Source organism: Primulina eburnea, chromosome 3 (assembly GCF_022965805.1).
Source record: "Primulina eburnea isolate SZY01 chromosome 3, ASM2296580v1, whole genome shotgun sequence".
In the NCBI taxonomy this organism is placed as follows: Eukaryota; Viridiplantae; Streptophyta; class Magnoliopsida; order Lamiales; family Gesneriaceae; genus Primulina; species Primulina eburnea.
In genome coordinates, this window is record NC_133103.1 from 17,503,379 (window position 1) to 17,575,467 (window position 72,089).

At 34.2% G+C, this 72,089-nt stretch overlaps 6 protein-coding genes across 7 annotated transcripts; 4 read left to right on the forward strand and 2 right to left on the reverse strand.

Annotated features, from left to right (window-relative positions):
• Positions 1–26,870: 26,870 nt before the first annotated feature.
• LOC140828366 (zinc finger BED domain-containing protein RICESLEEPER 2-like) lies at positions 26,871–28,816 on the reverse strand. Of its 2 annotated transcripts, XM_073191349.1 has the most exons (4): positions 28,401–28,816; positions 27,567–28,318; positions 27,418–27,454; positions 26,873–27,319 (listed from the first exon to the last, which is right to left on the reverse strand). In XM_073191349.1, the coding sequence occupies exons 1-3, from the start codon at positions 28,591–28,593 to the stop codon at positions 27,419–27,421; spliced, it is 981 nt and encodes a 326-aa protein (XP_073047450.1). In that variant the 5' UTR covers positions 28,594–28,816; the 3' UTR covers positions 26,873–27,319; position 27,418. The 2 variants fall into 2 exon arrangements, with proteins under 2 accessions (XP_073047449.1, XP_073047450.1); XM_073191348.1 differs by having other exon boundaries at positions 26,871–28,318.
• Positions 28,817–34,914: 6,098 nt separating this feature from the next.
• On the reverse strand, positions 34,915–35,516 carry LOC140826927 (glutathione S-transferase T3-like). Its single transcript, XM_073189476.1, has 2 exons — positions 35,217–35,516; positions 34,915–35,130 (listed from the first exon to the last, which is right to left on the reverse strand). Exons 1-2 carry the CDS (start codon positions 35,514–35,516, stop codon positions 34,915–34,917), a joined length of 516 nt encoding a protein of 171 aa, XP_073045577.1.
• Positions 35,517–36,543: 1,027 nt separating this feature from the next.
• Positions 36,544–37,029, forward strand: LOC140826929 (uncharacterized). Its single transcript, XM_073189479.1, has one exon. The coding sequence runs from the start codon at positions 36,544–36,546 to the stop codon at positions 37,027–37,029; it is 486 nt and encodes a 161-aa protein (XP_073045580.1).
• A 10,802-nt stretch (positions 37,030–47,831) lies between these two features.
• LOC140827116 (probable protein phosphatase 2C 43) lies at positions 47,832–51,944 on the forward strand. Its single transcript, XM_073189723.1, has 5 exons — positions 47,832–48,083; positions 48,985–49,376; positions 49,812–50,176; positions 51,115–51,351; positions 51,438–51,944. Exons 2-5 carry the CDS (start codon positions 49,073–49,075, stop codon positions 51,672–51,674), a joined length of 1,143 nt encoding a protein of 380 aa, XP_073045824.1. The 5' UTR covers positions 47,832–48,083; positions 48,985–49,072; the 3' UTR covers positions 51,675–51,944.
• Positions 51,945–60,486: 8,542 nt separating this feature from the next.
• Positions 60,487–61,173, forward strand: LOC140828367 (18 kDa seed maturation protein-like). Its single transcript, XM_073191350.1, has 2 exons — positions 60,487–60,674; positions 60,755–61,173. The coding sequence occupies exons 1-2, from the start codon at positions 60,588–60,590 to the stop codon at positions 61,025–61,027; spliced, it is 360 nt and encodes a 119-aa protein (XP_073047451.1). The 5' UTR covers positions 60,487–60,587; the 3' UTR covers positions 61,028–61,173.
• A 4,613-nt stretch (positions 61,174–65,786) lies between these two features.
• LOC140828368 (uncharacterized) lies at positions 65,787–66,631 on the forward strand. The gene is made up of 2 exons (XM_073191351.1): positions 65,787–66,113; positions 66,190–66,631. Exons 1-2 carry the CDS (start codon positions 65,802–65,804, stop codon positions 66,490–66,492), a joined length of 615 nt encoding a protein of 204 aa, XP_073047452.1. The 5' UTR covers positions 65,787–65,801; the 3' UTR covers positions 66,493–66,631.
• The last annotated feature ends 5,458 nt before the right edge of the window (positions 66,632–72,089 follow it).

Here is a 72,089-nt window from a genome sequence, read left to right on the forward strand (position 1 = left end):
TAACTTTTCACGAGAAACACCGGCATAATCATTATTTTTTTTACATGTTTTGGTGAATGAATATGAGCATCACGTAATTTTCGGAAGAACGAAATAATCGTACACATTGATGATTACAATAAGTAAAATAGAATGGGACATATTATGATTACGTATCTCCCATGCTATTCTTCTCTTATACGCTATAATCTATATGTGTGTGTATATATATATGTATAATTTTATGATGATTGTAGTAATTATTTTGTATTTTATTTGTATCTCTAGCTGTCTATATACTTATCAAGTGGTTTAGGCGGTGCGGTTTGGTGTCTTTTTTGGCAAAAAAAAATAAGCGAACCGCATATGCGATGCGGTTGATTACTATTATTTTTAGTCGCATTTTTTATAAAATATTAGAAAATACGGTACGGTGCAATTCGGTTCGTGCTGTTCGGACGGTTAATAAAAAAAATTTGATCACCCCTAGGTAAGGTCTAGCTGCTGCTGGTTGACTGAGTCACCATGATTTACCTCCTCTCACATTCCTGTCGGGCCGGGGATGAGGGGCGCCTAAGGTGAGCGATTTCACCTTTTGGAGCAATGAAGATCAATTCATATAAATAAATGATCATTTGATGATGTACTGAACAACTTTCAGTCGGACTTTAATTTCCAAGTGTTTATCATTTATTGAGTGGAAATGTCCGCGGTTATGGTTGTGCACAATTAATCTTTTAATTCGGGACAACGTGTAGGCATTACGTAATACCATGCACTTTGATTTGTTTACTGACGCTACTAAGGGTCATCAGATGACGTTATTGGGATGTAGTTTTGAGACACGCAAGAGCTCATGCAATGTAGCCGGAGATTTACCGCTCACCCACGAGTGAAGACATCCTATGCGATCTGATAAATTAATAGTGCAAGGAATCTCTAGCTTGAGTAAAGACATGCATTTTGAAAAAGATTTACTCAGTTGCACATATCATGTCACTATTATTAATCAAAGATACATCACATCATTATCGAATTCATTTGCAACTCTCTATATGACAATGGATGCATAGTCGATCACGATATATGAGTTGAAGAGATCGTAATGTACGTTAACCATAACGTAAGGTTCTTGCAGACACAGTGTAAGGTTCAAAATTAAGATGACGTAATCCAACTGCATGCAAATCTAAGAAATATGAAAAATAAGTAATTAATTGATTTAATTACTTAATTGATTATGTGACATGCATGATTAGATGTTAAATAGGATTTTATTGTCATTGTGCATAAAAATGTATTGTTAAAGATCATTCAAGTTGCGATCAAAGAACGGAGACCGAATGCTGAAAAACGTAAAATATTTTTATTAAATAATTGTTTTTAATTATTTAAAATATGGTTGATGGTTTTTCTTATTTTTTAAAATAAAGAGTTTTGAGGTGATTTATACGCCGGGACGTAAATTTTATTAGTGTTGGTTTTTCAATAAAAATACGAACTTTTCGGCAAACCGTCTATTAAATTCACAATCTTATTTTAACAAAACCATGTTTAATATTTTAATTAAATTCTAATTAAGCTTTAATGAGCCTAAATTATGCTTAATAGACCTAAAGCCTTGTTAGTAAATTATTTAACTATATATTATGTAAACCCACCCCCCAACCCTATACTTTTTACACGCCTCAAATCAGAATTTTTGCTCTCCCAAACTCACCATATTCACGGCACACACTCATCACAATTTTTAGAGAAAATTTCGAAGGGTTAAGGTAGAGTTCAAGCCAAGGTCTTGCCCCGTTCTTCGCTGTCGTTAAGGAATAATCGTGCGTTAAATACGCAAAGGCATGCATAATCCTTCCCTTCAAACATCATCACACCATAATATGATTTATTGCATGTTTTGCATGAAAAATCAAGGGCCATGATAATTATTTTCAAAATTTGCATTCACATGGGTTCTAAACTTGAGTTTTGTTTACCAAAATCATGTATTTGTATTGTGTAAGGGATTGCCATGATATATGTTATGTCAAGCATTGTTTTACATGAGTTTAGAGCCTTAGAATATCACCAAAACACTGCACATGATCAAGGGTTACAAGCTGTACACGTTTATGTCATGTTGGGTTGAGGGGTTCGATTTTGATCTTGATGTCATGGCTTGGTCTTGGCTTGGTTCCAGGGCTAGCCAGGGCCGTGGGGGAGTCAAGGGTATGGTCCTAGTCAGGCTAGTATTCGAGATAAGTGGGCTGGGAGGAGTCCTATCCATCAAGGACTCCTACCCGAGGAGTGCAGCAAGTCGCGCGTAGGTTCGAGCACTTGTGCAGGGATTGTGGCTCGGTCTGGGGACTTCGGGCTGGGCTAAGGTGTGACCTTATGGTCCTAGTTGAGTGTAAAACATGATGGTTCAGGAGTGGTTCGGTCGGCTAGGGTCCTATGCACCAAAAACGCAGGGTTTATGCACTTAGATTTCTCTGCCAGCTTAGGTGCTTGGTTGGGGAGCTTCGGTTCAAGTCTAGGGGACTGGTCTGTGGGTTCCAAGGGTTCTAGAGGGTGTCCTAAGGGGTTGGTCAAGGTCTGGACCAACATGGTTCGAGGGTAGCTTGAGAAAATCGAAAGATGGCCCGGGGTGAAATTTTATGGGTCAAGTTAGGGTTTTTAAAAGCTAAAATACTCAAAACACGGCTCATGGGGGTCAATTAGTGGTTCATAATGGCTAAAATAATATAAAAGACTAATTTTTAAATTTAGGAATTTTATATTGAAGTTTTGGATTTTGGGGGATTAAAACGCCTTCAAAACATCTAATTACGAATTAATTAAAAAGTCTAGTATTTAAGCTAAATAAAATTATGAGAATTTTAATTTAGTTTTAAATAATTATTTGTGACATATTAGAGTCAATGAAATTAAGAAAAAGTAAAAAAACATGAGAATTTATGTCCAGAGGTAAAACTGTCATCTTACACCTAGAAATTAGTAAACGGCATGGCAGTGCCTTAAATACTGTTTTATATGTTAAAATGATTATTTTCAATGATTATGTTTGTTTATGAATTTTTATATGTTAAATTATGATTTTTAAATGTTCATGGATTTTTATGGGTTAATTGTTGGACATTTAAAAGATATGATGCATGACTGGTTTCAAAAATATATATGATACGTATCTGCATGATTTTTGTTAAGTGATGATAACATGTCGAAGGACGTGAAGTAATTGTGACTAAATACGTGAAGTTGGAAATATCGTGAGTGTTATGGTCTCAGTGGGAGTCCGACGATCGTATTTCCTTGGATACGGATACGAATACGAATACGATATGTTAATACGTTGGCCAATGTTCAGTTGACCGGTGAGAGTGTTGCTGGTGTCCCCGCCGCCCAGTACTGATGTTTTATCTAGATGGATACATCGCCCAATACGATTAACAATACGAGTCACAATCACGAGCTGAATTCAACAAACACGAACATGAATATGAATACGAATATGAATATGTTTATGTTGATATGATTATGTTTATGAAAATGTTTAAGTTCAAAGTTTACGCATTATTATGAAAATGATATTTTAAGTATAAGTATTTTTCACTGTTGTAATTGAACTGTATTACGTATTACTCGTTATCAAAGATATGATGTGTTGAGTTTTTAGACTCACTAGGTGTGTTTGATGCATGTGAGTTTGATGGTGGTTTTGATGGTTGACCTGACTGGACTGAAGGTGCACATAATCCGAGGACCAACAATTTTACTTTTCACATTTAAGTTTACGATTATGCTAAGAGACTTTTACGATTTTTTATTTAGACTTTTAAGTGGTTTTTGAGAGGATGTTACTTTTCAAATTTATTGTGTTTAGGTTGGTTAACCATTTGACGATTTTATGCTAAACTATTTTCTTTGATTTTTAAATGTTAGTTAATTGTTTATTTTTAAAAAAATGATTATAGGTATTTTCAAAGTATATATATATATATATACACACACACACACACGTAAGAGGGAAAAAAAATTTCGAATACATTTTAAGAAAACGATTAAGCAGATGTTTCAATCAGTGAGAGATACCTAAGGGTTCATGAGCCGATTCTACTAAACACTCTACCATGATCCGATGGGTACAATCATACTTGTGTTTTGACGTTCATGATCAAGAGGTTGATAAAAAAAATGAGGCTAATTAAGGTAATCCCGAATATGCACAAATGTTGTTCTGATAACATGAAGTTGTGAATCCACGACTAGTTGTATATCTGAAATATTGAGGTTCACATAAATATTAGATTTTGTATTTTCATTGAGATAGTCAAGTTCAATGAGTTGAATTTGGTCGCTGTAGTTTGATGGAGATCAAATATATTGCTTATAAATAAGTTTATAAGTCGATTCCATGTAATGAAAACGGTGGAATTTAGCTTAATTGCTAATTAACTGAGAAGAGCGAAACTACTTGTTTTGTTTGTTTAGTAAAAGAGTTCACAAAATTGGCAGCTACAAAAAATGAATCAATGGAAAATTTTATTCTTCAAAATTTTCATTTTATGAATCAGATTTGTACTCTCGACACATCGACTCTGTCTGATCGTCGATTGAGTTATAATGTGGCCACAATTATTTATTTATTAAATTTAGAATATACTAATTAAATATAAGATTAATAGTAGTGACTAGTAAGTGCAAAATTATCATGAAAGATTCTAGAAGAGTCTAGAATAAATTAAATAAATTAATTGAATAATTAAATAATAATTATTTAATTTAAAACATATTATATATATATATATATACATACATACATGAGAGTCTTTGAATTATTTAAAAATAATATCATAATAAAAGGAGGGTCCTGATTAGATGAGAAAAAGATTTTTAATATATGTATAATCAATAGATAAATTACACACATAACTTCCGGACACAAGTTTTTGCCCACAAAATTTCTCTTTCTCTCTCCTCACAATCGGCCAACCAACCTCCTCCACAGCACCGCCACCATATTTTAAGAATTCCGGCAATTTACTCTAGATGCAAATTTTGTTTAAATTTCTAGTGCGACCTATATGAAAGAATTAGTTTCTGATCGTGGATCTGATTTATGATAATGAAGAGGGTGGTTAATTCTAGTAGATCATTCGTAAGGATTTATAAGGAGGATTAACCTCGCTGATCACAGACTGATTTTGTGTCCAGTGTTTTTAAACGCAAAAATAAATCAAACCCGAACATCCTATGAATGATTTAAATCATACTGACACTTAAAAAAGTTTTGATTAGTAAAACATAAAATATTAAAAATTTCGCTACATCTTTGGTGTAAAAAAACAACATACCAACGGAAGAAATATTGGAAAAGCTTCCAGCTCGACGTCGTGTAACAAGGGATGGAGCCAACCGAGCTAGCGTAAGGTAGCATTTGGGCCCGGCCCACCTATTTTGATAATCCTAAACAAGAAGCTAAATGGGCTGGCCTATTGAGGTTAGCTATTTTTCACATATTAAAGAACTATCAGTTTGATTAATATCCAGTCAAGGCCAATTAGAATGTAGCCCAAAGGCCTAATCGATTTTCAAATTTTTATAATGTTTCTTGAACCTTAAAACTTAAAAATCCACATATTTTTATTACGTGAGAATCTATTGTCGTTATTTTTGATAAATTTACGACTAACGCAATAGTCTGTAAATCACGCTAGACGAATTATGCGTGATAAGTTCGTCCGAAAATGTGTTGATAGGAGAAATCGAACTCCTGATCATAGATCAAACGCTTATATACTCCAACAACTCGGATATCTCTTACAGTTTTAAAAAATCAACATTCTTTCCCTATAGTAACATAAACATCTTCATACGAGAGAATGACATGAATTTAAATTCAAATAAAATTAAAACCTTCTTCCCCATTGTAAATATAAAAACTAAAAAATCACATTTAAATAATAAAATATTATATCGACATCAGTTTCCAAAACATAAAATAATAGTATAAATTCCGTTTACTTGTTAGTGTTGAAAATAAATGATTTGAATATTGAAAAGTAATAGTTGAATATTTGAATGTTGAAAATAAGAGTTGTAAAATTAGAAATTTGTGTGTGATGATGTAGGTAATGATGTATTTTATTTTTGGATTATGTGTAATGAAACTCTATAAATAGATCTCTCATTTGTGAAGAAAATCACAATTGAGTAGAAAGAAAAATATTATAAAGTGTGTAGTTTGGTAAATTTTGAGAGTTTGAGATTTTTACTTTTTACCATAAATTTTTACTTTTTCACAACACGTTATTAGCACGAAGCTCTAAAAGTCCTACATACTTTTCCAAGCTCCAAACAGAAGAAAAAGGTAACAAAAGTAATACTATTTATTTTACTGTTATTTATTTATTGTGTATTTATTTAATATACAATACAATGTTATTATTAGAAATAATAAAAATAAAATTTTCATAAACTTGTTATAAATCCTAGGAGGATGTTAAGACGACATCCCATACTCCCAGTAAGGGATACGACAAGTATAAAAGCCTATAAGGTTTTTAAACAAAATAAATTATGACACTCATTATAATATTATGATATGATATACATAATTATTTAAACATGTCTAATATTATATATACCATATTATTACCATAAAATTATACAAATACATACATTTATTTTTTTGTACACCAACGGTCATAAATAGTAAAAAAACGGCTAGTTTTTGCCCTATAAATATGATCTCACAAACACATTCAATCATTCCAACTTTCTCTTCTTCTCTAAAAATTATTCATCATCAAATTTTTCGAAAAAAAAAGAAGATGACTTTCTCAAGGATATTTTTAATTATTTTGGTTATCATACTCACGAGTCTTGTATTTATCGGAGAATATCCTCCTCGTGCGTTTTCTTTATTTTTACAAATACTTGTACTTGTTGTTTATCCGTTACTTTGTATTGCAATATTTATTAACTACTAAAATGCATCGTAATTTTTTTAGTACCACCATGTCAAATTTAACAAAGCTCGAATTTGTTGCGCTCGACATCACGGGAAAGAATTATATGCCATGTACTCTAGATGTAGAAATGCATCTTGAGTCATTGGGTCTAAGCGAGACCATTAAAGAAAATGGCATATGCACGTCACAAGAAAAGGCAAGAGCCATGATATTTTTGCGTCGACATCTCGACGATGGATTGAAATGTGAATATCTGACTGAAAAAAATCCCATGGCTTTGTGGAAGAGATTAAAAGAAAGATTCGAACATATAAGAGAAGTTATACTTACGATCGCCCGGGATGAATGGAATACATTGAGATTCCGAGACTTTAAAAAAGTCAGTGATTACAATTCGGCGATGTATAGAATAATCTCGCAATTAAAATTTTGTGGACATGAGGTCACAGAATCTGAGATGCTTGAAAAAACATTTTCCACGTTTCATGCATCAAATATTACTCTACAACAACAATATAGAGTACGTGGATTTGCGAGATATTCTGAACTCATCGTCTGTCTTCTTGTGGCGGAAAAGAACAACGAGCTATTAATGAGAAATCATCAGTCCCGACCCACAGGATCAACAGCATTTCCAGAAGCAAATGCTGTAAGTAAAAATGAATTTAAACCTGGAAACCAAAATCAATTTCAAAGACAAGGTTTTGGTCGAGGTCGAGGTCGTGGACGTAGACGTGGACGTGGACGTGGAATTGGTCGTGGTCGTGGACGCGGCCGTGGTTTTGAAAATAATAGAGATAGTTATTTTTATAACTCATCTCAAAAGAACGTCCCAAACCATCCACTGAAAAGGCATCATGAGAATACAAGTGTTAATGAGAATCACTCAAAAAGATATGAAAGTTCTTGTTACAGATGTGGTACTCCATGACATTGGTCCAAAGTTTGTCGAGCCCCTGAGCACCTTTGTAAATTTTATAAATAATCATTAAAGGGGAAAGAAAAGGAGACCAACTTCACTGAACGCAGTGACCGTTTGAGTGATTCAACTCATTTTGATGCTGGTGATTTTATGAATGATTTCTCTGCAAATGATCAATATGTTGGTGGGATAGAAACGAACAATATTGATGTTGCAGATTTTCTCAACGATTTCTCTGAAAATGAACAATATAATGGTAGAATATAAATGTACAATAATTTATTTTTCATGTATTCATATAATAATGTTTTATTGTATAATTATGATATGTGTTATATTTAAATATATATTGCCAGTAATTTATTTCATTGCATATTTTTTTGAAGTTCAAATATGGAAAATGCTATGAGCAAAGCTGAAGTTTGCATACCCGATAGTGGTACAACGCACACTATCATCCGAGATAAAAGATATTTCTTGGAACTAAAACCAACAAAAACAACGGTGAATACAATATCAGGTCCTGTAGACTTGATTAAAGGATGTGGCAAAGCACAATTTTTGTTACCTAATGGTACAAAATTTTTGATCAATGATGCTTTATATTCACCACAATCGAAAAGAAATTTGTTGAGTTTTAATGATATATATTCCCATGGGTATGATACTCAAACAATGAATGAAGGGAATGAGAAATATATGTGTCTTATTACATATAAATCAGGAAAGAAATATGTGATTGAAAAACTACCAATGCTCCCTACTGGATTGCATTATACACATATAATTCCCATTGAATCAAACATGGTAGTTGATAATTTTTCGATATTAACCAATTGGCATGATCGATTGGGACATCCTGGTTCAACAATGATGCAAAGAATTATAGAAAATACACATGGTCATCCACTGAAAGACCAGAAGATCTTTCAGAATAATAAGTTTCAATGTAAAGCATGTTCTCTTGGAAAACTTATTATAAGACCATCACCAGTCAAAATCCAAACTGAATTACCAATGTTTCTTGAACGTATTCAGGGTGATATTTGTGGACCAATCCATCCACCATGTGGACCATTCAGATATTTTATGGTATTGATTGATGCCTTCAGCAGATGGCCACATGTATGTTTATTGTGAACTCGAAATGTTGCATTTGCAAGATTACTTGCTCAAATAATAAAATTGAGGAATCAGTTTCCCGATTATACAATCAAGAAAATTAGACTTGATAATGCTGATGAATTTACTTCCCAGACTTTCAATGATTATTGTATGTCTATGGGAATCATTGTTGAGCATCCTGTTGCTCATGTACATACACAGAATGGATTGGCTGAATCATTGATTCAACGTCTGCAAATGATTGCTAGACCCATGATTATGAAAACAAAGCTCCCTATTTCTATATAGGGACATGCAATTTTACATGCTGCGTCATTAATTCGCATCAGACCAAGTGCATATCATAAATACTCCCCATTACAGCTTGCATTTGGTAAAGAACCAGACATTTCTCATCTGAGAATTTTTGGATGTATGGTGTATGTGTCTATTGCACCACCGCAACGAAAGAAAATGGGACCTCAAAGAAAGGTTGGAATTTATATCGGTTATGATAGTCCATCAATCATTCGATATCTTGAACCTCAGACAGGCGACGTGTTCACAGCACGTTTTGCTGATTGTCATTTTAATGAGGAAATCTTCCCAATGTTAGGGGGAGAACAGAAACATACCGAAAAGGAAATTACATGGTATGTATCATCATTGTTACATCTGGATCCAAGAACAAAACAATGTGAAAAAGATGTACAACAAATTGTACACTTGCAAAGAATATCAAATCAAATACCAGATGCATTTGCAGACACAAAAGGGGTAACTAAATCATATATACATGCTGCAAATGCCCCTGCTCGAATTGAAATTCCAAAGAAACAAATGGAAGATACTCATGATGTCATTAAACGCCTGAAGCGTGGAAGGCCAGTCGGTTCAAGGATAAAAATCCTCGAAAAAGAAAATTCATAGAGAAACACGATGATCACAAAATAAAGAATGACGTTTCTGAAGAAACACATGATGATCACAAATAGAGAATGGTGTTCCTGAAGAAACACATGATGATGAAAATGTTCTGTCAGAACCACAAACTGACGAGAATCATGAAATCTCTATCAATTACATTAATACTGGAAAAATATGGAACCGAAAAGATATAGATGAAATTGATGATATATTTTCTTATAATGTGGCAATCGACATTATAAATGATAACGAAGATCATGAACCAAAATCTTTTGGTGAATGTAAAAATCGGCAGGATTGGATAAAATGGAAAGATGTCATCCAGGTTGAATTAGATTCGCTAAATAAACGTAATGTTTTTGGACCTATAGTCCTTACACCTGAAGGTGTAAAACCTGTTGGATACAAATGGGTTTTTATTCGAAAGCGAAATGAGAAAAATGAAATAGTAAGATATAAAGCTCGACTTGTTGCACAAGGTTTTTCTCAAAGGCCTGGAATTGATTATGAAGAAACGTATTCTCCTGTGATGGATGCAACTACGTTTCGGTATTTGATTAGCTTGGCGGTATCTGAAAATTTAGAAATGCGTCTTATGGATGTTGTTACAGCTTACTTATATGGATCACTTGATAGTAATATATATATATATATATATGAAAATCCCTGAAGGATTTAAGATGCCTGAAGCACAAAGTTCAAAACCCAGGGAATGTTATTCTGTGAAATTACAAAGATCATTATATGGGTTAAAGCAATCAGGTCGAATGTGGTATAATCGACTAAGTGATCACTTGATGAAAAAGGGATATGTAAATAATTCAATATGTCCTTGTGTTTTCATTAAGAAAACAACATCCAGATGCGTAATTATTGCTGTATATGTTGATGATTTAAACATCATTGGAACGAATAAGGAAATTAAAGAAGTTGTGTCATACTTGAAGGAAGAATTTGAAATGAAGGATCTTGGAAAAACCAAGTATTGTCTGGGTTTACAAATTGAACAAAAAGAATGTGGAATGTTTGTTCACCAGACAAATTATACAGAAAAGATCCTTAAACGTTTTAATATGGATAAATCAAATCCATTCCGTCCATGTGAAGATGATGAAGATATTCTTGGTCCAGAAGTACCATATCTAAGTGCCATCGGTGCCCTTATGTACCTTACAAATTGTACAAGGCCTGATATATCTTTTGCCGTGAATCTGTTGGCAAGATTTAGCACATATCCAACAAAGAGACACTGGAACGGAATTAAACATATATTCCGTTATCTACGAGGAACGACAGACTTGGGACTTTTGTATTCAAAAGATGCTAATCCAAGTATAATTGGTTATGCGGATGCTGGATACTTATCTGATCCACACAAGGCACGTTCTCAAACTGGATATGTATTTACTCGTGGAGGCACTGCAATATCTTGGCGTTCACAGAAACAAACGCTCGTAACAACTTCATCAAATCATGCCGAGATTATTGCACTACATGAAGCAAGTCGTGAATGTGTGTGGTTAAAATCAATGACCCAACATATCCAAATTTCATGTGGATTATCATTCGATGAGAAGCCTGTGATACTATATGAAGATAATGCTGCATGTGTTGCTCAAATGAAAGAAGGATACATAAAAAGCGACAGAACTAAACATATTCCTCCTAAGTTCTTCGCATTCACCAAGGAGCTTGAGAAGAATAAATGTATTGATGTTCGTCACATTCAATCAAGTGAAAACTCATCAGATCTCTTCACAAAGGCACTTCCTACGTCAATATTCAGAAAGCACATATATAATATTGGGATGCACAATCTACGAAATTTGTGAAGAATTGCTCATGTCAACATCAGGGGGAGTTTACGTGACTGCACTCTTTTCCCTTACTATGGTTTTTATCCCAATGGGTTTTTCCAAGTAAGGTTTTTAACGAGGTAGTACAAAACACGTAATGAAAACATCATCGTATCATGATCATCATCACAAGGGGGAGTGTTGAAAATAAATGATTTGAATATTGAAAAGTAATAGTTGAATATTTGAATGTTGAAAATAAGAGTTGTAAAATTAAAAATTTGTGTGTGATGATGTAGGTAATGATGTATTTTATTTTTTGGATTATGTGTAATGAAACTCTATAAATAGATCTCTCATTTGTGAAGAAAATCACAATTGAGTAGAAAGAAAAATATTATAAAGTGTGTAGTTTGGTAAATTTTGAGAGTTTGAGATTTTTACTTTTTACCATAAATTTTTACTTTTTCACAACAGTTAGGATATTATTAGGGGGCGAAGAAAATGGTACAATTGGCATTTCAAATCATGCTACATTTTGCTTTTATTTTTTCAAATTTTTTAAAAATTAAATGCACTAAACTTCATGCTTGATAAAATAAAATAAATCAAAGACAAAATATTCGATTCACTTATTTTTTAATTAAAATTTAAAAAATAATCAATATATTGTTTTAATAATTTATCGCACTTGAGATACGATTTATTGTCGATTTGTTTTTTTTTTTAAAAAAAATAGAAGAATCAAATGTTTTATCAATAGTTAATTGTATTTAGTTCATACATGATATTTAGCGTTTTTAATTTTTAATATTTTGTGCAAACAAAATCTGCTTGAGCAAAATGTAAGACAATTTAAAACACCAAGTGTAACAGATGATTTCGTCTCTATCATAAAAGGATCTTGATTACATATCTAAGACAGATCAATTAAGTATTATGTACAAAGAATCATAAATTAATTATCCTTAAATTGTGCTTTAACGATTGAAGTTTGAATGTGTATCTACTCTTCAAACTCTCAAGCATTATCTGTTGTTTCTCTCGTTACTGGAGTAGATATTTTGTGAGACGGTCTCACGAATATTTATCTGTGAGACGAGTCAACCCTACCGATATTCACAAAAAAAATTAATATTTTTAACATAAAAAGTAATACTTTTTTATGGATGATCCAAATAAGATCAGATTCGTCTCACAAAATACGGTCCGTGAGACCGTCTCACACAAGTTTTTGTCAGTAAACTATATTTGTAATAGTTATTATAACATTAGAGTTTTATTAAAACATTTATTACAGAGTTTTTCTCAACAAAAGCTCCTCTATGTGCGTCTCACACAAGTTTTTTTGTCAGTAAACTATATTTGTAATAGTTATTATAACTTTAGAGTTTTATTAAAACATTTATTTACAGAGTTTTTCTCAACAAAAGCTACTCTATGTGCAGTCAGGAGTGTTAGAAAACGAAACAAACCGAGCTAAATTGTAAAATCAAATCAAATTGCATGTTTTGGTTCGATTTCCAGACAATCAAGATTTAAATTGGTTTTAAAATCAACCAAACCGTAAAAAATTGTTTGGTTCAAATTTTAGATAAAAAAAATAAAGCAAATCAAACGGGTCCCAATCGAATACATTAATATAAAAAATTATGTAATAAATTTTGTTGATTTAGTTTGTTTTTTTTTATATAAAAATATTTTACTTTGTTTTTAGTTTGTATTATTTTATTGCTAGTGACTTTGTAATCGTTTAGTTACATTGAAAATTTATTTACTGCATATTTTAGCCCAAATATATAATTAGAACCCTAAAAGTTTATGTTTTTTTAATAAGCTATAAAATAACATGCAAATTTTTATTTATTTTTATTTTTTATGTTTTAATGTATGAGTTTTACTTATAATCATTTTAGTACACACCCAAATTAAATGTTCACTCAATTTTGATGTTGATCGCTACTTTTTTCAATTTATAATATCTCGTGCACTAATTTATAACCTGTCTCACGAATAAAGATTTGTGAGACGATCTCATAAGAAATCTGTGAAGACCCATTATCAGCTTTGTACCAAGCCTAGAATTCAAAATTTTGAACTCAATTCCAGCATAATTATAATCAACACAATTCGTGAGCAATTAAGCTTTAATTTTCTAAAAAAATAAGTGTTTTTGACCAAACATTCACTCTTTTGTAATAGCTCATATTTACACTAGACGTTTGAATCATATTCAGCCACAAAACTCCTCATTTGTTATATTTTGGACAAGGGAATGGATGCGTTTTAATAGCCTAATAAATGACCATTCAACCTAATATTCAGCAGCAATTAAAACAACATAAATGAGCATAAAATGCAGCATATTTTCGAAAATTCAAATAGTCACATTCAGCTGATTTGGGATGGGTTGTATATAGCACAATGAATAAATTGTATTTAAATGGAATAAATAACCCTGAATGGAGGACCTTTCAGCTGGTTATTTATAGCATATAAATAGTGGCCAAAGGTAGAGTGAAATCACACAAAACAATGCACAAACATTCCAAATTCGGAGCCCCTTTGGTAGCAAAAATTTCGAGCTTTGTTCTACTAAATTTCAAGTAAAAACTCTACCCAAAGTTGATCAAATATATGTCCAAGACTCGAGCCAAGTAGCATTTTTTTCGAGCATAAGCAACAACTTAATCAAGCCACGTTTTGGCAGCAAAAAAAAAAATCCTTATGTATGAGCGTTCGAGCAAGCGTTCTTCCACGTTTAATTGTTGCTTCAAGAATGGTAAGTGGGCTTATATATATGCTTTAAAATGATTATGTTCCGGTTTTTGAAAATTCGATTGTACATTACCCGATTCATGCTCTTTGATCCATATACGTTTCATTCTACATGAATTCTTTGTTATGCTATGAAATCTCGAAAAAAATGTACTGTTAGGATTCAAATTAAAAGTAGTAAGAAAATCTCCGAAACATGAAAAGATAAGATGAGGCCTTGATGCGGTGGGTTACAATAACTGATATATGGCCTCGCCCTCTTAGATGAATAATAAAAATTAAGGACTGATTAGTATACCATGTACAAAGAGATGAATAGCAGTGCCTTGTTTTGATATGTTTTGATGCCTTATTTCAAATTATGTTTATCTCATGTCTTGATTCATGTTGAGATATATTATGCGATATTTCACCTTTAATATCATATTATATGTATATTTCTACATTCTTGTGTACAGTTGACTCCCACATGCTGGGTGTTTCCTCAAACACGCATCTCTTACTTCCCTCCCAAGATAAGGGCAAAGTTCAATTGGAAGCGGATTAACAACACATGTTTTAGGGTCGGTGATCAAGTTCGAGACATGAAGTTTCAAGCATCTATTTTAGTTTTATTTTCCTTGACATTGTCGCTTCCGCATTTGTGTTTTACACTATAAAAACAGTCATGATTTATGTAATAGATTGATTTTTGGCTATTTTATATACTACATGGCTTGCTGTTTCGCGATTTTAAATTGTTGAACAAAGCCGATGACGCGTCTCGGTTTCGGAGCATGACAAAACCTACTCCAAAAGTTAAATTTAGTTATCTAAACCAAACAAATCCTAAACTCATGGATTGGTAATAAAACATTCATGTTTTGTTTTATTTTAAATTTTGTTAAACCGATAAAATACAATCTGTTTCGAATTTTTAACTAAACCGAGTAATTGATATATGCTACATGTACCGGGCTTCCCACGTCCTATATGTGTAACAACGTAAGACTTATTGAGTTTCTGTTCCACTACAATTCAAATAAATTATAATTTTTATAATTCAGTCGAGTTCTTAGTTGTACTTGTACCACTACAGTACGCAAGTCAATTAAACCCTAATAATTTAATTTTGACCTAATAAACTATTGAATAATAAAAACAAATGAGAATTATTATGAAAAATAACAATATAGTCTAATTTATCCCTCCAACACTTTTCAAATCTCAACAGATTCTGAACTTAAAACCCAATAACGGATGAACCAACACACAAGACAACAGCGTGATTACTTTTTTTCTAACAATTTAGGTTAGTAAGGGAGAAGCCATTATTTTCTTTCTTAAATATTCCATGCTTAGTCAAATGGATCAGATGCGGAATTGGAGGTTCTGTTTCACAAGTGAAGATCATTATTAATTGGAAAAATACTTTTTAATTTGACTAACTTTTCTTATTTGAGTTTTGCTCAACTAAATTTCCAATGTGTAGTTTCAATACGATAATAACTTTTAGTCATATTTCACTGTAGTGTTGACATTAAATCGGAAAATGTTAACTTGTCCGATGACATGTCTGCAGTAAGACTAAAATAATAAAAAATAATTAGTGTATCAAAATTTGAAAACTTGATGGCTCAAAACTCTAAATTGGACAAGTTATTAGTAAACAAATTTACATTTTCCCCTTAGTCTTGATTCCTTTTGACGGAAGCACCGCATATCCAATCCAACAGAAAGAGCCACAATCTCAAGAATACAAATAAAACAATCATTTAACCACACGGTCATCACTATGTCATAAAATTATAACAAAAAAATCCTCTTAGGACGGCAAAATCATGCAGCATCTTATAATATATGTTTATATAATATGATGATTGCTGGGCATGGGGACAATATGCTCTGACATATCCTACAATGAATAGATTACTGCATGAACATATATATATATATATATATATATATAAATCGCTCATTAGCTTCATGTTTCATCACAAATTATAATCTAATTTGTAATTCCTTCAGATTTACAATTTGAAAATGGCAAAATTTGTGTTCTTGTTTAGCATAATATGATCTCTTAGTTTCTGCTGCATTGTCTTTGCGTTTGAGCCCATGGTTTACCAAAACAGGATCCGGCCGTTCCGGAACTGGAACGCTGCCTACCTTGACGGAGTTCCGGTGTTTGGAGGTATATGATGTGGGTCGGCGTTCCATGCATGAAGAACGGGGATTTAACGGGAAAACGGAACGGGCTAGGCTCGTCCGTTCCAAGATTTCTGCGTCGCAACTTGCAAACCCGATTTTCACCATCTTAGGACTAGGCAGGGCATCATGTTAGCAGCTACTGATTTAAGAAATATTAATGGTTCTAATTTATAAATTTTTCTTAGCTGACGAGCTTATATTTTTTCAGCACGGTGAATGGTTTACCATGCAAAAACCCTGCAACAGTTGATGTTTGTGAGAGCAGCATCGAGGAGTCAGAATCCTAGAGCGATCACTATTGCAAATACGGTTTTCGGGTCAAACCCAGATATTAGTTCTGATGTTCTTGCCGAAGCTTTCCAGGTGGATAAGAGCATCGTGAATCAGATCCAGACCAAGTTCTAGAAACCATGCATGCACCAATAATAAATCGATGAGATTATTTCTTATGTTGCTAGAATGTCATCCTCTTGGTTGTGAGTCTCCTAAGTTTCTTTGCGAGTTGCATAATTTTCTGGCTTCAATAGTTTTTTTTATCCGTCTATCGATCTTGGCTTCATTTTTCTTGAGGGCATCTCCAACCCAACTCCAAAATGGAGTATTCATTCGTTATATAGAAATGATTCTCCTCCAACCTATCTTTATTATAATTGTTTTATTTTTTTGCATGAATTAATTATAATTTATAATTTATAATAGTCACGAAATAGAATTAATGAACAATGTAATGACAAAAAAATACAAAACATAATTTGCTACAAACATTTATGCCAAATTTTTTGTTGTTCTTTGATCAAGTATGCACAGACTGATTCATCAATGCACATAGGGTTCATGCTTAGTATATTGTTTTCTTCTTTAAAAGCCATTATCGCATTCCTTTGTTTCTCAACATTAATGAGTTGTTGTCGATGTACCTCAGCATTCTCTATAAAAGCCACCATTTTCTCAGTACATTTGGCCATGGTGGAAATGTCCTTCAAGTGTTCTTCAATAGATTTTCTTTTGGCTTTGGCCTTTTTTTTTTGCCAATTGGACGCTGAGAACTCCCTCCTGATGGATTATCTTCATCCATGTAACGCCCCAAAAATTTAAAGGTCCACACGAACTACGTGCATGCAATTATTAAATTCTTTTGTATTTTAATTAAATGTTTTAATTGCATTAACTAATTGTTGTGCATATTTACATGTTTAAAATACATTTTTCTACATGATTGCATTAAAATATATTTTTAAAGGTTATTCGAGTTGCGATCGAGGAACGGAGACCGAGGGCTGAAAAATAGAAAATGTTTTTAATAAATAATTATTTTTAATTATTTAAAATATGGTGGTCGCTTCTAGTAATTTTGAAATTTAAAGGTTTTGAGGTGATTTTATACGCCGTGACGTAAACTTTATCGGTGTTGGGTTTTCAACTAAAATACGAGCTTTTGGCAACCCGACTAGTAAATTCACATATTTAATTAAAGAAAAACTTTGTTATTATTTTATTAAATCCTAATTAAAACTAATGAGCTTAAATTTTATGGCTTGATAGGCCTAAAGCCTACTTAGTAAATAAATTACTATTTAATGTATTAAATTAATTCACAAACCCTATTCTAGAATAAAATCAATCGGCCACCACCCTATTTTATTTTCTGAAAATGCTTCCCCCCTCCCCAACCCTACAATCTCACGGCAGCACACACACACACACCTTGGGAGGAGATTTTCGAAAGGCAAGCAAGAAGAAGCCATAGTCGTCCCTCCGTTCTTCGTCGTCAACAGTTTTTCGTGCGTATATAACGCAAAGGCACGCCTTAATCTTCCTTTTCTCATCCATCATATCATATTATGTTTTGAATTAGTGTATGCATGAAGATCATTGAAGATTATTCTGGAATTTCGAAAGCCACCTTGCACATGCATTGAACTTTCGAATTTTATGCCTCATGTTGATGCTTTGATTCACGTTTTGTTTATTCTAAGGGGCTGCCATGATGTCTAAGTATGGTTAGGTGATGTTTATACTGGTTTATGAGTCCCACACACCACACATGAATCGGCCATATCAAAGAAATAGGAGAGAAAGCAAGCACATGCAGAAGCCGAAAGTTTCTGTCAAGAGCTTGGGCTCGGTTTTGTTGTGCAGGAGATTGAGGCTGGTGGGCTCGTTCCAGGGGCTAGCCAGGGACATGAGGGAGTCAGGGAGGGAGTCCTAGCCACGCTAGGACTCGCGCTCTAAGGCATTGAAGGAGTCCTAGCAATCTAGGACTCCCACCCGAGAAACAAGGAGATCGAGTGCAAAGTTCAGTGATTCGCACGGGCTTGGGCGCGCGGTCTGGGGTTCAAAGGCTGGGTTGAGATGATGCACTAGAGTCCTAGGAGGGTGCACGAGGGGTGGTACAAGGGCTGGGCTCGCTGGTTCATGGGTTGGGGAGAAAACTTAGAGTCCTAGGATTTCACACTTCTCGGCCAGATTAGGTGTGTTCTAAGGACAATCGTTTTCATGGTTTGGGTTGTTTTTTTGGCAAAGTTAGAGTTCAGTAGGCTAATTTAAGATGTTGGGCACGTTTTGGCTCGACATGGTTTGGGGGTAACTCGGGAAAATCAAGAGATGGCTCGGGGTCGAAGTTTAGGTGTCAAATAGGGTTTTAAAATAAAGAAAAATTGGAAAACGGCTCACGGGGGTCGAGTCGTGGTCTATAAGGGCTAAAATAATATAAAAAGACTAAATTTAGAATTTAGGAATTTTATATTAAAGTTTGGTATTTTTTCGGGATTAAAACACCGTTAAAACAATTAAGAAAAGATAATTGAAAAAGTCTAACATTTAAGCCAAATAAAATTATGAAAAAATTCACGTAAGCTTAAATAATTATTTGAGACATGTTAGAGTCATGAAATCAAGAAAAAAGTCGAAAACATAAAATGTCGAGTCCAGGGGTAAAACAGTCTTTTTACACCGGGAAATTAGTAAAGGTCATGGCAGTGCCCGAAATGCTGTTTTTATGAAAATATGATAATTTTTATGTGTTTATGAATGTTCATGATTAATTTAGGATTTTTAGATGTCTAAATGATTTTTATGATTCAAGAAGACATTTAAAATACATGTTGCATGCTTGGTTTCAAAAATGAAAAATGTAAATATTACTCATGAATTTTCTAAGTGATGTGAATGTAAAATGTTGAAGGATGTGAAGTGATTGTGACTAATTCGTTAATGTTGGCAATGTCGTGAGGGTTATGGTCCCAGTGGAAGCCCGACGATCGTGTTTTAATCATTGCGAATATGTGGTAACGGTTATGTGGTAACGGTAAGAATGGGAATGTCGTGAGGGGAAAAGGCCCCAGAGAGAACCCATTTATGGGAAAAGGCCCCCGAGGGAACCCGGACAAGCGTATTTCTATTCGATCATGATAGGTCAGAGCCTAGTTGACAGGTGAGAGTGTTGCTGGTGTCCCCCGCCGCCCAGTACTGAGGTTTCACGTAGATGGATCCATCGATTTTCATGTCACGTCATGTCAGGAAAGTCACAATTAACGATCTGAATTCAACAAAGGAAAAAGGAAATGATCATGATTATGTGTAAGGTTTTATGTCATGTTATGTTGAAAAAAAAAGGAAATTCATGTTTGCATGTCATGAAAATGTTTATGTTTAAAGTTTTATGCATCATGAAAATGTTTACGAAAATGTTTATGTTTATGCATCTTCATGAAAACGATATTTTAAGTACAAGTATTTTTCACCAGTTATATGTTGGCTGTTGTTCGCACCAAAAATCAAATTGGGCTCAATTAATTGTCTAAGCCCAAAAATTTAAATTAATAGAGAAAAACAAGAGGCTCATTAGTGTATTTAAATAAGCGGATAACGTCCAAGCAAGCAGATCGTGGAAAGAGAAGGAAATCGTGGGAGAAAACGGGAGAAGATCGTGAGTCATGGGAGAGTGGAAGGAACCGCACCGCACAACAAAGAAAAGGGAGGAATCGGCTAACAAACTCTACACACACAACTCCACAGACAAAATTCTGCAAAAATACTCTCTGCTAAAATTTCAATATTCAAGCAATAGTTTTTCAAGCTTTCCAGCAAATTTCTAGCAATTTACGTCTCTTGTTTTAGATTTCAACAACTTTATATTTATATGTTTATGTCTTGTAAATTCCTACGGTTTATTGAAAATATAAACAATGTCAGGCGTTTATTCCTCAAATTCCAATAGTTTTCTTCATTTGGCGTTATAGTTGTTTTAGGAGATTAGAACTGACGGTCAAATTTAGAATTCACTTTCGTTTGTTTTAGAAGTTAGATTTTTATCATTTTTACTCAAATCGGTGCATTTACGCACCTGGCACGCCTGCAACACCAAATATTGTGCAAACATATTTTTGGCACGCCCGGTAGGGACCATCACTATGCCGCCAAGGAGAAAAGAAAACATCAATCAAGGGGATGTGGAGTCTCAACCAAGCCAGGAAGTGATTCACGCTCCACTGACAGAGCAGCCGGCCGCTACGGCCGCTGAAGAGCGGACCAGGGAGTTGGATTTGCATCCAAGTAATGTTCCAGAGACGTATGCTCATATTTCAAACCGTTTGGTTGAAGAATTGACTGCGATGAAAATTGAGGAAATATCACAAGCACTATCCAAGGCTGTGTCTGATTGCTTGAAGACAGTATTGGGTAAACCGGACCAGTCAACCGACAAAGAGCAAAGCATAAAGGAGAAAGAAGGGAGCAACCAAGTCCAGGGAAATAACCAAGTCCCTGAATTTGACCAGGGAGTTAGAAACTCAAGGGCTGGCGATCCTCGTCGCCCGAAGTTCACTTTTCCGAATCATCCAGAAAGAAGGTATATACCACCTCACAAGAGAGAAGAAACCCTAGGAGGGAGGGCTCAGCCATATTCACGTGCTCATGGAGTGGGGAGTTCGAAGCAACCTGTTACTCAGGTGTACAGCGTAACAAATCCTCTGTATCAACCAGGAGCGTATGAAGATATGTCACACATGGATTATCAAGGAGTAGATGGGGGTTTCTCAGGAGGTAATATTGGTTTAAATGCAGGGATTCAAGCTCGGGGGGCAAATCACTACCATCACTCACTCCCAGCTCGGAATATGCACGGGATTGATCCAGAAATGGTGAGAGAGGCTGTTCAAGAGCTGTATGGGCCGGCCTTGAAACAGATTGGCGGCCCAGAGTTCCACAAACCGTATCCAGACTACATAGACGTGAATAACCCATATCCAAGGGGTTATAGAGTTCATGATTTCATTTTATTCTTCGGGGAAGATGGCCAGTCCAGCATGGAACACATAGCTAGATTCACCATCTAAGGAAGAAATTCCAGGGAATGGAGTTCAGGGATTTCTTCGTGCTAGCCGCCAAAGTGGCTGAATACGAAGAACTCTTGCGGGAAGAGTCATACAAGAAGAAAACTGTTATGGGATCTTGTTATCAGGAGGTGGAAGATATGGCATTGGCAGAGATTTGGTCAGCTAGTTCTTGCACAGTTCCCCTATTAAAAAAGAAGCCAGCAGAACCTGAAAAGAAGAACAGCCCCCAACTCCCCAAAGAATGCAATATACATTTGATGTGTCAAAGACCGAGGGAGTTTTCGATTTCTTGGTAAAAGAAAAATTCATCACATTCCCGCCTGATCACAAGATGCCACCTACAGAAAAGCTGAAGGGACGAGAGTATTGTAAATACCACAACTCCTATAATCATGTCACCAAATCTTGTTGGGCGTTCAAGAAAATTTTGGAAGATAGAATTAATAAGGGAGTTGTGAAATTCCCCAACAAACAAGAGTCTATTGCGGTGGATGATGATCCTTTTCCCCCGGTAGCTTTGGTTAATGTGAATGTGACAGATTTGAGGGATCTTCTCAATGAGAAAAGAAGCCGATCCTTTGCAGTGAAAGACCGAGTAGTCAAGAACTACTGGATTCCAAAGGGTCAATTGTTTGAAGCTCATGGAAGACATAGTTCCGATCAAATACGAACAGTTCAACAGCGTTTCCCCTAGAAATGTTGGTGAATCCGCGGCCTTTAGGCCGAGGAATCAATACTTCTTTGTAAGACCAGTGGTGGAAAAACAATGGTTTAGAGGGGAGTCATCTTGCAATCATCGCCAAAGGTATTCGGACAGGAGAAATGCATATGAATTTGAGTCATGAAGGGTGGAAACTAGAAAATTATCAGCCGATCAAGGCAGAGAACGACGTTCATACGAAATCTCAAAAGGAAAAATGATTGAGATCAGTGGAGTAAAGCCGAGATACGTCCTTCCAGCTAGAGGGGAGTTCAGTGAATCTTGGAGAGTGGCCCAACACAAAAAGTTCCCTAGGCCACCGACTAGGACACAAAAGAGACGACTATTGAGAGAAAGAGCTATTGCAAGAAGAAAGGAGTCCGCTAAGTTGAAAAATGAATCCAAAATTGATGTTCCAGTCTCCAGGGAGCCAGTGGGGAATAAATCCAAGTTTGGAAGATCGGCTACTGAGGATAAGTTTGTTGAAGATGATGATGATGATTTGTTAAGAGAAGATGATGATCAAGCAAGAAAAACAATTAATTTTTGCATTGGAGAATTTCACATCACTGTGGATTGTGCCACAGGAGTGGTGATACTACCCGAGAGATTTAAAATGATGGAAGAAGAGGATGAGGAGTTGATGCCCCAAGGATCAGTGCAAAAGAAAGAGCATGCAAATAAATTCCCTGAAGGGAGTTCAAGAGTGATTATCAAGGAGGACCACCCAAATAAGCCTTAGCAGGTGATACTTGAAAAACCTACACCGGCCATGACCAAGCACATAAGGCCGTTGTACATCAAAGCCCACGTGAATGGGAAGACAATGTCTAGAGTGTTGATTGACAATGGTTCAGCTGTGAATGTTCTTCCAGTAAGAATGTTGAAAAGTCTAGGCAAAAATGAAGAAGACTTTATCCCTTCGGAAGTTTCGGTTGCTGCATTTACAGGAGAAACAACCAAGACCATTGGGGTATTCCCCGTTGATGTTACTGTGGGGAGTATGTCATCTTTATGTGCATTTTTCGTGGTAAACTCATCTGCCAACTTCCAAGCGTTGTTAGGCAGAGATTGGATCCATGCAAACCAGTGCATACCATTCTCAATGCACCAGCTGTTGTTATTTTGGAAAGGGGATGATGTGGATGTTGTTGAAGCTGATGGACAGCCGTTTCAAACAAGTGCAAGTGCAGTTGAGGCTAGATATTACAATGGGGATTTTGGGCCCATCAAAATCCGTAGCAATAGCAAGAAAGAAAATCCACTATACATGCAGACGCCAACTCCAAGCTCGGTGTTGGAAAGAATCCTCAAACCTACTGTTATCGTGCCGTCTAGGTCGATAATTCAGCCGCTCATTGAGGAGATTGATGATTGACTTGAACCAAAAAGAAAAAGAGGTAGCTGTAACCTCTATATGGAAGGCACATGTGCAGCAAGTACGGGATAAACTAAAGGAAGAGGAAGCATGAGAAACTTATAGAACTGAAGTTGTCCAAGAAGTAGAATATGAAGAGGATGAACTCCAAGTTGAAGAATTGTTGATGGCGCCATCTCAAATGGAAGATGGCCAACATGAAGTACAAGACTCGTTAGAAGAGATCAACTTAGGGGAGCTCGATGATCCTAAGCTGTTATATGTGAGCACATTGCTGGAAGACGGGATTAAACAACAGTGTATCAGCTTGTTGAGAGAGTGAGTAAATAGAGCAAATGAACTTTTATCCAGCGGGGAGTTGGCCTCTGAGGACACTTTGGTGTTGGCTTGAATAATGAAAATCCGAGTCCATAGTATCCTTCGAGCAACTCGAAAGGAAGCTACATGGGATGGGATTTTAGGCCACCGAGGCATGGCTGGAAAAAGTTTAAAAGCGCATGGAAGTTTGGTTTTGATATAAGAGTAGACTTATTGGCCATTTTTGTATATGTTTAGTTCTTTATTTCGAGACTGAAACTCCAACAACTCAAACCCCAAGGACTGCAACTACGTTATGTGATGTAGGCCTTAGGGCCACTGGGGTGAATATCCGTTGATATGATTTAACAATGAGATTGATCAGCGAAAGTGGGACATTAAGCCACTTTTATCATTTTGGAGGTACTTTTTTCATTAGGGAGTCGGCCTTATGGCCACTCATTATATATGCATTCGGTTGATATTTCTAATGTTCTTATGGTACGAGAAATCATGGTGAAGTAGACCGTACCGCCATTATATAAATTGATTGTTTGCATCTGCAATGACAGACACATGAAGTAGGCCTTTAGGCCACTTAGAATATGGCAAGAAAGAAACTTACCGAGCGGGGAGTTAAGCTCAACAAGCGGAACAACGAATAATAAAGGGAGAAAAGAAGAGAACAAGGGTGCTATGCGTACCCCAAGAGGACCCAGAAGTTGACTTTGATATAAAAATAGGCTGACTAGCCATTTTTATATGTTTTAGCTTCATGTTGTAAGAGTTTATTTGAAGTAGGCTGTAGGGCCACTAATGTAAATATTTGTTGGTTATGATTCAAAAGCGAAAACGATCAATTAAAGTTGGCCAGTAAGCCACTTTTATCATATTGGATTAATTTTGTTTCGATAGGGAATCAAGGGAGGAGATAATGGTGAGCGGGGAGGATATAATGGCGAGCGGGGAGTTTTAAGCCAACTTATGGTTTTGCTCGAAGTTATTGAAGTGAGTTGGGTTAAGTGGATTAAGAGCGAATAGAAATTCCTTCCCAACCTCCAATACACAACATCACATGTTACAAACCCATCTTCACTCCACATCCATCATCCAAAAACCACAACACCAAGCCAACAGTCAACAAATATAAAGCGGAGCCACCACATGCAAGTAAGTAAACATGTCCACGGGAAAGAGATCCGACTGAAGTGCAATGCATGCAAATGACTGCTTGGGTAGGGAGAATGTGACCCAAGTGATGTGCAACACACAAAGAAAATATTAAAGTTACCTTTTGGCTGACAATTCATGGTCATATGCACATTCATTGAACAAGTAGAGCCAGTGCTCTAGCGGGGAGTTATGCCAACACATGGCTTGAATCAGTTGTTTGTCGGTGGGGTACACAAAACCACCCAACTCCCCACACGAAATCGATAATAACAAAGAAACAAAGGGCAGTGGTGAACTGGGGAACCACGACAGTTGGGGAGTCGGTCTAGCGAAGAATGACAACAACAAAATTTTAATGTATTCTGGTTTAGGCAAAGTCACAAACACCATGAAGGCACAATGGTGATCAAAATAACATGGGTTGGCACGACCGACGTAGTGGAAGAAACAAGGGAGGAAAGTGGAGCTAAGATGGTGACTTTGCGCAGAAGATGCACTCGCGGAGTTCGAATCAGGGAGGAGCGATGAAGAAGAGCTTGTAGCTGTGATGTGGTTTGGGAAAAAGAAACAAGGGAAGAAGGGTTGTGGTCGGATTTTCAAATCCAGAAATTGAGTGAAAAAAGTGAGGTGCGGGATTATGCAAGATAGAGTAGAAGAAACGACGAGGAAGGAAAGGCGAGCAAGCTCTAAGGGGCAGTTATGTTCCAATGGCAGCAAAAAGCAGCAGCAGACAAGGGAGGAAGAAAAAGAAGAAGAAAAGGAGCTGAAAGTTGAGTTTGAATCCTACTCATAGAAGAGGGAATTCCAAGGGACTGAAGCGCAAAGTCTAGTAGTGAATTGGGCTCGAGTGTTTAACCCAATACTACGGGCTAACTTCAGGGGATAAATGCTTGCGGGCCGCTCAAGGTAAACAAATTGGAAATTTTACATACAAGCATTTTGGCCCAATGGGCCAATGCTTGCAGGGGGGCATTTGTTTGCACCTAGGAATGTAAATGAGCCGAGCCGAGCCGAGCCGAGCCGAACAGTATCAGGCTCGGGCTCGGCTCGTTTAAATATTTGCTCGGCTCGGCTCGGGCTCGTTACGAGCCTTTGGTTTGAAGCTCGGGCTCGGCTCGTTCGGAATTTATGAAGCTCGGGCTCGGCTCGAGCTCGGCTCGTTAATGGCTCGTTTATCTTGTTTAATGAGCCTGGCTCGGGTTCGGCTCGTTAAACAAGCTTGTTATGCGAGCTCGGGCTCGGCTCGTTAAACTATTTGCTCGGCTCGGGCTCGTTACGAGCCTTTGGTTTGAAGCTCGGGCTCGGCTCGAGCTCGGCTCGTTAATGGCTCGTTATCTTGTTTATTGAGCTTGGCTCGGGTTCGGCTCGTTAAACAAGCTCGTTTCTGCTCCGAATCCAACTCCAAACCACAAAATTATGCAGAAGCGGCATTCAATGAAAGAATCTTCAAATCTACATTCATCTCCAATTCAAAACTACCCTTATTACAATACAGTAGAAATGCCTTATTTGAAGAAGAGTTCCAGCAGATCATATGTCAATGGTGTTAGAATTAGTCCCGTTTTGAATATTCCTCCTACTTACATTGCTAAAGGTACAATAATAAGTTTCTTTGGGATCGGTTCTTTTTTCTAATGATCAAATAAGAAAAAAAAACAACTTAATTAAACCCAACAACCAAATAGGAATTCAACATGATAAAACATAAAAGAATTACCAGAGCATGAATGAGCTTGCTGTTCTTGCCTCGCTCCCTCGTGAACCCAACTTCAACAACCTAATAGGAATTCAACAAGATAAAACATAAAAGATATTTAAATTAAAACATACAAACAAACTTCACCAATTCAATGATAAACATTCGATGGTAATGACCTTAATTCAAATGAATATCCTTAAGCCCCGAATTTTCCTTTTACATACAAGCACAAAAATTCAAAATGTTAGAATTAACCAACCTAAATTAATAGAAAATAACACATATCTAATAAAGACACAATTAAATTAAATATCAATTTACTTACATTTTCTTTTCTCTTGACTTGGTACCGGGCACGTAACCAATCTTCTGCACAAAGCAACATCTGAATCGTATCCACTCCCAAATTGGCACGATATGAATCAATAACTCTACCACCAGCGCTGAAAGCCGATTCAGAAGCGACAGAAGTTATTGGAATTGATAGTACATCACATGCCATCTTTGACAAAATCCTAAACTTTAAGTTGTTCATCTTCCACCATGACAATGCATCAAATTCATCATCTTCTTCACACAATACAACCCCTTCCTCAAAGTACAATTCAAGTTCAGACTTCACTTGCTCCACACTATCAACATTCTTAATATAGTTGGCAAATGTTGTCCTCACTTTACCCTTTCCTTTTGCACTAACAATACTTGAAACACTAGAACTTTCTTTCTGAGCATCACCTGAAACATCCTTTTCAGCAACATTATTTTTGTGAGCATCAACATATTCACGATACAACAAACGCAATGTCTCATGAACTGTAACGATGTTCTCAATTGCATCAACTTCAGAATAGATTTCTGGAAAACACCATTCAATCAACTTCATCTTATTCCTTGGATCTAATACAGCTGCCATAGAAATTAACAAGTTACAGTGACCCCAATACTTGTCGAATTTAGTCTTCATTTTGTTAACCATATCTTTCATGAAACTACCTTCACCCATACTTGTATTATTCAACAACCTCTTTATGTTATAAAGTTCAGGTAGAAACAAATTTGAAGTTGGATATTCTGAACCTGAAAAATGTAGATAACTATATTAGATATTCAGACAATAAATAATTTTATTAAGAAACAAGATTCAAGTTTAATATATTACCTGAAATGATGTGGGTAACTTCATTAAATTCTTGAAGAAAAGAACAGACTACACGGACTTTCTCCCAATCCTCCTCACTTGGCAAAGTGTTATAAGTAGGATCCCTTTGTTGATATCTTGGGAAGACGTCCTTGAACTCTAGAGCAGTAGACAACATGCAATATGTTGCATTCCACCTAGTGCAACAATCCATTACTAGTTTCTTTGAAGATAATTGCAACTGTTTTGCAATTTCACTGAAAATATTAAGACGAAACTCTGAGGCAGATATGTGTTTCACACTCTCACGCACATTGGAAATAATATTTTTTATCTCCGAAAGCCCATCTTGTACCAAAAGATTCAAGATATGCGCACAACATCTCACATGAAACAATTTTCCACCGAGAGGAAGATTGTTTTTATAAGAGAGATTCTCTTTCAACATCTGAATAACTACATCATTGTACATAGCATTATCAACTGTGATTGTCCACACCTTGTTTTCAATTCCCCATTCAACCAAACACTTATTCAACACATCACAAACAACTATACCTGTATGAGGTGGGGGGACATCACAAAAATTCAAATTCCGCTTTTGCAAATTCCAACTGGAGTCCACATAATGACAAGTGACAACCATATATGAAATTTTCTGATCAGACCTCCATAAATCCGTAGTCACACTGACCCTATTTATGTCCTTTAATTCTGCCACTAATTTTTTCTTCTCTATTTCATAAGAAGTAATACAATCTTTCTTGGCAGTGGCACGACTGATTTTTTGATAATGTGGACTAGAATTCTTCATCAGTAAGTTGAAAAATTCATACTCTGCAAAGACGAATGGCAATTCATGAACAATAATCATGTGAGAGACAATCTCCCTGATCTTCGCTTGATCGTATCTGAAATTCTGCACTGCATTAACAGATTCTGACTCCGACATGGTTGTGCTTATACTTATATTTTTTTGTCCTTTCTCGTTCATCCGCTTTCCTTATACAACTTCTGCTATGCCTAAGTAAATGTGATGTAGGACCAGACTTAGTATATGTCATTCGATGTTTGCAATGAATACATTCAGCCTTTATCAACCCATCTGAAAGAATAATCTATTTAAAATCAATCCATACAGGAGATGTGCGTTTTCTTTTCTTCGGGGCATATGGATTATCGCCTTCATCTTGAATATTATCAAGTTCAACCACAGCCTTGCTTTGAGAAGTTCATTGGTATCATTTGCACTTGGTTGAACTCCTCCCACAACAGGAGTTGTGCATGATTCTTGAGCAGATGATGTGTTTGGAGTCGACATGTTTGGAGTTGATGAACAACAATAAATACATTAATTAGTACCAACAGATTACATACTCATAATATTGCATTCAACCAATCCAACAAACCTGAGAGGCTGAAACTTATAAGATAAGTATAAGTTTCAGCCTTATAGTACTCATAAAAAACGTAAGGCTGGATGAGCCGCCAAGCTAGCTAGGAAAAGGACTTCTCAACTTGTAGCTCTTGATAATACAAGACAATAGATCACTGAGTCTTTGAACACAACAATATATCAATTACAGTATCGAAAGACTTACTCCATCTAATGGTCCATTAGAATACACTTGACTTATAAAATCTTAACACCATGTATTTCAAACTTCTGATAAGGTTGGTGGTGGCCATTTTCAATAAATAACTCAACAGAGGTACGACACACAAAAAATTAACCAATTATCATTCTAATCAATACCATACCTCGGGAAACTGGTGCCGGACTAACTCAGTGCTTTGAACGGTGGTGGTGGTGGTGGTGGTGTTTTGCTTCCCTCTCGGCGAGTGGAACGGCGGTGGTGTTGGTGGTTCAAAGCCAACGACGGTGAGTGGAACGGGGTGTTAGGGTTAATTTCGAAAGAAAATGTGGATGGATATAATGAGCTCGTCTGTGAAATATATGATATAAATATCGAATCAGCGACGGTTTCTAACAAGCCGTCGCTACTTGCGACAGTTTTTTAAACACTCCGTCGCTAATTGCGACGGTTTTCCACACCGTCGCTAAGTAAATCGGCGACGGTTTAAAACAAACCGTGACTGGAAATGTGATTACATACGAAAATTGATGTGTAAGGGCAGTGTCTCTCGCGCATATGCGCGACACCGATGCGCGCATATGCGCGAGGTGGCCAGTAGCTTCGATGCGAGAACAGAGTCACTCGCGCATATGCGCTGAAGTGCGCGAAAAACCGTCGCTATTAGCGACGGAATGTTTGAAAAACCATCAGCGACGGTTTGTTAGCAAAAAACCATTGCTAAATGTTCAGTATATTTTAGTTTCCTTTGTTAATTGCGCAGTTCATCTTATTACTTCAGCATGAACTTATTTTTTTACTTCGTCAACATTGACATGCCGAAGTAAAATATAATAAAAAAATATAGTGAAGCCCGTGTTTTTAAACATCCGAAGTAAATATATTATTTACTTCGCTTGTGTTATTACTGAAGTTATTGGTAATGTATTACTTCGTAATTTATTATTGCCGAAGTAAAGCCTGCCGAAGTAAAATCAGATTTTTCTACTAGTGATTATTGCCATAACATTCACATTTTTAATATAACTAGGTAAAGATACGTGCGACGCACGTGAAAATACATTTCTATTATCAATAATTGTTCTTAAAGAAATGAGATCAGAAGAGATTAATTTACAAAAAAATATATATTAATGATTTCATACTATATTAGTCGATAGAAATGAGTAATGCTATGTACAACCAAATTTGTACAATAATTCTTACAATTCAAAAAAATCAATAGAAATTTCATTTATCAAAATCTCATGATAAATTAAATATAAAATCTCATTAGATAATAACAAAATCTCACGATATAATTGTTGTAAATATCGCAGTACTTTATATTAGTTGTACCTTTAGCATTATCCGTAGGAAATTCAATGTAATATAATTTATACTATATGTATTATAAAATGATTGCAAAAGATATTTGTTTAAAAAATTTTATGTGTTATAAATCTAAGGTTATTCTTGATTGGAAGGATTTCAAATCCATGGATTTCAATACATTCAAATGTATTTTTGTTATTTAGAGATGTAACATCATAAACTTCAAATCCACTCATTTCATGTTTATATAGTAGTATTTCATGTTAGTTATGATATTGCTTCAAGTCCACCAAATAATAATGTTATTTGAAATTTATTCTACTTTATATAAATAATAATATGTAAATAAGTAATGTGTAGATTCAAGATTTGATATATTGTTTCATTGTTAACAATAAAATTATAATTCTAATCCATAAATTTGAAATCAATTTATCCAAGCACAATCTAAATAAATTAATAATTGTTGAAAAACATATTAGTAATAAATATTATAATTTTGTATAAATTAGACATTGGAGAAAATATAATATAAAATTGATATCACAATAGGTATTAAAATTAAATTTGAGAGAAGAAAAAAGTATAATACATAACGTTGACCACTTATTTTATCACGTGTTATTGATTTATGAAAAATAAAAATATAATATACATAATATATTCTAAATCTTAAATTAAATTATTGCGTCAAATTTTTTCTTCTTTTATATTTTTAATTTATATTGCTTTCACGATTTTTTTTGTCATCAATTTTTTCTTCTCTTTGAAAAACAATATTCTCGCCATCTTCATTAGCAAATCTTATGAGAAGAAATGTATATTCTTCTCTATTTGATGCCTCTACAAATCTCCACACAATTAAGTGTTTTGTAGAAAAAAAAAATTTGTTTCATCAAGCAAATAAAATCAAAGAATTTTGTTATTTCAGTATTCTACAAATTATATTTATTTTTTATAAATATTTTAACTTAATCTACAAGCAAATAAAATCAATGAATTTTGGTTATTCTATCTTCTAGACAACTGACAAAATATGATTTAATTAATATTTTATTATATTTATCAAAAAGTGTTCAACTCTTTAATGATATAACATATTTATGCAATATGTTATTTAAATACAAAAATTCAAAATTAAGATAACATAATTTTTTTTATATTTCATACTATATTATTGGAAGTATTAAATTTGTATATATTAATTTTTTTCTGAGAAACTTCTTGCATATATAACTCATTCAAAAGATTATAGATTTACAAAATAAAACAAATCATATTCAATTTAATATTTTGTGAAAAATATATGTTAACTTCATCTACAAGCAAATAAAAACAAATAAATTTTATATTTCTTATTATCAATCATAACTCATAAAGCTAAATATTGAGCAATAATGAATATTTTTGAAAGATTTATTCATAATAATTTTAAAAATTTACCTTCAAATATATATCATTTCAGATTACATAAAGCTATAATTGATTTACTTATATCCATCTTTATAAAAATACATCTTCGTTATACAAGTGGAGCTATGTCGATTTTTTTTTTAATTATGTAGTGCATAAATGAGATGTTATGTTGGAAGAAAAATAATTGTTATCATAACACTGGTTGTGCGCTTGCTTGCAAAAAAAGGGGAAAACAAGTAATTCTACTGAATAATAAATGAATCCCAAAATATATACTTTCAGATGAACTCTTGGATAATGTTCTAAAAGTTGGGTCTCATATCTCAAGGAGTGCTGTCAACTACTTTTAAGATCTATTGTTTTTTAAAAATATTAGGCTATTAGATTATATGAAATATTGATTGAATATGATACATGTATATGCTTTATAAATTTAATTAGATATTATGTGCGTAAATATATATTTTTGATACAATTTTATTAGAATCCAACCTAATAACTTATATTTGAGAAGCTCATATCCCAAAAAAGTAAAATAAAAGATATTTAACATCATATCATTATACAAATTAAGTTTTTGTGGAAAAAATATTTTCATTTTATTTACAAGAAAATAAAACAAAAGAATTTTATTATTTAAATCTTCTACAAATTAACTTTTTTGTGAAAAAAAATTACAAATTAAGTTTTTTGTGAAAAAATTCTTTTTCACTTCATCTATAAGCAAATAAAACCAATATATTTTGGTTTTTCAACCTTTTCAAATTAATATTTTTGTGAAAAAACTTTGTTCAATTCATCTACAAGAAAATAAAAATCAAAAAATTTTAAAGTTTCAGTTTTTTTGGCAACTTGATCATTATCTAACATAAATGTAGTTTGACAATTTTGTCCTTTTCATAATAACTGATTTGACAAAAACATCCTTACTAAATTTTTTCTGTATGTACAAACTAAGGACAAAGTTGACAATACACAATAGAAAAACTTTGACCTTAATTCACACTTTTATATATGTATAGATTTTTAATTTTTAATTTATTATTATTTATCATACATAATTATTTTAATATTATAACTCATTAATTATCTCAAATTCGAGCTCACGATCTACCTAAACGAGCCGAGCTCGAACTCGAGCTCGTGAACCACTTAAACGAGCCGAGCTCGAGCTCACGATCTATCTAAACGAGCCGAGCTCAAACCCGAGCTCGTGAACCACTTAAACGAGCCGAGCTCGAGCTCGAGCTCACGAGCCAGTTAAACGAGCCGAGCTCAATTTTGAGCTCACGAACCTATTATCGAACATGTTCACGAGCTAACGAGCCGAACATCATTAATCTCAAGCTCGGCTCAACAAAATTGTCGAGCCCAAAATAAGGCTCGGGCTCGGCTCAATAAGCTTAACGAACGAGCCCGAACGAGCTTTTTAACGAGCCGAGATCCGAAAAACTCGCGAACAGCTCGGCTCATTTACATCCCTATTTGCACCAAAAATCAAATTGGGCTCAATTAATTGTCTAAGCCCAAAAATTTAAATTAATAGAGAAAAACAAGAGGCCCATTAGTGTATTTAAATAAGCAGATAACGTCCAAGCAAGGAGATCGTGGAAAGAGAAGGAAATCGTGGGAGAAAACGGGAGAAGATCGTGAGTCATGGAGGAGTGGAAGGAACCGCACCGCACAACAAAGAAAAGGGAGGAATCGGCTAACAAACTCTACACACACAACTCCACAGACAAAATTCTGCAAAAATACTCTCTGCTAAAATTCCAATATTCAAGCAATAGTTTTTCAAGCTTTCCAGCAAATTTCTAGCAATTTACGTCTCTCGTTTTAGATTTCAACAATTTATATTTATATGTATATGTCTTGTAAATTCCTACGGTTTATTGAAAATATAAACAATGTCAGGCGTTTATTCCTCAAATTCCAATAGTTTTCTTCATTTTGGCGTTATAGTTATTTTAGGAGATTAGAACTGACGGTCAAATTTAGAATTCACTTTCGTTTGTTTTCGAAGTTAGATTTTTATCATTTTTACACAAATCTGTGCATTTACGCACCTGGCACGCCCGCAACACCAAATATTGTGCAAACAACTGTATTACGTATTACTCGTTATAAAGATTATGGTGTGTTGAGTCTTTAGACTCACTAGGTGTGATGGACGCAGGTAGTATTGAGGGAGGATTTGATGAGTGATTTGACTAGACTGATAGCCCTCCAAAATCGGGTGTTGGTGATTCTGTATTGGGAGAATAGTCAGATTGGGATGAGTTGATATTCCCGCAGTTTGGTATGAAATTTGGTAAAATAGCGTTTGATGACCTAAAATTCTCTTGGTCCTTAAGCAAAGACCATACATGATCCAGCCGCCAAGTTGACCCAGCTGATTGCTTAAATAAGGCCTTTGCTTGATCCAACTATAATAAGGTATGAATTATATCTTAGTCACATAAAGTAAAAAATATAGTTTTATAGAAATATGATAAAAAAGTTAATTACTCACAATGTCTTTCTCAGAAACACCACTTGGACGGCTAAGTTCCACCTGGCTAACACATGAACTAAAGTTTTGGACAATCTTGTTTATGTTGAACCAGCGACATTGGAGGGCCTTAGTAGTTCGAGGCTCTGTTGAGTTACCACCAGCGAGTTGTTCGTTGTATGTAGCTGCCACTCGTGACCATAACCTATCGCGTGATTGGTTTATACCAAGTATTGGATTTTGGGAGACATAAAGATAAGCCAACACGAGTAGTTTGTCCTCCTCGATTGAGAAGGCATCACCACGTTCAGATGAAGTCATTTGATTGGAAATAATTATTCAATTTGTAGGAGTGGTCTCAATGCTTTGTATGCTGCTTCAATTTATAGCCAAAACATTTTGATAATAAATCTGGATCAACGGTCTCAATTAAAATAAAATCTGATCTAACTGTAGAAATTTAAATTATTTAGATTGATTTGTTTGGGGATACAAAATTTGATCTAAATGTGTGTATTGAAAGAACTTTATTTTAAATGTACAATGCATCTTTGACATATTATATAGTTTCTTTATTAATGGGTGAAAACTCGTGCCAGATGACTTTTCTTTGCTAACAAATACACAACCCGTGACAACTGCAAAAATATAGACAAGAGTTGACAGATGAGTTGTCTCTGATTGTGACTAGACAAAACGTGATAGATGACTGCAACTAGAGAACCCATCACATGGATTTTATTTGAAATGCACAACCCGTGACAGCTAGTATATAGACAAGAGTGGGCTATTGAGTTGTCTCTGATTGTGACTAGACACCACGTGACAACTGACTGTAACTAGACAACTCCTCAGTTGGCTTTTAGTGGAATGCATAGCCCGTGACAACATGCATTATATAAATTAGACAACCCCCCTTGTTAGTTGGCTTTATTAAAAGTGGCTTTTATTCCATATAATATTTAAAATAAATTAAAATATCTAACATAACTAAACTAATAAGTGTCACCACTTATTTAAAAACCAGTGACTTCTTGATAATTTACTCAACTTGCTCAAAAATGAATTTTCATGAGGGAGGTCCTTCAAGTTTTTCTTTCTATGCGCCTCGTTGTCATCTGACGACGAATATCAACCTAGTGCCAACATACAGAATGAGTTGAATCGCATTGACGAACAACAAACGGTTTTAAGCCAACTCATAAACAGTGCTACCGTTGTCTCCAATTACTTCCAAGAAAGTGATAATTTGCACCGTCAAGGCTTGATCACTGGCCATGTTGTGATTAATTGAGACAGATTAGATGCCGAACAACGCTTGTACAATGACTATTTTCCTGAGTCTCCAATGTACAATGAATCAATGTTCAAGAGACGTTTTCTTATGTCTCGTCGGCTATTCTTGCGAATTATGGAATCCGTTCAACAACATGACAATTACTTTGTACAGAAAGTAAATGCGTTGGGGAGGCCCAGGTTGTACCCATACCAGAAAATAACAGCTGCAATACGTATCATAGCATACGGTATGGCTTCAGATTCAATGGATGAATATATTAAAATCGGGGAGTCTGATGCGATTGAGAGTTTAAAAAGATTTAGTTGGGCTATGGTGGAGGTTTTTGGTGACCGGTATCTTAGGTCTCCAAATGATGAGGACATTGAAAGGATTCTCCTTATTGGAAAACAACGTGGATTCCAGGGGATGCTAGGAAGCCTAGATTGTATGTATTGGAAGTGGAAAAACTGTCCAACAGGTTGGGCTGGACAATATGCTGGTCATAGCGGAAAACCAACCATCATTTCGGAGGCCGTAGCAGATTATGAGTTGTGAATATGGCATGCATACTTTGGTTTGCCAGGTTCAAACAATGACATTAACGTGTTATCAAAATCTCATCCGTTCGTTAATTTGGCCAATGGTGTAGCTCCCCCTGCTAACTATGTCATACAAGGAAAATAATACACCATGGGATAGTACCTAGTAGATGGTATATATCCAAAGTGGGCTACTCTAGTGCAAACAATCCACAATCCACAAGGTCCAAAGAAGAAATATTTTACAGCACGACAAGAAAGTTGTAGAAAAGATGTTGAACGAGCATTTGGAGTATTGCAATCAAAGTGGGCGACAATCACTGGACCTGCACGAGTTTGGAGAAAACAAGTGCTGAATGATATCATGACAACATGCGTTATAATGCATAATATGATTATTGGAGACGAAAGGGAATTGAATGTGCCAGTCACAGATTATCGCGAGGCACTCATCCCAGATGTTGAAATGGCAAGTGATGAGCATGTCCGATTTCAAGAGGTTCTTGCACGTCATCGTAAAATAAAAGATAAATTGGCTCACTATGCACTCCGAGATGTTATTATTGACCATTTGTGAGAGGAGTACAGTAATTCGGAATATTAGTATTTTAATGGTCAATTTGTGAGTTGTTATTTAAATCATATGTCGTTTATGTTTGTCTTGATTTATATTATATGTCTGTTTGATGAATGTTGTATTTTGTTTGCAATTTGATGACAAAATAAATGTATTGTTTTAAATAAACGAGTCGAATACACATGTAGTTGTGTTATGTTTAACGAATTAATTAAGTTTAGTTAAATAATACATTATGAAATTAATTATATATATATATATATATGTGTGTGTGTGTGTGTGTGTGTGTGTGTGTGTATTTGAAAATTAAATAAATTAAAGAAACAGAGTATTTCTTAAAATTTAAAGGAAATGGGTTGAAAGTGAAATAAATTAAAGAAATAGAGTTTTTGGTAATATTTAAAGGATATGGGTTAGAGAAGATTTTTGAAAATATAGATCGTGAATCTTTATTTTAGAGGATATATGATGAAAAATAGAGGATATGAGTCGGAGATGGCCTGAGTACTAAAGTCATGATCAACATTTCAAAATACGTAAAATCTATAGAATTATTTTTTAATAAAACTATAATCACAAGTTGACTTGTTGAACACATATTTAACTATTTTGGCATGCATATAAATTTGAGAGAGACCGAATGTCGCATATTAGTACTTTTGGAAAATTTTGGATTTTTTGGAAAAACTATATAGAATTGCAAACCAAGCCGAACAGTATCAGGCTTGAGCTTGACTCATTTAAGATTAATTCAAGCTCAAGCTCGAGCTCGAGCTTGATTCGAGCTTTTATCATCTGACTTGAGTTTGGCTCGTTTAAGATTGATAGAGCTCGAGCTTGAGCTTTATTCGAGCTTTTATCATCAGGCTAGAATTCGACTTGTTTTGAAATTACTAAGCTTGTGAAAAGCTCGAGTTCGACTCGTTAAAAGTTCGTTAATCATGTTAATCAAACCGGGCTCGAGCTTGGTTTGTTAATAGCTCGTTTATCATATTTAACAAGCCTGACTTGAGCTCGGCTCGTTTTCAAGCTCGTAAAACATACAATTGAGCTCGAATTTGAGCTTGATTCGAGCTTGTTAAAATTAAATATATATATGAACTAATTTTATATTAGACATAAAAGTTTAACTTTTATTAGTACTAATATTTTTATTTGTCAACTCAACAAATGAGTCAAGCTCGAGCTTACGAGCCACCTAAACGAGCCGAGTTCGAGCTCGCGAACCTATTAACGAACATGTTTGCGAGCTCACGAGCCAAATACGCTTATGCTTGAGCTTGGTTTGATTAAGTTGTCGAGCTCAAAATCGAGCTTGAGCTTGTTTTGATATGATTAACAAACGAACTCAAACAAGCTTTTTATCGAGTCGAGCTCCGAATAGCTCGCGAACGATTTGGTTTGTTTACATATCTAGAATTGCTGTATTTACCCCCACTTGGTTTTCGGGGAATATATCGAGATATGTTTGCATAGTTGTACATGGCACATACTCTCAATAATGTGTGAGGGACAACATATATATATATATATATATATATATATATATATATATATATATATATATATATATATATATATATATATATATATATATATTACACAAGATGTTTTGTGATTAAGATGTTTTTGTTTTGAATTTAGATGATTGCATGAATATCTTATATAAGAAATATACAACGAGTAACATTCTTGGTACAACATAATTACATAAACCAAACATATAATATACATATATACATACATATTACATATATGTGTGTAGGGACAGGGAAATAATTAAAGTTTAATAAACGACATTTCACGTTAAATTTTATTAACTTTTGCGCTTTTGTTGCACTTTTTCATTCGATTTTTGGATCGTTTCATTTATTTTTACATGTAAACAGAATTTCTACATGAACCTCGTTGCATGTGATTCTATTATAAGTGACCGAGTCGAAGGGGCTGATGGAGACGATTATCTTTCTTGCTCTTAAATTTTTATTGAATAAGAGACATGTCGGGAAAGGAACGACTAAGAAAGTCCCACCTGCATGCTATTCTTAAATTTTAGAGAAAATTTGATCGACTCCCCTTCAATAAATATTATTCCACCAACGCAAGCATGTTTTTTAAGCGCACCGACGCACACGTTGCGTGCTTATACAATGTTTTTTTTATAATTCATTTGATTTATGTAAATGAGGATCAAAATATAATTATAAGAATTTAGTGATCGACTACACTGCAATTTTGATATATGAATTTAAAAAATAAATAAAAAAAGAAAGGAATAAAATAAAAACCTAAATAGGAATTGAACCTACAGCTTATGCGTAAGAAACCAAAACTTGGTCCACTTAACTACATGTGATTAACATTTAAGTTTTAACACTTTATTGATATATATATAATTATTAAAACAGACTATGACACCAAAAATTAGTTACTCTAATTGGCTCAAACTTAATAATATATTATATATATAACGAACTTGTATATATATTTTGTATTGAGAAAGGTACTTATAAATAACATAAACTTCGGGAAAACTGCCAAATTGATCATGTAAGTTTTCATGTTTTTTTATTTCCATCATATAGCTTGTCAGAGTTGGATTTTAATTCGGAAACTTTATTTTTTTGTTAGTTTTTAGTCCTATTTCGTTGGAGTGCCAACATGTAACCGGAAAATGTTGATCTGATACCGAAAACTGATTGACACATTCAAGCTAAAATGTCATGTCAAGCCTTCAGTGTAATAGTACTAGTCTAGCAAAAAAAAAAAAAGTTATATGACTAAAACCCAACTTTGACATATATGAGGACGAAAATAGAAATTATACTTGCAGTAGTAAAATGACTATTTCTCCCATAATTTTCTATATGCTTAAATATTTTATGTAAATCTAAAAATATATATAATTTATATAGTATATGTAGTTATCCAAAAGTTTTCAATTATCAAAGAGTTGTGCATGCTAACTAGGCGAAGCAATCGAAGCTTTTAATAATGGGATATGTTCCATATTTTTTAACACGATTTTGGGATAATGAGACGATGCACGAGATGTTAATAAAAGTAAATATTGTCACGAGTTGTATGTGTTTACTTGGATTTTTAAACAACTCACCATTTATTTATTTTTTTAATGATGAAAAATATTAACAAAATAAGTTGAAACACTACTTTTCTGCGAAAGGGAAGAATCGTGTTTGAAGGAATTAACTATATATATATATTAAGTCGTGCTGTATCTATGCCCCTAATTAATTAGGTAGGTAACCTAGTATACATAATGCATGTATACTTGGCAGGTAAATCTTCATTTCATTAAACTCGAATTTAATTAAGTGTTTTCTTTTTGGGAGTGCTTGGTAGAGGTGATAAGGTGGGTTTATTTTTTTAACCCACATTATCCCTCGTTTGGTACGCGTGATTATTTAACCGAGTCAATACCTCCTATGAATTATTAGGTTATATTAGGTGGGTTAAAATAATACCTCCTCACACCCATAGCATTATTTATCCAACTCTTAATCCTTCATATTTTTTCAATTTTACCCTTCTCCTATATCCAAACTCACCACCACGACCGCCGCTTCCGCAGGCCTCCGGCCGACAACCGCCGCCGATTGCCGGCCGATCGCCGCCGGCAGCCGACGCCGGACCACCGAACGTCGTCGCCAACCGATAAATTCCGGCCGGTCGGCCGGCAGCCGTCGACGCCGTTGACTGCTGGCCGCACCGACGTTGCCGGAACGTCGCCGCCGCCGCCGCCGCAGGAGTGGAAGAAGAAAGGGCAATTTTGTCATTTCACCAAAAAATTAAAATTATCCTACACTTAAAAATCATACCAAACATGAGTTTGCTTCGTTTTTTCTTAAAATAGAAAGGAAAATGAAACAAAGTAGTAATTAAAAGTATCACTTAATTAGTCGATGGAATCGAGTTTGCTTCGTTTTTTCTTAAAATACGAGCGATGATCGAGCTACTTGGATCCAAATTGTGACATTTATAATTTAAAGAAACTTCAAGTGTTAAAACCTTTGCGCATGATGTATGTAGCTTGACAAACTAATTTTATAGAATATAGGAACATGCATCGAAGCCAACTGATGCTACCAAAATTTTTCTGAACTTGATCAATCGATTTTAAGCTTGAATAACAAGTACTGATGGAATCAACCTTGGAGTTATCGTTCGATAAAAAACTGATCAGATCTAATGAGAGCTACTCAATAAACCCGTCTTAGTTATCTTCCACACGCTCCTAATTTTGACGTCTAGCAGAGGAGTCAGATGGAAAACGAGGGGAGGATGAGTTCTTGGGAGCCATCATATTTCGGGGTAACAGCACAAGCCCCTAATGAAAAGCTTAAAAACCATAAAACTCCGAAAAAATATTAATAGGCTGTTTAATATATCCTCAATTGTTTAAAGATCAGGCACATTTAACTACCGTACTGAAAAAATAAACACATTTGCATCATTTGTAAAATATTTTATGCCTGATTTGGATTTTAAATGCAAGTAATTTTACATAATGAGTTTTTTTACGCTTTTTTTGAATTTTTACAGAGATATCGATGTAACTTTCCCATCAAAAATCAAATGCATGAACTACTAAAAAAAGTATAATTTTTATGGCTCACTTTATTTTAGATATATAGCTCTATTAATCTTTTAGTTGGGAATGGAAAAAGAAATCAAACAACAGACGATTTACCGAGGGCCCAAAAAATCATAAATTCATTATTATTCTGGAGTTTAAATTTCTCCTTTTCTTAGCTCAATTTGAGTTGAATATGGTATATATGCTGGAAACCAATAATCTCCATGTGTGCGAATGTCACTAAGGAAAAGTTTGGTAAAACAATGCCACGTATCAGATTCCTCTTTGATTCCAAGCCTCATATGGTAGGGAATGGAAAATCCATTAAATAAATAAAATTAAATTACTTATAATCATACTTATCTATATATATTGATCCTTAATTGCGTAGATCATGGCATCAAACTACGTGGCATATAACGCATTACGACTCTTTCCATTCAAACAAGAATTATATCAACAATTATCAAAATTAAATAATATTGTAATATAATTGGTCCTATCTCTGGAGCTGTACCAAAATTCTGATCACCGAGTGAAGGGGAAGCATGCCAAAGGATATAGAGTGGAATATATTTGGATCGATCGGTCCTGCAGTTAGTTAACATCGGCTAGGTGTAACTATTATGTATACTAGTAAAATATGTACACGTGTTGCACGTGTTATTATTTTTTTTACTTTGATCAAATAATACTAAACAATTAACATGAAATTATTTTCAATTCAGAAGAGTTGTTCGATTTTAAAAAGAAATTTTATTTAGATTTTTTTTCTATCTAAAATATAGAGTGATTTGAGGATGTTTTTAGTGGGATAAGATGAGTAAATATGGAATTAAATATTTTGGTCTCGAGTTCTTTGCCAAAAACATATGAGCATTTTATTAACTCTAACAGTGTGTTTGGCAACCAGGATTTGGGAGGATTTCATGGGATTTGGATTTCAAAATCCTATTTTTACTGTTTGGCAAGATGTTAAAAAAAAAATTCGGATTTGCGTAGGATTTCATGCGATTTCAACAATTATATCCAAATCCCATCAAATTTGATAAGATTTGGTGGGGTTTGGATTTTTAAAACATAAAATTACTTTTTTATCCAACATATCATTCTCCACCAAAAGTTTTTAAAGGTAGTTAGTAAAATTTTAAAATTCCAAATTCGAATCCTTTTTTCTCCAAACAAGAAATTGATTTGTAAATACCATTTTTAAATTTTATACCAAACACCAAATGGAATTTCAAATACTTGAATTTCCAAATCCAATTCCAAATCCCACAAAATCCTCAAAAATCGTGTTACACATGGTAAGGAATTATCGAGGAAAACATGACACAAAAGAAGAATATGACGGTGAGAGGCGGCTGATGGCTGGAGGAAGGTCCATGAAGAGAGATCAAAAGCACCATAAGAATAATCCCAGGTCAAAAATCAAGAGGGAAATTCAAGTGCTTCATATGTAATAAAGAATGACATTTCAAATGTGATTGCCCTAAGAAGAAAAAAAAAATTCAAGAAAAGAATAAAGAATCAGTAGATGCCTCCACAGCCAGTGATGGATTTCACTCCGCAAATGTCTAGGTCGCAACCACATCTAATCAGAACAAAGGATGGGTTTTTGGATTCAAGCTGCTTCTTTCATATGTGTCTAGGTTCGTCAGGAAGTATTTGATATGCATCCTTCCAAAGCGCCAAGGCTGAATGATTTCACTTCTCTTCCCTATCAGAAGTTATGGTCGGTAATCGGTAATGATCATATAATGAAGGTTGTCATGTCAATTCTTAATGATCAGAAATACCTGTCCGAATGGAATGATACACTTACCACACTTGTCTCGAAAGTTAAAGTGCCTAATTCTTTGAAGGATTTTAGACCATCTTTGCAATACATGCTATACCTCTTGAGAATTAGTGCTCACTTTTTCAGTAGTCAAGGCAGGATATTTATCTTGGTTTGCCTACATTATTTTTGCGCAATAAAGATTACAATTTGGGTATTTACGAGAGAGGGCGACACAAAAAATTAAGGGATGGTCTTCAAGATTTTTCTATATGGGCGGGTGAGAGATGCTCTGTAAATCAGTTTTATTAGCAATTCTTTCTTATGCTCTGTCTAGTTTTAAGCTTCCAGTTACTCTTTATCAAGAGTTGGAACATATGTGTGCAACATTTTGGTGGCAAGATAGGCATGATAATAGGGGAATGTATTGGCTGAATTGGGATATTTTGTGCAGTCCCAAAGGTACTGGTGGATTGGGTTTTTGACGGTTATATGCTTTCAATAAAGCTTTGCTAGCTAAAGAAGTGTGGAAGATCATTTAATCGCCCGATTTATTGATGGCAAGAATCATTAAAGCTCGATATTTTAAATATGTAGACATCACGAAGGCTGGTTGGAGGGAAATCTAGCTTAAATTTGGCGTTTCTTATTGTGGAGTGGTGAGCTTATAAAGAAAGAGTTATGCTGGAGAGTGGGTAATGGACAAAGCATGACAACTATAATGGAACTAGAGTGGATATTTTCATTACGAGATCAAGTGTCGGGATAAAGTAGCAGTGCAATGGTTTTTTCCATTCCATGAAGCTGAGGCCATTCCCGACATTCCATTAAACAGATGCAGTGGTGCCGATATCAGATTTTGCATAGGTAGCAAGAATGAGAAGTATGCTGTTAAGGACGACTATATCTTGGAAAGAAACAACTTGGTTCCTTCTCCATTTCAATCCCTATAATTTTTGGTGGAATATACTATAGAAGCTACTACATATCTTCTTATGACGTGCCTCTCGATATTTCATCCCTACAGCGGTGAATTTATCTTCTCATCATGTGCCACCATGTCCCAACAAATGTTACATATTACTTAAGTAAGTTTTATCATACTTCTACTAGCCACTATCTTTTGTTCTGTCTTATTGTTAGGATGTTTGTAAAAATATTCTCTTTTGCTCTAGTTTAAAGTCAAATCGTAATGCATTCTTCTTGATTTTGTTGCATATCTATCGAAGACTCCTAAGCAAGAGAATTTTGAACTGCTTGTTATTCTCTGTTGAGCTATTTGAGATGAGATTTGTAAGATAACACATGGCTCCTTGGGGCATAAGATTAATATTAATGTGGATTGGGATTAAATGTTATTAGATCATATCCAAAAATATAGTTTGGTGTGTGCTACTACTGATTCTGATAAGTAGCAACTATCAGAACATTCGTGGATACCTCCGTTCCCTTATCATCTCTGACCGGATGTTGTTGCTGATTTTGATATTATCTAAAACAAATTTAGTGTTGGGGGTAGTGGTGAGAGATGCTCAAGGGCTGATTCGTGGTGCTCAAGCTTGTTCAATCCAGCATCCAGGGTCGTTTGCGGGTGCAGAGCTGGCTGAATTCGCTACGGTATAGATTTTTGCTTACATCTTGGATTCGACGTGTATATTTTCAGACTACTTTAGTGTTGTTCGGGCACTGCATAATCCTGATGTCTAGCTTGGTCCAATCGGAGCCTTGTCATTAGAAACTCGGTTTATGTTAGAGCTTGCTATTTTCACTTCTCTTCATCATATGCGGCTGACAGCCAATGTTGCGGTACATCTTTTAGGCTGCAAAACTTTGTTTCTCTTTCCGAATCTTGAATGGCTAGACCCATTAATCTTGTAAGTCGGGACTTGTCAAATTAATTCTATGCAACGTTTTCATTTTTAAAAAAATTCGGCTAATTTTATCATATTATATAATTATGACATATAGTAATAAAATGTTAATATAATGTGCAGTTAATTGGGGTTTTTTTTAAAAAATATTATAAATTAATAAACTAATCGTAAAAATGTGGCAAATTCTAAAACTTTGTAAAACTAGTACAATCCGGGACTTACTGTCCCGGATTCAAAATTTTTTTTTTTTTTAAAAAAAAGAAAGCGGGGGCTCGGATTTAAAAATAAAATAAAAGAGATCGGCGACGGTTTATGTAAAACCGTCGCTAGTTGCAACAGTAAACTAAATTCCGTCGCTCGTGCCGACGGTTTTAATAAAACCCGTCGCTAAGGTAAATCCGTAATACTCTGTCACGGATTCTAAGAAGCGTGTCGTCTGTGTTTTCCTCCTCCAAGTAGAAATGCGGGTATTCTTTCTATCATTGTCGAAAATAATTGTTTCTCATATTCATTCTCGCAACTTATTTCTTTCATTTGATTTATACATGCAAAATCTATCTTCTCTACTTCGACCATATATTAATATTTTTTTTTATTTTATCGTCCATTTCATTTGAAGAGATACGAAGATGTAATGTTTAATTTCGTTGATAATATTATAATTATATATTAAGAATTAATTTTTTTATGAATTTTTTTTATAATACTTGTCATTTGTTTCAGATATTAGGATCGTCCGTTGATATTATTACAAGTTCCGTATAATTACGTTTGAGAAAGTAATTTAATTAATTTTTTAATATTTTGTTTGTATTATTTATATTATATTAATGTAATTATAATTTTGTTCAGTAACATTATATGATTAAGTATAATTTAGTTAAACAGTATATTTTTAATATTAATCGCGATATTAAAAAATAGTTTGAATATTTTAATAATAATAATTATGATTTTTTGATTTTTGAAATTATTTCAAGGTTAGTATTTTTAATATAAATAATTTAATTTAATATAAGAATTAGTTAAAATTGGTGTACTTAATACTAATGAAATTATAAAGTATTTTGTTACGTTTTTAAAGTATATTGAGAATAAGTTTTAAAATTTCACATAATTTTAACCTCCGTAATTTATAATACAATTAATATTATAATTATACATATACTATACATAAAATTTCACGTAAATATAAAGTCCGAAATTTATATACATATTCTAATTCCAATAAATTTTGTAGATATAATATTATATCACGAAAATTAAATTTAAATATTGTAATTATTGTAGATATAATATTATATCAAGTAAATATAATTATTGTAATTAAATTAAGTATATTAATTAAATTTTGTAATTATTTTAAATATAATATTATATCACGTAAATTAAATATAATTATTGTAATTATTGTAAATATAATGTTATATCAAGTAAATATAATTATTGTAATTAAATTAAGTATATTAATTAAATTTTGTAATTATTGTAGATATAATATTATATCACGTAAATTAAATATAATTATTGTAATTATTGTAGATATAATATTATATCAAGTAAATATAATTATTGTAAGAAATAAGTTGCGAGAATGAATATGAGGAACAATTATTTTCGACGATGATAGAAAGAATAATGCATTTCTACTTTGAGGAAGAAAACACACACGGAAACGGCTTCTTAGAATCCGGGACAGTGTTTCACGGATTTACCTTAGCGACGGGTTTTAATAAAACGGTCGCATATAGCGACGGTTTTGTTAACCCGTCGCAACTAGCGACGGTTGTTTATAAGCCGTCGCCGATGTCCTTTTAATTTTTTTTTAAAATCCAAGCCCCCACTTTCTTTTCCTTTTTTTTTAAAAAAAAAATTTTTGAATCCGGGACAGTGAGTCCCGGATTGTACTAGTTTTACAAAGTTTTAGAATTTGCCACATTTTTACAATTAGTTTATTAATTTATAATATTTTTAAAAAAAACCCCAGTAAATTGCTCTGATCGTGGACTTCAGCTTTCCTCTCTTCCACGGCAGTCTCTGCTACGTCTTCTCTCTACGGAATATTCACATATAATTTTAGCTCCGGAAAAAATAAAGAAGATTCGCTTATACATTCAAAGATTTAAGCATATTTTACCTCACAGAACCCCAATCCCACTTATAATTTAGCCAGATCCATTTTCTTTCTAAGCCATTTCAGGCAAGATTCGACTTGTTTTTGCAAGCTTCTGATCAATCCCATGTAAGAATTGTTCAAGATCTCCACTTTTTTTTTTTTTACATTAATTAAATCCTTTCTTTTCCTTTGTTAGTCACTGATTGAATCCTCGTACGTTTTTCTTCTTCCGCACCCATCACATATTGTTAACTGAGTCTATAAATAAAAAAACTCGTGTTAAATTTGATGAAACTCAAATTTTCTCGGCAGTAGTCTGCATTTATGGGTTTTTTTTTTTTTTTAATCTTTTTTCGGTTTGTTGTTATCGCGATTTGAGTTAGAATATTGGTTAGTTGTTTTTATTAATTTTCCACTTTTATTTTCTTCAAATCACTGTGCCATCTTGAATAGAAGTGTGCAAGTCTTTGTCGAGTTCCTTTGTATTTAACCAATATAAGTACTATGCGTATTGCAGTTTTGAATCTAAGTTTGATTTTTGTTATATGATCACAGTTCTTGTTTTTTTTTCCTCTTCTGGTTTCACTGTAACATTTTAATACATCCTTGAAAATTGGAGTTGTAGGGTTTTATCACATCAGCCAAATGTCAACCCTCACTAGATCAATATATTGATTTTTTTTTTTACAATTTTGTTGTGTAATAAGGAGGAGTATTTCTTTGTTTACCTCTCTGTCAAAACCTTAATAACTTTTTTAAACATTTTTTCTTTGTGATACAATTTCAGATATACATTTCTATTTTGGATTCCTTGAATTACTTGCCCTTCGTGTCCTATTCTAAAACATTAACTGTTGCCTCTTGATTGTAGAACATCCTGTTCTTGGATTTCATTTTATTCATATTTGTCTTACCTTTTAGAGTTGGGTGGAATAGTTCTCTGCTGACTGTTTAAAATTAAAATCTGGCTAGTATACAAGTACTCTTGTTTGTCAGGCTTGTTGTCTTACTATGTCATTCTATGTAGTGTGGTGCAATTGTTAATTTTGGTGTGGATTAGTTCCCTGCCTCAACATCAGAATCTTTGATTGCACTGAATCGGAGGGAAATGAGGGATGTGTTCTTGGTTGGGAACAACAGTATCCACATGTCTGGGTCCATTCAGTCGATATGCCCGTATGAGCAAGGATGATGATGAGGATTTGGGAGGTGCAGATGACGCACTTCTTTGGTCTAGAGATCTCGAAAGGCATTCGCATGGTGAGTTCTCAATTGCAATGGTTCAGGCTAATGAAGTTATTGAGGATCAGAGCCAGGTAGAGACAGGCCGAAATTCCACCTTTGTTGGTGTGTATGATGGCCATGGTGGCCCTGAGGCTTCAAGATACGTTTATGATCACATCTTTCATCATCTACTTAGTGAGGCTTCATTCCCTTTTACTTTTCTATAATTACTTTAAGTTACTGTCAGAACCAAAACTTGTGAGTAAAGAGACAGAAATCATAATTTTATGTGTATATGATGAAATGTTTAAGTCTTTGATTTGAGCTGCCTCCTCAATTTTCTCTTATAAAAGTTTCTAATGTGTCAAGTGGCTTAAAGTCGAGTTATTCATATGGAAGCAATAAATGTTTTTAAGTTTAGTTACTAATTTGATTAACTTGCATCAAAAGACAACCTTTTGTTTTGTTTTTTATGTGCGTGTGTGTGTTTATATTTCTATCTCTGGATAAAGAAAGTATTATTGCACAAATAGGAATTTTCTTGAGCTGCAAGTTGATAAATGTTACATTTTTTTCTACAAATTTGTGAATGGAGTTAGCAAATGCTTTGATGACCCTTTCTATTTACAGGACTTGCTCGAGAAAATGGTAAAATTTCTGAAGATGTTATTAGGAATGCATATTCTGAAACAGAGAATGGTTTTCTAACTTTTGTCAGAAGAGCTTATGCAATCAAACCGGGAATTGCTGCAATCGGTTCTTGTTGTCTAGTTGGAGTTATCTGGAACAGTACATTATTTATCGCTAATCTGGGAGATTCGAGAGCTGTAATGGGTTACTTAGACAGATCAAACAAAATTGCTGCTGAGCAGCTGACAAGAGATCATAATGCTAGTATGGAGGAAGTTAGAAAAGAACTTAGAACTTTACATCCAGAAGATCCACAAATCCTAGTTTTAAAGCAAGGTGTTTGGCGCGTCAAAGGCATTATACAGGTTTACCACCCATTACCTATGAAGAAGTGTTTAGTAGTCTACGGGTTATGCATCTCTTGTTTTCTTCATGTTGTTCGAGGCTCACTCTTAACGAAGTATTATTCTACTGTACTACAACGTGTGAAACATAAGGACTGACATTTGGATTTAAATTGAAATATTCCCATCCGTTCAAATAATACAGAATCTTGATTGAAAATTATCATGATGTACACACTGCTTGGTTATCAAAGTAACATCATCATATAAAACATGCTGCATATAGTCAATATCTGGTCACTTCTTTGCTACTTGTGCTTTGTTTAGACGTGTTATGGTATGTTAATTTCGAAGACGAGTTCAAATTGGCTGTCTAAACCAGTGGAAGTAAGGGAAGGAGGTTAAAACAATGCATCAGGTTTAATATTTCTTTTTTCTGCAAGGCTTCACTTAGTTTCATACAGAGCATATGCGCTCTCATGCAGAGTGAAGTTTTCAATTTATTTTATTGATCTTTGAATGAGCTATTGAAGTTTGATGACGATTATATATATATATATATATATATATATATATATATATATATATATATAGGCATGTTGATCCCATGGTTTAGCTTTGATTTGCTATTACTTTGGCGCATAACCTTCAATCCCTTGGTTCTATTTTGCGGCTTTTGGTTTTTTTTTTGATTGTTAATTTTGCTGCTTGGTTCTATATGCGAAAGTTTATAGACAACCATAAATCAAGATTTTGTGTTATATATATATATATATATATATATATATACATATATATATATATATATATACATATATATATATATATATATACATATATATATATATACACGCACCGATAAGATGAACTCTTTGATTCACTTTACGGCATTGTCAGAGTTTTTTGCCACTTCTTGTCATTTTATGATATTGTGAAGGACATATCCATGTTTGTTCCAGGTTTCAAGATCCATAGGCGATGCCTATCTGAAGCGATCAGAGTTTGCCCTGGGTCCATCTTTTCCAAGATTTCACCTTCCTGAACCTCTTCGTCGTCCAGTTCTAAGAGCTGATCCGGCCATTTCTACAAGAGATTTACGACGTGACGACAAATTTGTCATTTTTGCTTCTGATGGTCTTTGGGAACACTTGACAAATCAGGAGGCTGTTGAGATTGTACACAACAACCCAAGGCCGGTATGTTACACGCTGTTATATTTGATCTTAATCTTTTCTTTCGTTCAATAATATTTTTGCCTTCCCATTATTTCACGGCCTAGTAGGGTGTAGCTCGAAGACTTCTTGTATCAGCTTTGCGAAAGGCTGCTAAGACTAGGGAGATGCCGTATAATGAAATCAAGAAACTTGATCCCGGGGTCAGGAGACATTTTCATGATGATATTACCGTTATCGTCATCTTCATAGACCACGAGATGTTGGCAAGTAGAAACTCTGCACCTCGTGTCTCAGTACGAGGATTCATCGATGCTGATGGACCATCAAGTTTTAATTTTCAGTAACTGATTAGTGATGCAAATGCAAATTTGAAGGTTGCTGACTCAGGAAAAGCCTGTTGCAGCAAGTTTTGAGTTTTTCTGCCTAAGCTCTGTCTCTTTATGTCACATCTTTTTTACATTTTGAACATGATTATTTTCAATCTCAATTTTCGCTCTCTCACATGTTTCTTCTGTACAGAGCCAGTTAGTTCTATTTTGTACTTTGGTTTTTCGCGACGGATTTCAAATTCTAATGCCCACTTGGTTCCATAAATAAACTTGCTTTGTTGACATGATTCAAATCCATTGTACGATTTGTCTATTTTCTTGCTTTCCTTGCTCCTCCTAGTTTTTAAAAAATATTATTGTTTGAAACCGGCTTTGGACTCAAGTGGTCTCACCTTCTTTTCGCATGTAAGTGGCTCGAGTTCGGGCCTTTCCCCACCCCATAGTTTAGGAAATAAAAAAATAAAAATATTGTTGTTTAATAATACTCATCGATTCTTGATCCTCCTGCACTTAGTGTGGTAGAGTTCTACTCTATTGATTGATTTTCAAACACACATTTAGCTTCCAAATTATTTATTTTAATGTCCTTTAATAATTTTATTTGGTGCATACACATAATTAAGATAATATATATGTGTCTTAATCGAATGATTTTTGAACATACACATTTACTTTCCAAATTATTTATTTTAACGTCCCTTAATTATTTAATTAGGTGCATGTACATGATTAATATATATTAATAAATGCATAATATTAACGCCGAGATGAAATTAATTTATCAGAAATTAAATGCTTTACATCTTTTTCGTATTAGAATTAGAGTTAGAATTAAATTTTCTAATTATATTTGCAGTCCATATCAAAAAGATTTGTTATATAAACACGTGTGTATAAATGTATATATATGTAAATACATACACATTTATATTTAATAATAATTAGATACTTACACATTTGAAACTCACGTTTATCTCTGATTAATGGTTGTTCTTACAGTTTCTTTGGAGTCGAGTTAGGTCTAAATTCTAACCTTAGCATCTGGAAAGTCCATTGTCCCAATATGCATTTGAAAGGAAATTTATATCATGTTGTAGAAATGTCGAGTCTGTAGTTGTGAGATGTACATAAATAGTTATCGGATATATCCATCCAACTACCTCTGATTAATGGTTGCTCGTACAGTTGCTTTGTTTGGTATGAACCAGAGCTGGCAGTATGATAGGATGAGTATGATCAATCTTCAGCCCGAAGGAGGCTCATGGTTTTTATGAATTTCCAATTTGATTGTGTCGAGTCTTTTCTCTACATTCTTCATGTTGTAGTTCTGGGTGGCCAGTATCCAAAGAACAGGGTTCTGCCAAGGTATTTCACTGTTGTTTTGTTGCTTTCTACTCTTGCGTCCGGAAATGTAGCAACTTTAGCATATTGATATCAAGTTCTTTAGGAGTAAATTTATTCCATTCCTTAAATTATGTGTCGATTTACTGTACCATATTCCATTCCTTAACCGGAGACAAGTGGTTTGTTGATGCAGGCAAGAAAAAGTAAAGGGATTTGGTATTAAAGCTTTGTTTCTTAAAAGTAGAAACTTGGACCATTTTAATGAATACTTATTATATTGGTGAGAGGGTTGTGATTTTGTTTTCTTGTTACATATAATAATGGTAATATGGACATGCATCAACTTCAGTGAAATTCGCATGAATACATATTTTGATGTCTCTAGATCGAAGTGTAATATTAAGTATGATTATCACAGGTAGAGGAGTAAACGAATCGAATTGAGCCTAATATGCTGAAAAATATAAGGTTCAAATTTGGTTCGAAATAGATAATATAGAAATTCGAAAAATTTAAAATTTTTCATTTGAAGTTCGAAAAATTTAAAATTTTTCGTTCGAGTTCAACTCCAACTCCGGCTCGAAAGAAGTTTGTCGGCAGAATGAAGATTTCATAATTATTTTACATCTATATGTGATTTTTATTAAATTGGGTAAAACTTACTTTTAGAAAATATTTTTGGCAGCTAAATTTTTTTTTTTTTCATTTTCTAAATAAAATTTGAATACTCAGTAGGAATGAAATTGTGAGCTCTATAATTATGTCAAATTCAATCTCTATTATTGGAATATCCATTTCATCATCATCACCATCGGTTTATTTCATCCTACCTATGTGGGCATTGCCCCCATGATAGGATGGATGGTCAAGATTTGTCCATGCATATGTAGGACCCACAATTTTTTTTTGAAATTGTATATTTGGCAAGATCTTGGCCATCCATCCTCTCATGGGGACAATGCCCACATGGGTAGGATCTCATTAACCATCACCATCATCATCGTTTCTTAGTGAGGAAATATGTTTCCAGATCCATTTGATAATTTGGCTCTTAAATAGATAAAATAGAGCTTTCTTGCTTCCAAGATACCAATAAATTTATCATTATTTATGGTCTTTGATTCATATTAATTAAACACAAAAATACATGTGAGACGGTCTCGGTCAATTTTTTGAGACAAGTCTCTAACTCGATCTAACTCATGAAAAAATATTACTTTTAACTTTAAGTATGAATCAGGTTGACTCGTTTCATAAGAAAAATCCGGTAAATCATCTAATAAGATACTTATTCTTAATTAAAACTGATATGTCAACTTTGTCATTAAAATAGGTTGAGAAAATGTTTTACCACGCATATTGGGAAAAGAAAATTAAATATAGTTGAAAAAATGTTTTACCACCCGTTTGCTAGCGCCTAGACGCCCAGGTTGTCACTTAAGCGACGCTTAGACGGTGTTTTCTTTTAATCCTGAATGTACAATGTTTTTTCTTTATATCCATATTTTTCAAACATTTTCTCTGTACTAGATTAAAACTCAAAATTCATGACATCGTCATTCTTTCCATCTAGACAAACTCTTATTCTTGATGTTCTATTTACATACGGGAAAAGATGATATATATATATATATCTACATATCTAAAAGAGGGAATAAGTTTGTGATATATATATATATATATATATATCACAAACTATATATATATATATATATATATATATATATATCACAAACTTATATATATATATAGGCGCTTGAGAAGAAACGCAGTGGAGTCGTTGGCGCTGGAGAAAGGAGGTTCCGAGAAAGCAGGTCGCCAAGCCTTTTTCGGAAGCCGATCTCTGAAATGAGGGAAAGAGAGAAGCAACTCATAAATAAACGACATGGAGAAAGGGTAAAGAAGCTGAATGATAAAGTAGGAAACAACTAAAAAAAAAGGCACACGAGAGAAGGAGGAGAAGAGACCGAACCGAAGAGTCGCAAGGAGCCAACCGATATGCAGAAGTAGAGGAAGCGCACGGTAGAGGTGGCGTCACGGAGCTGGAGAAGAAGCGCAGTGGAGTCGGAACCAATGTGCTGGAGAAAGGAGGTTTCAGAAAATGCACGTCGCCGAGCCTTTTTTGGAAGCTGATATCTGAAATGAGGGTAAGAAAGAAGCAAAGGAAAGATGAAAAAGGAAGAGGACAGAGAGCAAGTGCAACGGGCAGAGAAAGAGCGAGGTGGGAGAAAGAGCGCATTACACGTCTTTTTGGCCTGGGGTACGGTGCATATGTAGAGAGGTGCATGTGATACAAGTGTAATGGGAGCAACCGGGAACTTGCAACAAACTGGCCATCACAAACTTATTCCCGCCATCCGGTCACAGGTGAGTCTCCTTACACGTTCACGTGCACAACATCAGTACCCAATGCCAAAAAGACGTGTACTGCGCTCTTTCTCCCACCTCGCCCTCTCTCTGCCGGCTACATTTTCCCTATCTCCTCTTCCTCTTTCATCTTTCCTTTGTTTCTTTTTTACCCTCATTTCAGATATCGGCTTCCGAAAAAGGCTCGGCGACATGCGTTTTCTGTAGATGATCAAGGAGCTGGAGAAGAAGCGCAGTGGAGTCGTAGGCACTGGAGAGAAGAGGTTTAAAAAACTCACGTCGCCGAGCCTTTTTCGGAAGCCGACTCTGAAATGAGGGAAAGAGAGAAGCAACTCATAAATAAACGACATGGAAAAAAGGGTAAAGAAGCTGACTGATTAAAGAAAAAACAACTCTAAAAGAAAGGCACACAAGAGAAGGAGGATAAGAGAACGAACCTAAGAGTCGCAAGGAGCCAACCGATCTGCAGAACTAGAGGAAGCGCACGGTAGAGGTGGCGTCGCGGAGCTGGAGAAGAAGCGCAGTGGAGTCAGAACCAATGCGCTGGAGAAAGGAGGTTTCAAAAAGCGCACGTCGTCGAGCCTTTTTCGGAAGCTGATATCTGAAATGAGGGTAAGAAAGAAGCAAAGGAAAGATGAAAGAGGAATAGGAGATAGGGAAAGTGTAACCGGCAGAGAGAGGGCGAGGTGGGAGAAAGAGCGCAGTACACGTCTTTTTGGCATTGGGTATTGATGTTGTGCACGTGACACGTGTAAGGAGACTCACCTGTGACCGAATGGAAGTTCTAGAAAAATCAACAAAGACATGTATAACAATGCAAGTTCTAGAAAAATCAACAATGTATGACTAACACACAATTAAGAAAAAATTGGAGCATGATATGATGATTGCTCATAGGCCCAAATCTCACAAAAAATGGTATGTGTGTTAGACCCCATCCACTTGTCATTTCAACACATCATCAAGAGCAATTTCCCATAAATATAGCAGGAAGAATGCAAAATCAGTTGCACACAGAGAATACATCAGTTTTTTTTTCATAGACTCGCATCAGAGGCATTCAAGATTCAAATGAGAGAGATAACGAATATACACTAGATGCTTTATGGATCAAACAAATTCATTTTGCCGGACTCTCTCCTCTCTTTCTTCTTTATTTTTTTTCTCGAATAAACATGCAAAAAAAATTTGAAAAAAATAGAAGTTGAAACGAGAAATAAGGCTATATACCCCTTCCCACACCTATATGTGGCAATGTTCTCAATGACACAAAAATTAGATGCACAACGTAGACAGTAAAAACGCAAAAGAAGTTAGAAAACTCCCCTGAAAATTTTTGGACATCATGGAGCAAAGCTTTATATTGTTGTTGCGGTGTTAACGAAGCCTGCGAGAGAAGATGTGAAAAGGGGTGAGAACAAATAATGTTAGATAAACGAAAAGTAAATTTTAATTTTTTTTTTTAGAAGATGTCTTCGGACAAGGCGTGACCACGCCTTGTCAAAAGACATCTACTGTGTTTAAGGCAATTTTTTTTTTCAGAAGATATCTTTGGACAGGGCGTGGCCACGCCTTGTCAAAAGACATCTACTGTGTTTAGGGCAATATATTTTTTTTTAAAAAAAAATTCAGCAGAGGTGTTTCAACAAGGCGTGGCCACGTCTTTTGCGAAATCCTCTACTGGAATAAAATTAAAAAAACAAGAACTAAAATTTGGGTTGCCTCCAAAAAGCGCAATTTTTTTAAGTCGTTATGCTCGACATCAAAAGCACTCATTCAAAGAGCGGCTGACGCCCAAAGTACGTGTCATATGACACCATATATGGGTCTTGGTTCCATGTGCCCTCAAGTTTGGCTTGATGTATGCAATGTAAGCTCGTCTCCTCAACAAAACGTGACTTTAAATAATAGGCATGAGATGAGAGTATCATCGTTGGCTCTTGAAGAACAAAATATGTTGAATTCGACAATGGAGAAAGACAAGGATCTCCTAGATGTATGTACGATAATATTATCGACGAGCTCAAATCGATAGTCTCAGGAGCTTGTTCATCTCTCAACTTCATTGGTGCCTCATCTTCGCGTGATATTTCTTCCAAAACTTTTTCAGACTGAGGTTCAACAGTTTCCTCATTCAATGCCACGCTCTTGTTTACCATATCATTCAATCGACTTATGATTATTTCAAGACTATATCCCTCATCTTCTTGATGTTCGAAATGTTGGTCTGTAAAATAAGATTGGCTAATTTCTGGAGTGTATTGATGGCTCTAACTCTGCAGCGAAGGATCCCAATACTGATGGTAGTCAAAGTCGGCCATATCATTTAGCAAATATATCACACTGTCTTCACATCGACTAAGTAATGGACTACCAGTTTTTAGTGCTTCATTAAATACCCATCTTCGTGTAATTGCATCCAAACCTTTAAGAAAAAGTCTAATAAGAACATAGTTAGAAAAATCATGATTCCTGAATGTTGTTACTAAATTTTTGAATCTCTCCCATGCTGCGTAGAATGGTTCTTCGTTTTGTTGGGCAAAACTTGTGAATACTTGTCGATGAAACATCTCAAAGTATTTCACAACAAAAAGTTCTCAAATTCTTCTTTTCTTGATGAATCACATGTACAAGAAGAAAAATAATAATAGCAAAACTCGAAAAAACTAACATTGCACCGTTCCCCGGCAACGGCGCCAAAATTTGGTGTGCTGTCGTTGACCACCAAATTAATTCCTACCCTTTTAAATAAAAACGAGTGTAATGGTGAGTAGGGTCGAATCCACAGGAAATGGGGGATAATTCCTTTCGAGCAAAATGTAATTAAAAAGGGGGATTTTGGGATATTAATTTAATAAAATGCTAAACTAAATTTAACATGCAAGAAGAAATAACAAATCAAGATGAATAACTAATTAAATGTAAATTAATATTACCAAGCTCGATTCAAGGGATTTCTACTATTCAATTGTATCACTGTTCATCGGCTAACATATATTTATTCATGCAGATACAAGCAATTAACCTTAGAATTATAGGGATAGCCGCTAAAATTCTTGTGTTTTCCTAATTTAATTGACCAACCCAGCATCCAGTCAAAACTTATTAATAATTAACTGGGCACGATAGCGTTCCATATTAATTAAAAATAGCATTTTTCGTTTTGTGAAAACAGTTAATCCTAAAATCTAACAATCGAGATAGCTGCAATTGATAGATCGAATTTCGTTGATTTATTTAAATTAAATATGTTATGATAGCACAACACGCCTAATCTATCGCTACTCATGTACCAATCGTCCATGACAATTACGGATAACTGAATTCATAGATAGCAGTAGAAAATTATATATCGAATTAAATTGTCAAATTAACCGATATACAACTTTCGTATAAATAAATCATAAATCAACAAATACTTGAACAAAACACGAATTTTAAATTAAATCACAAAAGCCTCACAGTGATAAATTGAAATAGTAAAAATATCCCCTGAATAGAAATAAAACTTAGCCTAAGTTGTGGATAGAACTGGGGAGAAAATCTTTGCCCTTTCTTTTCTTCTCTTCACGTGAGATTAGTGGAAGGAATTGTGTATTGTGTGAAAAATCTGCCGCCTCCCCTCTTTCACGTTAGTTTTGTAGGTTTAAAAGACAAATTGGGCCCAAAATTATAAAAGTCTAATAATCTAAATTTAAACCTAATCACTAAAAAATAAAAGATCTTAGGAGATATCCTATTAAGAATATAGAGTTTTGTTATGGAAAAAATTTTATCTTCTATTTATTCCTTGTTATGAATATTCCTCAACTCTCACTAGGCAGCCGAGAAGTAGTCACAAGGCGTGGTCACGCCTTATGTAAAAACATCTTCTGAATTTTTCTGCTCCACGTCTTCCACTAAGATTATATCGGCAACTTTAATTTTTTGATATAAAATCACTCTTTTTAGCCCGAATTTATCGCAAGAGCAGAAAACTTCCTCCTACAATAAAATCACACAAAAATGTGTCAATTAAGCACGCTGGTAGTGGTAACAATGAGAGATATGCCAACAAAAATGCAAACTATTACGAGCCTATCAAGCATCTCTAGGTTTTCTTACACAAATAAATCAAACTTGGCTATTGCTTTTAAAAATCACAGTATATATTATTTCTGATATTTTTTACCAAAAAAACTACAATTACTTTAGTTTAGTTTATATCTATTTAATTGTAATGCATTAAAAAAAACCCATACAATTAAACATATACATATATTTATCATCTTTAAAGTATAAACGAAATTTATCATATATTGCATAAAAACTTGGGTAACACCTCAAAAATTTGAAGTGCCTATACCTAGTATATATATATATATATATATATATATATATATATATATATATATATATATATATATATATATATATATATATATCACCTCGCCACCTCCACCGAACACAATACCATCACCGCAACCACCGCGCACCGTGCACAACAATGCCATCGCGCACAGCACCACACGGCCACCACCACCACCACGCCACCACCGTACACCATTACACATCATGAAATAAAATCTCTTTAGAATAAAATGAAAACGTTATTCCACCAAATATATCTATTCTATTATATAAATTAAAAGATATGAAGCTCATAATAACTAACTTAGATAACATCAAAATATTTTACTCCTTATTCTTCATTAAAAACATTCACCTTAACTCGATCCATGCTTTATAAGTCAAAAACCTTCCCTAAAAAACTTTCCTTCTAAATTGAACTCACTACAAAAAAAAAAAAAGGTTTAATTTGATCAAATCTTCTAAGCTAAAAAAAATTTTGTGTGATCTTTTTAATATAATTATTTTAATTTAGACGCACTTTCACCAATATAATAATAAAAAACGAAGATTAAGCTTCCACAACGTTCATATTCCTTTTTGAAAAAACCAAAGATTAAGTCATACGTGTTCAATGTGACAACGAATTGGATAAAAAAATAATAAATGGGAACAAAACCCTTATCCTTGTTACCATCACGAGGTTACACTTGTCAAGAAATCCTTGTATATTTCATTTCCGAATCTCCACGTATTGATCAAACTCCCACGCCGAATTTCTATTTATACCCTTGCAAATCTCTTGAGAAATCATTCGAGTTCAATCTGTTAATACAATCTTGTGAGTTATCTGGGAAGTTGCTATACAGTTTTACATAATTTGACAAAATGCAGGCAGCGAAGGAGACAGCGGCTAATGTTACGGCTTCTGCCAGGGCTGGCATGGACAAAACCAAGGCTTCCGTCCAGGGAAAGGTTTGATTTGTACCTTTAACGTAGTAACATCTTTGTTTTGTTGGGCTGTCCGATCAAGCTTTTGTTTGTTTGTCTGTCAGGCTGAGGAGATGAAAACGCGTGATCCACTACAGAAAGAGATGGCCGCCCAAAAGAAAGAGGCGAAGATTCAGGAGGCCGAGCGCGAGAAACAGGGGGCGGTTCAGCAGAACAATCTCGCCAGGCATGAGGCGGATGCTGGTGGGTTTGGGCACGGACACACCGCCACCGGGGGAAACCACCATACAGCTCACACGGCCGGGGGGGCTGTCCCTGGAGGAGCTGGACATGTCGGGGGTGGACACCTGACTGGGACGGGACACCATGCTCTCTAAAGCGTTAAAATAATTGCAGCCCAGTATTAGAACAAGGGTTTGTGATTGATGGAAAGTAACGGCGTCTTGTGTGTGTATTAGTATCTCATGTAATTTCTACTTTCGTGAATAAATTGTGGTAATAAAAAACCCTTATTTGATCAAAATTTCTTGACAAAAGATTTCCCATGAGATACAGAACCTTTTAAAGTAAGCCTGTTATGAAATGAGTGTGTCTCCTGTGAGACGATATCACGAATCTTTATCTTCAATCTTATCAATATTCACAATAAAAATTAATATTTTCAATATAAACAATAATATTTTTTCATGGATTATTCAAATAAAATATACGTTTCACAAAATACGACCAGTGAGATCATCTCACATGTTATGAAATATGTCAAAAAAGACACTTTTTAATGTTTTAATTCATTTATTAAATTTAGGTTGGGTTTAGATGGAAGATTTTAAATCTATATTTTTAAATTGTAAAAAAGTAATATCATATATTTTAAATTTATTCATCATTTGTCTATATAGATAGTTAGAATGAATTTCCAAAAATTCATCTTATTGATAAATAAATAATTATTATTTTGTTTTAAAATTTGATATATTACATTCAATAAAAATAACAATTGAAAAATACGTGATATTTAACAGTTGCGCCAAAGATCCATCACCCTGGCAATGGCTAGTCCCAAAGATTTTGGTTTGTATACCATCCACTAGTGCAAATTGTCCGAGAGCGAAGTTAGAATATTTTTTTACGGTATCTGATGATTCTAGCTTAGTTCATGACGTGTTATGATTTTGAGATGATTGATTAAATTTATTTACTTGGACCAGAAATGATACTCCAATGCTCCAATTAAGAGCAGATAATGACTTTCGACCAGAAGAAATAAAATTACTCAAGATAGCTCCATACTAGAATGAGGTAGAGTTTGAATCGAAAGTATCAGTAAAAGATGTCAAGAAAAATAAAAAGAAAAATTACAATGAATATCCTTGAAATAGTGAGATAAAAATCAAAAAGTCAACCATAAAATCACGGATGACAAAGATTATGAATTTTTCATATGCAAGCATATTGATTAATATAATTTATCAAAAAGATATGCATATTATTATTATCAATAAACATTTGGGCCTTGAACTAATCGAAACAAGAATCATCATACATCATTCCAGGATTTTTGGTAAGAATTCATGGTGAGATCAAAAGAAACAAACTCAGATTGATTATTAATTATCAAGAAATTAATAAAAATTAGAGATTGATAGATATTTTATACCTAGTAGTGAACATTTATTTAGTTTTATATGCAACGCCAAAATATTATCTAAAAGATAGAAGAAGGAGGTAAGAAATTCACTCATTTCTCCAAACCACAAGGACACTATATTTGGAAAATCTTACCAATATGATTGACTAATTCATCCCAGATATTTCAAAGAAAAATGAATAATATATTTAAAGATTATTTTAAATTCATGTTTGTCAATATTGATTATATTTTAATAGCATCTAAAAAAATGGAAAAACATATCAAATACTTAGATATATCTCTAAAGTTTGTAATAAAGAAGGACTTATTCTATTTGAAAATAAAGCAGTCGTTGCTATAAAAAAGATTGAATTCCTTATAATAGAAATCGATGAGTCGGGAATAATTATGCAAGAACATATAAAAGAAAATGTGCAAAATTTTCTAAACGTACAAAAAGAAAAGAAACAACTTCGAATGAGCTTTTTACGAGTTGTTAATTTTGCTATGATGTTTATTAAAAATCTAGCAAAACACAGAAAGTGTTTATTCGATTAATAAAAAAAATGCAAAGTTTATATGGATACAAGAACATACAAAAGAGCTTATCCAACTAAAGGATATTTGTAAAAAAAAATAAAAAATAAAAAATTCCAAAAAAAATTATTCCTTAAGAAGAAGATGACATGCTATTATATACAGACGTTAGTGATTATTGTTGCCAGTAGTTTTTATCAAGCTCACACCAAATAGAAAACAACCATGTAGGTATTGTAATGGTCTATTCTCTGATGCAAAAATTAGAAGATGACATATAAACAAAAAATAATTTTATGCAATAAAAATAGCTTTTGAAAAGGACTATTATTTTTAGTTGCAAAAAAAATTTACTTAGGGTGAAGATTTTCTTGAAAAACATAATATAATCTACACTCGCGAATTAAAACTAGATTATTAAGTTGGCAAGCTTATTTCAAAATTATATATTTTTTATTTTGTGAGTATTAAATCTCATGCAAATATTCTTGTAGATTTCTTAACAAGAGTTGAGCAGTGATGATATCAATGTCATTATAAAAAATCAAAGTCATTTGAGGGAACACCTTGAAATGCCTCAAAACGAGTTTAACAAACTTGCTCTAAATGTGGAAGTTGCGGGTAGATTACATCAAGCCGATAAGAGAATTGTCTCTGATCGAATTATAGGAAGTTTACAAGCTTATACCCAGCAATGGTCTGTAATACAAAGACCTATCCTCCAAAGCATTGAGAAGCCACTGTTTTCCCAAATAGAGAGTTTTCGAGTATATGATGACTCTATGATTGTAGAAGGAGATTCAAATATCCCTAGAACAAGTGTTAGTCGAGATCATCTTCAGATTAGTCGGCTAAAACAAAAATTGAAACTTCATATCCTTATATCGAGTCTTCAAGTCAACCATCCACCTCGGAGATTGAAGAATGAGAGTTCAACCTTAGACATCATACATACAAGGGTAAATTTAAGTTTGGTACTAATGAATATGCAGTTTCTTCATTTCAGGTATATCAACAGAACGTAGAGAAATTGAAAACAAGAATAAATATTAACCTAGACACAATCCGGGTTGATGTAGCAGGAAAGTATCTCAGGGTTTGGATGAAACCAAATTCATATCCAAATGAGATCAAGGCATGATATGAATTCGGGGCTTTTGTCTTAGTTTATACTACGTACATCACCCAATTTCCCAGATATTTCATGATTATTTAAATGGATTCATGAATCAGTACACAAGATGTGGAAAAACAATGACTATTTTTCTAGAAAAAATATATTGGAGAAGCAGGAAAGACTTACATGAAGCCTTTCATTTAATGAAGCTAAGGAGGTCAGATACAAATATTCAGAAATTTATCAAAGATCCTCCAACCGTAGAGACATCACATATTGCTTCATTACTTGAAAATGACATCTCTACCAAAAGAGCATAAGGTCTATGAGTCTATCTAACCAAGATCGACCTAGAACGGACCAAAAACATCTTGCAGAAAAAGGACTAAGTGGTAAGGGACCACAGAAAAACAATTTCATCGGGGACCATACAAAAGGAGAAGAATATTCTCCGATAAAGATAAAGTAGACATATGATCCAATCACTCCATTAGTGGAGGATGAACCAGTACTAAAAGACAATTCCACTAACTAGTGAAAGATGAATCAATCAACCACCCATAAAGATAAGCCAATAACTAGTGATTGTGGTGGAAAGAACCACCACTCATAAGATATCGGTCACAGCTAGCAGAATAACTCACAAAATTTGAGGTTCAAATTTCAAATCCACCAAAACTTTTATAAATATCAAGACAAAAGAAAGATAAAGACATCATTCAACCTCTTCATTTTCTCTCAAAATGAACTTGTAATAGTTTTCTTTATTGGATATTGATAATTTATAGTAAGACGTTTGGAAATCGATATTCCATGTTAAATATAAACATATCGATTTCATGGGAATCATAAAATCAAGTTCCCGAGTCCTAGTGGTGATTTTAGTGGCAAACTCATAGTTTTTCTATTTTCGGGAAGTAGCTTTAGTTATCGTAGCTTGTAGAAATTTAATTGATTCATTATACTTTGTGTTAACATTCAAATCTCACACATAAAGAAAAGAGATGATAAGTGACAATTCATATAAATGATAGTATTCCTTTAGTTTCTTGCAGTCGCTTGAGATGAGAATCAGAGAAAAAATTTCAACAGTTTATATACCATACACATATGATACACCGGCAGCTAGATCACATTTATGTTTTAAGTCGTTGGAGGATGATATTGTTATAATTGAGATTCGAACTCAATATATCGAGACCAACTTGTTACTAGGTGAGCTACAAATCAGTGAACGGAAAATTATGTTTAAAGTAGAGAAGAAACAATATAATTAGCCACAAACAATCTATATATATGTTCTCTAGATCATATATTAAAGTAGTCTTTACAAGAACTTATATTTTAACTTCTTTCAATTTTCTAACCAATGAAATATTTGAAAATTGTAGGTAGAAGATGAGAAAACATTTGAAATAAACTCTTCCAAACACTACATTGAAAATTTATACACAACATGAAATAAAATATGTAGAATAAAATAAAAACATTATCCTAACGAATATATATGTTCTATTATACAAAAGACGCAGCCTTCATAACATACATAGAGGAAATCAAAATACTTTATTCCATATACCCATAAAAACACTTTCCTTCTAAATTGAACACAAATCTTTTAAATTGAAAATAATTTTGTACTAATTTTTTAATAAAATTTGATCAACACGGAAAATAAAAACATTGTAACATTTGATTTATATATATTGTGATCGTTATTTTACTTCAGACGCACTTTTACCAATAATAATAAAGAAAGAATAGCTTCCACCGCGTTATCGTGCTGCAATAATATTCCTCTTTGACAAAAACAAAGATTAAGTCATACGTGTTCAATGTGACAACGAATTGGATAAAAATATAATAAATGGGAACAAAACCCTTATCCTTGTTACCATCACGAGGTTACACACTTGTCAAGAAATCCTTGAATGTTTCATTTCCGGATCTCCACGTATGCATCAACCCCCACGCTGACTTTCTATTTATAGCCTTGCAAATCTCTTTAGAAATCATTCGAGTTCAATTTGTTAATACAATCTTGTGTAAATTTTCTGGGAAGTTGCTATACAGTTTTACAGAATTTGACAAAATGCAGGCAGCGAAGGAGACAGCGGCTAATGTTACGGCTTCTGCCAGGTCTGGGATGGACAAAACCAAGGCTTCCGTCCAGGGAAAGGTTTGATTTGTACCTTTAACGTGGTAACATCTTTGTTTTGTTGAGCTGTCCGATCAAGCATTTGTTTGTTTGTCAGGCTGAGGAGATGAAAACACGCGATCCACTACAGAAAGAGATGGCCGCCCAAAGGAAAGAGGCGAAGATTCAGGAGGCCGAGCGCGAGAAACAGGGAGCGGTTCAGCAGAACAATCTCGCCAGGCATGAGGCGGAAGCTGGTGGTTTTGGGCATGGATACACCACCACCGGTGGCGGCACGACAGGCACTGGGGGAAACCACCATACAGCTCACACGGCCGGGGGGGCTGTCCCTGGCGGAGCTGGACATGTCGGGGGTGGACACCTGACTGGGACGGGACGCCATGCATGCCATCTAAATTAATTGCAGCCCAGTATTAGAATGAGGGTTTGTGATTGATGGAAAGTAATGGCGTCTTGTGTGTGTATTAATATTTGAAATGCATCTGATATATATTATCTCATGTAATTTCTACTTTGGTGAATAAATTGTTGTTATACTATCTAATATTTACTTGTTCCTTGTTAATTCAGTCAGTTAAATAAATGATAAAAAACCCTATTTGATTAAAATTTCTTGACAAAAGATTTCCATGGAAATATGACGACGATGCAGAGAATGCTTGAAGATAGATTCATGAGAGTAGAACTTGTTGTAAATACATTTGATGCATTCCCCTTTTATGTGTTTCAATCCAATGTTTATAAATATGATCTATACTTACAATTGTATCGGATGCTCGAAAATCTTGTGAAATGTGTCACGTGTCTTTGTTATCTTCCCAAATATAGTACTTGGCGATTTAAATTTTCTTGGACACTGGCTGAAGTATGCAACCAAGAGAATCTTTATTATATTTTCAGTCCTTGGTGAATAAGTTCAGAAGCTAACTGATTGTTGCTCATCAACTCAGCACAACGTGACATAGCTTGATTCAGATTAGTTTATTTCATCGTAGGCTTATCTAATTAGTTCTTTCTTTGCATCGCTATGATTCAGTTTGTAAGCTCCGGATTTTGAGTTTATTATATTAACTAGATTGATTATTTTAGTTCATATTCATCAAAAGTTAAGTTCAAAATTATATCTTAACACCCACCCATGAGGAAAAAAAATATATTAACTCTTTGTGTTTTCAAATCTTGAGTACACGTATCCACATTGTTTTTCAAATTTTGAGCATACACACCCTTGTCCGTGGTTCTGTTTCCGATTTTTGAATTGAAACCCAGAAAAAAAAATTAGTTTTGATTTTGGTTTCACAATTTTTGAAAGTCATGGTCGGGTTTACCTCCGGACTCTTGATATCTAAATCTTAAATAATCTTAGTACATGTAATTTGTTCGATGACTCTCTCGTTTTCAAATTTTCTTCACTTGGAATCTTTTAAAAATGTGGGTCACTCTCTCTCGGTAACTCATCTTCTTTTCTCGAAGAATGAATAAAAATCAAAATATTTTTCAAAATATGTATTGTGATCACTTTGATCGATCATAATAATCATATCCAATATCTTGTTTATATATTATAACATAATATCTTTCAAATTGGGAAACCGGCTCTCAAAATTTATCTTAGATGTTTTGTTCCATAATCTAGGTCTTCATAATTGAATATCATATTCAGATACTAAATCATTGAGAAAATTATTTCAAACATTACTATCAAATTATCTTCTACACATTAACAAAAATGATCTTCTTTCTTAGGCAAAACTTGTGTGAGACGGTCTCACGGGTCGAATTTTGTGAAACAGATCTTTTATTTGGGTCATCCATGAAAAATTATTATTTTTTTATGCTAAGAATATTACTTTTTATTGTGAATATCAGTATGATTGACCCGTCTCATAGATAAATATTCGTGAGACCGTCTCACAAGAGACCTACTTTTTTCTTAATAGACTTATTGCATATATAGATTGATTCAAAATATCTATCACATCTTCAATCATAACTTTTCAAAATAAAAATCTAAAATATTTCATATATATCTCATTATTTCCAATAATAACATATGATATTTCCCTATTTTTGCCATATATCAATAATTTAGTTTTTTAAGAAAAGAGACGTCGAGGTCAATTTTTCAACGTTTTTGTGAAAAATAAATAATAAAAGACAAATTTGTCGATTCATAATGAAAATTTTATCTATCTTCCATACTTTTATCTTTTATGTAGTATAATTATAATAAGTGTACATTAATTTTAATTAATTCATAAACTCTATCTAATACATAACTTGACATGAAATATATTTAATGATTTTTTTAAGGAATTGTTGTACAGGAAATAAATATAAAACATTATAATGTGTGTATCAGAAGTTAGTGTTGTGTCCGGTGTTGTCAACACTGTACACAACACGGCAGCGGAAATTAATTATTTGAAACACAGTTATAAATTTAATAAATTAACACCAGATTTAAATTATGCACAAGTACGAATACTTGTGCGGTGCCTCATGGCAAAAATTTCACTAGAAAAATTATGTAAACCGTTTACACCAAAAACAACAATACTAGTGAGAAAACAAAACCAAATTCCTTGACACTCCAAGGAATTAAAAATGCATCAAAACAAACCAATAAAAACTAGATGCATAAAATCAAAAAGCGTGTTGCTTAAAATCAAAAGACGACACTCTTCGATCAACACTCTGCGTCAGTGTTGTTCTTGAGTGTTGGCAACACCAATCGGCAACACGGTATAACAGTGAATCAATCACACAAACTTTCCACAATCTGAACTCTGTATGTGCACTCCCGAAAAACCTCCAGCAGATCCTCTCCACAACAAAGTGATCACACAATCACACAAAAACGCCTCAACAAAATATAGGTTCGGCTTTTGTATTTTTCTTCTATGTATGCGCTCTTCTGCCGACCTCACGAAAGAGTCACAGCAAAGGACTCACACGAAAAGCTTCAACTCTCCAACTCTCTCCTCAAGACTTCTCTCTATCCCACGCGCATGACGGCTACAAGGAACTCCATATTTATATCTAATGCTTGACCTAAATATCTTCCCATAAAAGAGTCCTACAAAATATAGAAAGAAGATTTCATTAGATATAAAAACCTTTTTTAAACAAAGATAAAATATCTTAGAGATACAAATCACATTGAAAACAAATCATATAATATATAGAATAAATCAATCAAGATTTTATCATCTAGAAATAAATCAAATAAGATCTCATAATCTAGAAATAAGTAAATAAAATCTTTTAGTCTAGAAAGGCAAAATCTTAAATTGATATTATCAATTTAACAAAATAATAAAGGAATAAAATATTCCTTTCAATCTCCCCTTTTTGTCTTTCTGGACAAAACATCCAAAAATGATAATCTTGGTAAGCATCGCAGTCAGTTAAGCTCCCCCTGCATTTGAGTATGTCTCCCCCTGAGTCAAAGTTCGTCTCCCCCTGAATTAACATGTTAGAGCACTGGTGTTATTGACAGTGTTGTCAACACCATCGTTAGAACACCTGAAAACATAAGAAGACATACGAAAGAAAGATTCAATAATCAAGCAAACAGATATAAGAGCAACCCACAAACAACATTACAAACAGAATCTTAGCAACTCGAGATGCTTCAGCACCATCCATAGAACCATGTCATTTTTGGTTCTCCTTCTCCCCTTTTTTGGCCAGAATGTAAGCCAACTTCCAAAAACGCTCTCTACTCAGCTACTTGTGCTTCTTAGTAAGCAATGGATTCTTTGGGCTTTTGAATCTACTGTAGATCAAAGTTAATTTGGACCGTAGCAAACACTCCATGATCTCTGAAGAATGCCGTCAAATTTTGTTAGTCATACACCGCCATGTCAATATTCCTCTCTTCAATAAATTCTCTACTCATATAGAGGGCCATAGGACTAACTCAGCTTTAGCGTAAAATTTGGTGGAGACATAATGACTTACATCATTATCAAAAGAGTCAGTGTTGTCAGAGGTGTTGACAACATCGGACTCAACATCAGCAGTATCTTTAGCCACCTGTAAAAATGTGAGATGAAGTTATAAGGATATATAAGAAGTTACGCACAAAGAAATCACGAGAGTAAGGAAAGATGGGAGAGTAAGTGAAAATAAGCAAGAATAATTATCATTGATTCAACGAACAAAACATATATACTCTTGCTCCAACGAAAAAAAATCGCATTGATTCACTCCTTCAGTTCTGAACAATCCACATGGTGAATGTAATATTTTCGAAATTTACCAAAAAAAAAAAACTAATTATGGTTTAATCCCAAAAACAAATAGTAAAATTGATTCAAACTTGTGTTACGACGATTTCAAAATACTATCTTGTGAAAACCCACGTCGATTATAACCCACTAACACAAGTAGTCACATAAATTCAAAATTTAGGTAATCAAGGTTTTCATCAACCATCATGAGTCAATACTGATATGTCACTGTACATGATGAATTCACGAAACAAAAATCAGTATGCATGTCCTAAATATGCCTCTAATATGATGAATTATCAAAATGTCAGGAAGTATATAAACTGTGTTGTGTCAGAACTTGGTGTTGGCAACACCTCCTGGCAACACCTACTGAGTTTTATTCAAACTTCCATAAAATTTTATTTTGATCAGAAATGGTAGCTCCCACACTAGAAGAACGGTCTTCAATGGACTTCCCTAGGTAGCTTTTTCCATTACTATTTTTTACTTAGAAGTGGTAGCTCCCACACTAGAAGAACGGTCTTCAATGGACTCTTCTAGGTAGCTTTTTCCATTTTCTTCTAAACAATTTTTTTTATTACCTCTTTTCTGTTTTTCTCCTTTTGCTCACATTTTCCATGTCATCTTTTCTCTTTAGACAAAATCACGATTTTCATGAATGTGCTCAACTACTCAATGCCTTGGATTTGAGCAAAATCTATTTCTCAACATACGATTGGAAGTATGAACACTCAGGGGTGCCTTTCAGAAATTTGCCTTCACTGTTCAGTCATTGCACAAATAAATAGGATGATTATGAATATGCAGTATGCCTAGCAGCCTAAAAATATACATGCAAAAATGGTGTTGTCACCGGTGTTGGCAACACCAATGACAACATGTGTGTGTGATTATTGTACGCACATGCTGAGAGACTTCCGAAGATTGGAAAATCTCTCAAAGTCCAAAGGTTTCGTGAATATATCAGCCAGTTGATTCTCAGTCCTAACAAATTCCAGTCGAATTATGCCTTTTTCAACCAAATCTCGAATAAAGTGACGTCTTATGTCTATGTGTTTTGTTCGAGAGTGTTGAACAGGATTCTTAGAAATGTCTATAACACTTGAGTTGTCACAATATACCCATCATGAAATTACTTAACTTGAAATCCAAGAAAGAAATTTAGTTCTCCTACCATCCTTATTTCGAACTGTGATGACATGCAATCCACAAAGTTATTCACAAGTATTTGAGATGAAGAACAGAAAATAATATCATCTACATATACTTGACAGATCAAAATATCAAATTTTAGTTTTTGAATGAAAATGGTTTTGTCAACATCACCTCGTTTGAAGCCCAAGTTTATCAGATTGTCCGCTAACCTACCGTACCATACCCGTGGAGCATGTTTCAGTCCATACAAGGCCTTATTCAATTTGTAGACATGATCCACGTGGTGAGGATCTTCAAATCCCTTAGGTTGACTGACATAGGCTTCCTCATTCAAAATGCCATTATTATTATTCTTGAGTTCAATTTGAGACACAAAACACGAGTGACTTACCTGGGAAAACGTGGAGCTCATGCAGATTAAACCAATCATTTTGCGGTAGTCCACTTTTTCTTTATTTCTTGTTTGCACACCATCATGTAATTCACCAATGATTTGTGATGATGGATGATTCTTCTGAATCTTGCTTGGAACTTCTTTTTCACAATTGATCATCACATCATCATTATCATTGTTATCATTATCCACGGTTTCTGGTTGGTT

Bases quoted from the DNA above. Each gene is read 5' to 3' on its own strand.
- LOC140828368 (XM_073191351.1), top strand. From the start codon at position 65,802: ATGGGAACAAAACCCTTATCCTTGTTACCATCACGAGGTTACACACTT. The intron at 66,114-66,189 runs GTTTGATTTGTA...TTTGTTTGTCAG, and splicing joins AGGCTTCCGTCCAGGGAAAG to GCTGAGGAGATGAAAACACG.
- LOC140826929 (XM_073189479.1), top strand. From the start codon at position 36,544: ATGTACAATGAATCAATGTTCAAGAGACGTTTTCTTATGTCTCGTCGG.
- LOC140826927 (XM_073189476.1), bottom strand. From the start codon at position 35,516: ATGACTTCATCTGAACGTGGTGATGCCTTCTCAATCGAGGAGGACAAA. The intron at 35,131-35,216 runs GTGAGTAATTAA...ACCTTATTATAG, and splicing joins GTGTTTCTGAGAAAGACATT to TTGGATCAAGCAAAGGCCTT.
- LOC140828367 (XM_073191350.1), top strand. From the start codon at position 60,588: ATGCAGGCAGCGAAGGAGACAGCGGCTAATGTTACGGCTTCTGCCAGG. The intron at 60,675-60,754 runs GTTTGATTTGTA...TTTGTCTGTCAG, and splicing joins AGGCTTCCGTCCAGGGAAAG to GCTGAGGAGATGAAAACGCG.
- LOC140827116 (XM_073189723.1), top strand. From the start codon at position 49,073: ATGTGTTCTTGGTTGGGAACAACAGTATCCACATGTCTGGGTCCATTC. The intron at 50,177-51,114 runs GTTTACCACCCA...TGTTTGTTCCAG, and splicing joins GCGTCAAAGGCATTATACAG to GTTTCAAGATCCATAGGCGA. The intron at 51,352-51,437 runs GTATGTTACACG...ACGGCCTAGTAG, and splicing joins TACACAACAACCCAAGGCCG to GGTGTAGCTCGAAGACTTCT.
- LOC140828366 (XM_073191348.1), bottom strand. From the start codon at position 28,593: ATGGATTGTTGCACTAGGTGGAATGCAACATATTGCATGTTGTCTACT. The intron at 28,319-28,400 runs GTAATATATTAA...TACATTTTTCAG, and splicing joins AGTTACCCACATCATTTCAG to GTTCAGAATATCCAACTTCA.